The sequence below is a fragment of the Phodopus roborovskii genome, unplaced genomic scaffold (genome assembly GCF_943737965.1).
Source record: "Phodopus roborovskii unplaced genomic scaffold, PHOROB, whole genome shotgun sequence".
Taxonomy (NCBI): Eukaryota; Metazoa; Chordata; class Mammalia; order Rodentia; family Cricetidae; genus Phodopus; species Phodopus roborovskii.
The window spans coordinates 45,826,394-45,884,071 of NW_026126407.1; the positions used below are offsets into that span (position 1 = coordinate 45,826,394).

At 40.2% G+C, this 57,678-nt stretch overlaps 1 protein-coding gene and 1 non-coding gene across 4 annotated transcripts; both read right to left on the reverse strand.

Annotated features, from left to right (window-relative positions):
* Positions 1-3,313: 3,313 nt before the first annotated feature.
* Positions 3,314-53,182, reverse strand: Ubtd2 (ubiquitin domain containing 2). 3 transcript variants are annotated; one of them, XM_051180989.1, is made up of 3 exons: positions 52,721-53,182; positions 14,632-14,868; positions 3,314-3,893 (listed from the first exon to the last, which is right to left on the reverse strand). In XM_051180989.1, the coding sequence occupies exons 1-3, from the start codon at positions 52,788-52,790 to the stop codon at positions 3,496-3,498; spliced, it is 705 nt and encodes a 234-aa protein (XP_051036946.1). In that variant the 5' UTR covers positions 52,791-53,182; the 3' UTR covers positions 3,314-3,495. The 3 variants fall into 3 exon arrangements, with proteins under 3 accessions (XP_051036946.1, XP_051036947.1, XP_051036948.1); XM_051180990.1 differs by lacking the exon at positions 52,721-53,182 and adding an exon at positions 52,402-52,425; XM_051180991.1 differs by lacking the exon at positions 52,721-53,182 and adding an exon at positions 31,543-31,574.
* Trnak-cuu (transfer RNA lysine (anticodon CUU)) lies at positions 35,755-35,827 on the reverse strand. Its single transcript has one exon. It is a non-coding gene; the product is annotated as a tRNA-Lys (tRNA).
* Positions 53,183-57,678: the final 4,496 nt, after the last annotated feature.

Genomic DNA, 57,678 nt, shown 5'->3' on the forward strand with positions numbered 1-57,678 from the left:
CTCCCCCAGTGACAGTTTTAAAAATGACTACATAGAGTCCTGGTATTCGATTCAGCAATAAGAGTGTGACGACATATGTGAGGTCCTGGGTTCCATTCTGTGTGTGTCAACACTTTCCAGTCTGCAGTTTTGTTCATACTGCATTGCATGTTCCTGGTTATACACGTGTTCTAGTGCACAGGTAATGGGGAGAGACACTGGCCTAGGGAAGGTTCCAGACCAGGCCACAGGCAGATTCTTCCACACCACTGTCAGCAGGAAGGAACTTGAGAGGGCAATAAGTAAGCAAAGTGGTCATCTCTTCCCACAGTGCTTGGATCATACATCTCCTAGGCCTCAAGCCTCAGACTAGGCAAGGCCAAGTCAACTGTCCAACCTCTGATAAAGTCACCCAGGCTCTTGCCACAGAACTAGAGATGACAGGCAATCAGGCCACATCACAAGAGACCCCAAGAACAGTCACAGGACAAGAGCTGTCTGGGAAGATACTATCAGCTGAATTCCTTTTCTATGTAAAATGCATCACAGGATTCAACCAGCTGAGTGATGCCCATTTGCTGGGAGGTCTACCTTCCCCCACCACAGAGAAAGACAGACAAAAATTACCAAGTATCTTCAGGAAAAGGGGTCACTGTTTTGTTCTGTTATTTTCACTCCAGATAATAAAGTTGTGAGAAAAAACCTAAACAAAAGGCGGTATCCTGCCAAATGAAAAGGCCCTTCAAAGGAACCCAGAGATCATAAAAGCTCAACAGATTTTGTTGTGAAAGACAGGAACTCAAGTAGACCTGGCAGGCTGGGAACACTCTAGGCAGACCAAGCTGCACTCCAACTGAGTTTCTCTCTACCCAGTGCTGGGATTAGAGGTGTGTGCAAGCACACCTGGTGAGACTCAGATTGTATTGCCTCAGCAGCATGTAAGCAACACTGGCTGAGTCACCTTTCTGGTCCTGGTCAACCTATTCTAGACCAACACTGCAATGCTGATGAGGCACAGCTCTAAGTGACCTGCAATATGCGCTGTAGCAGAGCTTAAGTTTGGTGGTCATGATTTCACTACTGGCTTTAGAGGTTTCTTCCTAGAAACCTCTTCCCCATAGTATGCGAGAGTCTGCCATTGTACGGAGGAATAGTTAGAAGCCCAGAATAGCTGGGCAGTGGTGGGCATGCCTTAATCCCAGCCCTCAGGAGGCAGAGGCAAGTAGATCTCTGTTGAGTTCAAGGTCAGCCTGGTCTACAGTTAGTTCCAGGACAGCAACAGTTACACAGAAAAATATTGTCCCCAAAACCACCCCCCCCAAACAAACTCAGAATAAAGGCAAAGACAAACAGAAAAGTTGAATATTTTTTTTTAAAAAAAGCACAAAACTCCTACATACTAAAATTATACACATCAAGTATTGATCCAATCTTACATCAGTCTATTGACAATTACCAGCACCATTTTTTTTTCTCACCTAGGTTAAACAGTCCTGGAGGATCGTTATTCAAAGTATATGTTCCTTTAAAATAAAAAACTCTTAAGAGAGGTCAACCCTCAAGAAACAAACAATACCTTTTACCAAACAGGCTATTGGTGACAGCATCAAATTTCCTTTAGAAAAATAATTGGTTTAAACATTCTACTCCAGTTGATGGACTTTGAGATATTGTTTCTCAGCATTAACAAGTGAATCAACCCTCTTGGTGGTAGGCCAAAACACTGAGCTGCCCTGGAGCCTCCACACAGGAGTGTGAGCACCTTCATTGTTGTTAAAGCTGTGTGCTTCTCCTGAATTTAGACTCAATCACCATCAAGTCTAAATTAGCAGTCACAAGCTTTAAAATGAACAGAATTAGGGAAGTGGTTAAAAGTTTTCAGAAACATAAGTTACAATTATAGATATATTTAAACAGGCTATAGGAAGTTTAACACCACTTTAAACATTACATTTTAAACTACTTAGTTTCATCTTGCCACTAAATTATGGTGTTTTACCATCCAAATAGGTGTTGAAGGTTTGGTGTTTCCTTATTTAGAACACAGAGGCCTCTTTCATCTACTGTTCACAGCTCACAGATTTTCAAAGATATAGTGTGGTCACATTAGTCCCCTTCTCATGGAATCAACTTTTTTTTTTTTTTTTGAGACAGGGTCTCACTATGCAGCTCCAAGTGGCCTAAAACTACCTTTGTATTCCAAACTGGTCTCAAATTCTGAGATCTGCCTACTTCTTTCTGTTCCCAAGGCCTGGGATTAAATGCATGCACCACCATGCCTGGCGGAATCGGCTTTTAAGAGGCTCCAGATTAAATACAACCCTTGGCAGCTTTCTCTAGCCTTCTCCAGAGGAGGTAAGGCTGGCTCACTGTGTTCCAGTCCCTCAGCCTCATGTACAGATGGTAGTTGATTCACCTCTTTGTGGGAAATGTACAGGAGGAACACTGCCATCCACAATGACTACAGTCAGAGTGGAGTGAAGAGCACTCAGGTCTAGGGCCTGATGCCACCATTAGTTCTCACCAGTATTGTTTAAGAGACACTGCAAACCTTCACACTTGAAAATTTCCAGTTGGGAGTTTTCTCCAGGGCTGAGAATAGGCAGTTTTCCCAGGAACAGGCAGAGAGGTTTAACTTACATTTCCTGCAAGGTGGGGAAGACAGGGTTGCTTTTTATTCTGGAGTGTGAGCAGCTGTACTCCATTCCCATGGTGCCTGGTCTGGGTATCACAGTCATTTTAGAACTACTATGCAGCATGACAAGCTCTCAATGGAGAATGAGAACTCTGACTACTTACTAAATTATTGTCTAGTGTTCCAGAAGGTGCCTGCTGTCCGTGTTGGACAGCAGCAGAACTGAGTGAATGTGAATGAGGAGCATGACTTAGGGGAGGGGAGGCAACACTGGCAACTCCCAGTCTCCACTGCTTTCTGGTGAAATATGAATAAACCCAGAAGAGAAACAAAAAAGAAAAAAAAAGTTTTGTAACTGTTATTATTATTATTTTGGTTTTTTGAAGACAGGGTTTTCTCTGTGTAGCTTTGTAGACCAGGCTGACCTCAAATTCACAGAGATCGGCCTACCTCTGCACCACCACCACCACCTGACCTATAACTATTATTGATGGTTATGGAAATATAACTTGACAAATGTTTTATAAAATTCTCTATCCAAAAGGTGCTTGGTGCTGTTCTTGATGGGTCTGGTGTCTGTTTACACTCCAAATCATTTAAATACAGCCATTACATAGTTGATAAATGTTTTAAAATAAATGGTTATCTATTTCTTAACTGCCTCTCAAATTAGAAATTGTAATTACAGGAGTTCCAGAGTCTGGCTCTGTGTGTTTTATTATTTTTGTTGGTCTCCATCACAGATGGAATTTTTCACTGGTAATTCCTCAGAACTAAATCCATTCATAGGGAATTCAGAGCAGTGAAAATAAATTTCACGCCATAGAGTAGGAAATGATAATAAAAAGGAGCTGAGGATCTGGGAAGCAGGCAAGCCCAGCTCAGTTCTCCACGGGGGTTGGGTTTTGCACAGGCTGGCTCACGATAACCTGCACCACATAGTCCCTTGGGATCTTCAGCTCCTCCAGCTTCATTTTATCAGTGAGAGGCCTGCCAGAGAAGAACCAGCGCTGGCTGCTCGGCTCTACCCCCTCGGTGGCGTGTAAGCGCCTCTTCATGTGGAACACCGTATCTGTACTGCGCACCACAAGCTTGAGGTCTTTGCCTGTGGAGAGGCGCAGACGGAGCTGAGATTCGTGTCCAGAATTGGGAGGTGGCTCAGGGATATCCAGAGTTTCAATGTCACTCTTTTCCTCTATCATGTTGATTGGTGGTGCCAAGCAATAGACTGGCAGCTGGTACCGGTTCCCCAGCTCATCATAGCACTCTGTCAGTGCACCTGCAGAGAAGGGGTGATAGGAACAGTGTCAACCAGTAAGCTCTTATTCACAGTGCATCAACAGCCTCACATCCAAGATAGCTCTCATATCTCAAATTGTATACGAGAGATTCGGAGTAGGTTAAGTGGAAAGGAAACTCTAAGAGGACCCAGTCAGAGGTGGGGTTTATCATTTCGGATTTCCACTTCCTCAGGGCAAACATTAGAGGAAAACTCCCTGTGCTTCTAGCAGTGGGAGCAAAAGAAACCATATCTGAGGGACTGCATCACTGGTAGCTGCACTTGTATTGACATTAAAACATAATAAGAGTACTATGCCTATAATTTCATCCACTAGATGAAACACACCAATTGTCTGAAACACTATGTACAGAAGCTTAAGAACAGAGAAAATTCTAATAGGCCTTATCTGTAAAAACTGAATCAATAACTAATAACCCTTTAGAACAGAAAGCACCAACTTCAGATGGATTCAATGGCAAATTCTGCTGAACATTTAAGAAATAACAACCTTCTATTTTTACAAAACTAATGCATTCTATAAAGCAAACATCTTAATGCTGAAGAAAATAATTAGGTAGGTAATCAAATATAACACTTTAGAAAAAAGAATTATATACCACAATTATATATCACTCCAAGGCAGAATTTATTCTAGGAATCCAAAACTGGTTCAATTTTCAGATATTAACTAATTTATACCATTAGGATAGGCAAAATATCATATAATCATATCAGATGAGGAAAAACCATTTGGCAAAGCCTAGTACTTCTTCCTGATAAAAACTCTCATTAATACTAGTAGGGGGATGATTCCTTAGCTTCATAAAGAATAGTAAAAAATAAAATTAAAAAAAAAAAGAGCCCTAAAACACTAAATTTAAAGGTAACAAATTTGGAGTTTCCCATTAAGATTAGGAAACAGGCAGGAGGGCACCTCTTACTATTGCCAGTGCACGGAGTAAATATCTACAGATTGGGAATGAAAGAATGGAAGTGTTTTGTCTTGTAACTAATACAACTATCTATGCAGTAAAGCTGAAGAATAAAGAAAATGATCCAATGAGCATTCACATTAAGGTTAACACATAAAAACCAACTATTCCATATGTGGCAGCCAACACGTGATATCTGAAATTAAAAAACCACATATATTAGCACACCCAGGGCAGGGCATGTAGATCTAAACTTAACCAATGTGGAAGGCCTACAAGAAACTGACAAAATGTTAAACCAAAGAAGAACTAAACTGGGACAGTCTAGGCATTGAGAAGATATTGTTGGAATGTCAGTTAGTTCCTCCTTAATCTACAATTTTAATTCAACTCCAATCAAAATCCCAGTGATTTTTTTTTTTTTTTTTTTTTTTTTTTTTGTAGATAATAGACAATTGTGCATGAGGTAAAGGAAGGACTGGTTTATGGCAATCTCCTCTCTCCCCTCCCCTCCCCCATCCCCTCCCCCTCTCTCTCTGACAGGGTTTCTCTGTAGCTTTGGAGCCTGTCCTGGAACTTGCTCAGCTCAGTAGACCAAGCTGGCCCCGAACTCACAGAGATCTGCCTTCCAAGTACTGGGATTAGGCATGTGCCACCACTACCCAGACAGGTTATGGTAACCTTATAGTAATGAAGATGGTTACTGTAAGAGTTGGGCAGGGTAGCTTGTACTGTAATCCCAGCATTTGGAAGGGTAAAACAAGAAGACTGTCATAATTTAAGGCTAGCCTATATGTTTACAGTCCAGGCTATCTCAAAAACCTAAAAAACAAATGCTGAAACATAAACATGATGAATGAAACAGCTGAAAGTCCAGAAATAAGGCTCACATAAACACCACTGTGTTTGGTGTAAAAGAAACAAAATGAACAGAGAACAGAAAAGATAGGCTTTTCAACAAAGGGTGCTGGGTTAATGAGCCATCAGAAAATTAATCTCAACACAGAACTTACCCTTGTCACAAAAATTAACTCAAAATATACCACAGATGGACAAGATGACTCAGGCTTGCCACCAAGCCTGATAGCCTGAGTTCAATCCCTGGTGGAAAGAGAAAAATAACCCTGCAAGTTGTCCTGTAATCCCTTATGCATGCCATGGCACACATGTGTTCACTCTATCACCACCAGAAAAAGTGTACACAGACTTAAATATAAAACACAAAGAAAATCTAAACACTGTTGCCTTGGCAATGACCTGTGAGTTATGTCACCAAATGTACAATCATCAGAATTTAAAAATTTAAGCTTGGCTAAGACAGTATCAAGAGAATAAAGATACAAATTCTAAGAAAAATTTCAAGATATCTGACCCTAGCTCTCATTTTCTCTTTCCCACTCCTTCCACACACCCCTCAAATTATTCCCCCTTTTTTTTAAATTACTGTTATATATACACATGTAAATGCAAAAACATAAAAATTCAACCTACTGAGTCCCTTTACTGTTTTATGTATGGATTTCAGGGCTAATCACATTCTATTAGATAACCAATTGAGGGAACCTCCCTAGGGGAAGTTCTAATTCCCCTAATTCTTCTCTCAGCAATTAGCAGATGCCTGAATGGCACCCTGAATTGCCCCCTTTCACATAAACATGTTCAATCATACTGTCATTTGCTCAGGGCTTAGATTGGCAGACAAATTCAATCTATACACTAAACACAAAAGCAAACACTTCAAAATGTGTACCAGTCCTAGTCCTAAGTACATTATATATGTAACCCCCCCACACAAGACACACACACACACGAACACACTTAATCTTCACAACTATAGCAGAAAGTAAGTCTACTGTACATATTTTAGAGATGGGAAAATTGATAATGAATACTTTTTTGCTTATGGTTACAGCTAATAAATAACAATGACATAATTAGTAATAAGATTCCTAAAGAAATAAACTTGTAACATAAAGAACACACAACTTACAATTATATTAATGAGATGGTTAAATGGAAGAAATAACTAAATAATGAACTGAGAGGAAAATGAAAGGCATAACAAATAAGAAACACAGCCTAATAACATGACTATTTACCAGCGAGTCAACGGCATCCCAAAGCAGTGATAGCTGCAGCCCCACAACTCTCCAAAGGAAGTGTGTTCACTCAGAGAAGCTTAAGTGCTTTAAGGCTGCAAACACACTGACAAAACAGACTCAGTACTCTCACTGTCTGTCCTACAAAAACTAGAAGGCAAGTATGAAAAATGGAGCGATGGAAGATAGAAAAGTTTAGTTAAAAAAAAAAAAAAAACCCAGTGTGGGTCTGGGGAGATGGCTCAGTTGGTGAAGTACCTGCTTCCCAAGCACAAGCACCTGAGTTTTGATCCTCAGAACCATGTAAAATGCTGGGTTGACTATGTAAATCAGTTTAGTTCCTCTGAAAACTAGAAACAGACCCAGCTAGACAGACCATTGCCTATTCAGAGATATACATGCCCATCCATTTTCATCATTGCTCTATTTCCAAGAGCTGGGACACGGAATCAGCCTAGATGTTCAACAGTTGATAAATGAATAACAAAAATGTGGTACCTATAAAGCTTCAAAGATAAAATCATGAAATGTGTAAGTAAATTTATGTAACTGAAAAACATTAGGCCCACACTCAGAAAGATAAATGTTACATGTTCTCCCTCCTGTGTGGACCCTACTGTCAACCTTAGCTGTGTGTTTGACTTGGAGCACTTGTAGAATCCAGGAAACTAGAAGAGACCACTGGTAGGCATTTAACATAGACATACCTTGAATCTCCACCTATATACATGCTTAGGTGTGCATGCACACACACACACACACACACACACACACACACACACACACACACACACACGTACATTCTCTCTCTCTCTTACACAGACACATACACACGTACATTCTCTCTCTCTCTCTCTCTTACACAGACACATACACCACACACACGTTCTCACAGAAGGCAGTGTGTTTTATGCACAAGAGGATGGCACTTTTCCAAAAGCTGACAGTTGTGGAGATTTAACGCCTTGGAAAAAAAAAATCACACTTAGCCTGGCTACATTAGAAACTTACAGAAGGTTTTAATCACTACCCTCTGGCATTGAAGCTCAGCTCACTTAGCAATTACTTACTATTTCCAAAGTTCTAGTCAGTTTCACTTGAATTACTATCTAATAACTGTTGCAGACTTTTCTTTTCCCTCTTACAAACCCACTGTAGGACCTGACAGATACAAATACCATCAGGATAAATACCTGCTAGGGCAGGCATCATCTCACCAAGCCAGGAAGCCCTGATGGCTCTCCCTAGTAGGCAGAGAGCTGCCAAGTAATCACTTTTGTTGTGATCTCTTACACAATTTTCTGAGAATGTTTTTATTTATATTTTATCTAGATTAGTTCGGGTGTTCTATTTTCCTTTGTCAACTGTTTTCTCTGGCTGCTTTCAATTAGGCTTCAACGTATTTCATTCCAGCTAGGTGTGGTGGTTTACCCCTGTAATCCTAGCCCTTGAGAAGTGGAGTCAGGAATGGAAGCTGGCCAGCCCTTTACAAATTCAAGGCCTGCCTGGATTACATGAGACTGTCTCAAAAAGACCAAAACAAAGAAACAAACAAACAGCCTTCCAGAAATTTGTAAAGATGAACTGACCTGGTTGCCAAATAATAAAAGCAGCTTTATTACAAGTCATTAAGTCTTAACACATTACTGTTTTAAGCAGTTCTTGAGGCTGATAAACAACCTTGTAAAGGCCTGGATGGGTGCCTTTATGCTTTCACTTCTGTTAAGAGTGCAGCTCAATGTTAAGACTTTCATTACCTGAGACTTGCATAGCTACACTCAAAAGTTAAAAACCGGTGTCTGTGAGTGAGCAAGATAGCTCTAGGCACATAGAGCACATGCTAGCCTGGTAACTGGGTCCCAAAGCTGAAGGAAATAAGTAACTCCTCAAAGTCCTTTGACTTCCACATGCATGGTGACACCCTTTCGCATACCCATACATAATCCCCTGCCCACACAATCCCCCAGATAATAAAGTATCTTGATCATGGTGATGGTTTCGTAGTATTTACATGACAGTGAATCAAAGTGTACACTTTATATTCCCGTTTAAGTTCTTGGTATTTGAAAATGTAAATATTTAGATCACACCCATAACATAACATGAAACACTATTCTACCCTAAAGAAACAAGAGGGAGACATTTTAGAACTCCAACAGCTTTTTTTTTTTTTTTTGTGTCACCAAGGGTTTTATCCATATTCTCACTATTAATTTCTCTGTTCTAATGGGCTCAGGAGACTGGATTCTACTTTTCAACAACCATGACTTCCTATGTCAAAGAAAGCTTTTGGAAAAGGCATCAACAATGACATGAAATGGATATAGCTAAAAAAGATGAGAACACCAGAAATCAGACAATTCATGTAAAGAAAAGAAGCAGAGAGGCTCAGATATCACACACAGCAGCCTGAGGGGTACAAAGGACTGAAAAAGTAGCGAAATCTGATGAGGGACAGGGTCTTTGCTCACCCCCAAGTCTGGATGCACAGCCTAATTTGAGACATGCCAATTATCTCCACAAAGATTATAATATCTACTTTTATAAGGTTTCTGTAGGGATTAAATAACAAACATATGTGAAATTGCCTAATACACATTAAAAGTCCATGGAAAATGCTGGTAATGCTCAATAATGTTGGTTCTCTTCCACAGGTTTTTAAAGTTCAAAATTATACACCAAGAGAGTATTTCACAAACAACAGTGTAATAAATGGATCAGTTTTATAAAGTTTCAGCCTCCTGCCTCATACTCCACAGGCTGGTCTACAAACCTGAATCACAAACTACAGGTTTTCTTTCCGGAAACACACTGCTGGGAATCCGGGGAGTCTGGGTGTAGAAGGTATCACCCACTGACTCAGCCAGCAGGACTGTGGCAACTAGAGGAACCAGGCTTAGCATCTTTCCTAGCCAACAGAGGTAAAAGTGGTTTTTAGCTAAACACCTACTGGTGGAGTTGGAGTCATGTGATTGTTTACATTGTTAAACACTAACACAGCTGAGTTGCTGCAGAGGACACTCTTTAGCCCAGGGTTTCACTTCCTTAACGGGGCAGAGGAGCAGGATAAAGCACTTGTGTCTAGTGTCCACCTTCAGCCCAGCAGGCCTTAGAGAAGTGGTAGTTGAGCTGCGCCTTGGGATGTGAGAAACCCTGCTTCCCCCACCCCCACCCCCCCAGAGCAACATGGGAGGGAGGTTTTCTTCAGAGACAAGCCTCCTGGCTCAGGAACAACCTCCCACACAGCTATTTTCACACTTTATCACTCTAACTCAGGGAAAAGGATGACAGCAGCAGAGGAGCATGAGCAGACACATTCACATTTTGTAACTATAAACCATCTTTGTCTCCTTGAGGACAGAAAGAAGAGTGATTAACATTTGTGATTAATCACGCACCAGGCTCCTAATTAAGGTCCTGTTTCATTTCTAAACACTACAACAGCCAAGCAAAAATCACCTGTGAAAAAAATAACTATATCATAATTATGCATCCATTCTTTAGAACCTTTAAAGCAACCAAATTTCCTGGATTTTTTTTTTCTAGGTAGGTTCAAATCCTCTTGCTTCATCCTCCCAAGTGCCAGGAGTACAGACATGTATCATGTCTATTCTTCAAGTTTTTTTTTTTTTTGTCCTATTTTTAATTAAAACAAAACAAAACAAAACAAAACAAACCAACAAAACATTGTGTGTCTGGGCCAGTGGACAACTTTCATAAGTCAGTTCCTGCCTTCTACCTAGTTTGAAGGCAGGTTCTCTTGTTCCTGCTGTTCCAAAGTATACTCCAGGCTAAATGTGTGCCACTATATCTGGCTTTTACATGGGTTCCAGGGATCACACTCAGGCCATAAGGCTTGCCTCACTGAGACATCTCCTTGGTCCCTCTGGATTGGCTTAAAAATTATTCATTTTTATTTTATGTGTATTGGTGTTTTGTCTACACATATACTGGTGTATTATTTGTGTACAGTCTCCACAGAGGTCAAAAGAGGGTGGGATCCACCAATCTGAAATTACAAACATTATGAGACACCATGTAGGTACTTAGAAATTGAACCAGAGTCCTCTGGAAGAACACTCAGTGCTGTTAACCACTGAACCCCATGGCCTGCCTTTCTTTATGAGACAGGGTCTCTCTATGCAGCATTGGCTGGTCTGGATCTCATTATGTAGACCAGGCTGAACTTGCACAGAGATTCACCTGCTTATGCCTCCTGAGTGCTGGGATTAAAAATGTGTGCCACTATGGTTAGCATCCTGGCCTGTTTTTAATGGCCTTCAGAGATACCTAAGAGAAACAGAAAGGCCTATACATATGATTCCCTGTCCATTTGTGTGTTAAGAAAATGTACTGTTTCTCTTTAGCATAAATAAAAGTCTATTGTTTTAAAGCATTTTAGGTGACAGGCAAAGTACCAAAACTATCAACTTGTGTAATATTGTAAAAATATCCATGAAAAGGACTTGTGTAAGGGCTTTAACAAATTTACAGATCTGAAACTTTGTACTAAGTATGAATCAAAGATGCTTTTGTTACTCTTAGTTCAAATCTCAGTTCCATGATTTATACATGTAAAGATATAAACTCTCCTTGTTTCAATTTTCCCATGGGGACTGCTACTGATTTTTGTTCCAAGTTCACACACCCACCCATCCACCTGTCTTACAACTATCTTTTCTTAAACCCCCCCCCAAAAAAAACAAAACAAAAACCACATTTTTTTTTAATAGAACTTTTATATAATGGCAGAATAGCAAACCATGAGAAAAAGAATTTAAGGAAATTGACTTTTTTAAATGCTATAAAAACTATAAAGAAAAGGTTCTTATAAGACTAGGAGATTATAAGAAGAAGTGTGGCCAAAAGCAAGAGTCCTCTAAAGCAAACAGGCCTCAGTAGATATGCTAAGTCAGAATCTGTGAGTCAAGGCTGGTGCAGGGAATTTACCTGTCAGTGCCAGAGTCCAGTGTGAAAAAATTAAACTTACCAGCCTCAATGTTTATTAAGTGCCTTTGGAAGACCAGGCATTATGGTAAATGACTCAAGTATCATACTGAATCAATGCGACAACCAACCAGACAGATGGTTACCACAGTTCACCACATATGACAAAGAGAACTAAAGGTCTCAGAAGTGATTTGTTTAAAGTCACACAGCTTTAATTACTAAAGAAGAAGCACAGTCAAAACCTACCACTGAGCAGATCTAAAAACATCCAATTAAGTAGCTGAATTATAACTGATGGCAAATTAGGATTATATGACAGCATAATTGATAGGCTCACCAAGAAATACCACTGATAAGCTTCAGAGAAAAACAAGTTAACACTCAGATGCCAATGACAAAACATTATTACCTACAAGAAGTTACAATTCATTAGAGAGAAGAATGCTCAGACATCAGTGTGGTTCTTCCATGCTTATGCGGAATGTATCTTTCTTTCCTTTGGTTTTTCGAGTCAGGGTTTCTCTATGAAGCCCTGACTGTCCTGGAACTCACTCTGTAGACCAGGCTGGCCTCAAACTCAGAGATCTACCTGCCTCTGCCTCCTGAATGCTGGGATTAAAGGTGTGCACCACCACACCTAGCATTGCAACATTGTTTTTCTTGACAGTTCAGGTAGATAAGCAGAAATGAGATTTAAATCTTTAGAGATTGGAATCTATACTCAATAGGATATGCACAGACCATGTCTGTATAGGACACAGATACATTGCGTTTATGACATTTATTGTGTGTGTGCATGTCACAACACACATATGGATGTCAGAAGACAACCTGGGAGTTGGTTCTCTTTCCTCCCACTGTGTTGAACTCACATGTCATCAGGCTTGATGGTAAACACCTTCACCTGCTAAGACATCTCATTGATCCCTGCCTCCATGAGCTTTTAAATGAAGCCAAAATTTGGAGAACATAATTCACTATAGGTAACTATGTTAAATATAAAATGAGGAAGTCAAAGTTCTGGGAGTTCTAGATATAAACATGACCCTCCTTACAGACACTTGCAGGCCTACATAACAGATTCTGCTTGGGAAATGAGGGATGTGAGCATTAGAAATAGGTAACACAAGTATGTGAAAGCAGAATGAACCTTTATTCTTTGTCACAATTATGGGGTAGCTGAAGGAACAGATGGAAGACTACACCACCACCTCCTAATCTACAACCATAAGGAAGAAGTAAAGAATTTAAGCACTAGCCATGAAAACTGGCACTAAGTAGGCATGTTGAAATAGCACTCTATTCAGATACTTCAAATATACTTCCCACAATTTTACATGTGTGGGAAAAGTGGATGTTCAATAAATGTTAGTGATAAAAGCTCATGCTAATAAGTGCTCATAATAAATAACAGATAGTCATAAAACAAGAATGATTCTTAGAAGCACAGCTAATTAGAGTATAATAGGGCCTGGAAAGTTGGCAAGGTCCATAAGTAAAACATTCTGCATTAGACAAGAAGTCAAAGGATACTCTGCAGATGATTAAATTACTAAAGCATTGCTCCTTTACAAATGGACACAAGTAAAAAAGGCATCAGGGAAGAGAACAGTGGCATAATAATGAACAGAGAACAGCAAATGTAGGTGGTTATCCCTTACATAGGTCAGAGGACACAACCTAGAAAGATACTAAGTTAGTAAAGCTAAAGAGAAAAACAACAATACATAAAGCAAAAGAACAAAGAGTACAGATATGAAACTAATACCTAAACCTCAGCACCATACAAGGGTATGTGCACAAGTCTAGTATCCCTAAATACATATACACTAAAGCAAGAAAGACCCATTTCTAAAGCATGGGTCTTATAAGACCCATGGCTACCATCATGGAAAACTACCCTTAAAAATTTTGAAGTTGGGGCAGAAAAGGTGGCTTAGTAGTTAAGAGCTGTTGCTGGTCTTCCAGAGGACATGGGCTTGGTTTCCCAGCACCCATGTGACAAAAATACCCATACACAGAAAATAAAAATACATGTTTTAAAAGAGATTTTTATTTTATTTTTATATGTACCAGCATTTGCCTAAACATATGTAATCATGTATGAATGTATGCATATGCACAACATACATGCAGTGCCTGCAGAAGCCAGAAGGCATCAGATTTCCCTGGAGCTAGAGTTACAGACACTTGTGAGCCACCAAATGGTTGGGGACAGAACACAGTTCCTCTGCAAGAACAGCAACCACTGAGATATCTGTCCTGTGGTCTCCCCTCCCACCTAAATAATAACTTAAAAAAATGAACTTCAAAGTTTAGGTCTGCTCACAGTAAATGATGTGGAAGCATGATGACAAAGGAACATCCATGAAGCCTCTGCACTTTATAAAATCTAAATTGAGACTCCCCAGTTCTGGCAGGAAAGTAAAGGAAACAGCAACAACTACTGCTGGGCAGGGATGCGCACGGTACAGACAAGAGGACTTATTTCTACAGAAAACTAAGTCACACAGAAACTAAAAAATAGTTGTCAAATATTCTCTTTTCTGAGATTAAGAAACATAAAAATGAATGAAGACACAAACTACCACCAGCTGAAAGATATAATAGGAAGAAGAAAAAGAGCTATTTTTTACTATAATAAAAAGAATTAGAATACTGTGTAGAAGAAAACAGAAGCTTCCCCTTAGGTGGTTCCCATACTGAAGACAAAGTGACTGTGCTTCTTCTTTGTCATCAGGATGCCAAACCTACCGTGTGGTAGTGTTATGTTTGCACCGTCAATGATTGCCTGTGCCAGTTCATGATCATTGCTTTCAAAGGCATGGGCAGCAGCCTTCAAGGCATCCCAGATCTCTTTCCGGCCTTCAAAAGCTGGTGCAGTGTCCCAAAATTCATCCCTCTTGCTGCGCAGTTGTCCATCTGTCATGGGATAATCACTTTTCCATTTTGGTTTCTCCTTTTTCAAAGGCTGGTTACGACCTAGAGCAACTATAAAGAGAAAAGGCTGATATCAATATTCATAAAAAAAAAATAGTGGCTATATTCCCGTTTTGGATTCTTTCACAACAATTACAGCTAGATGTCTGCCTATCTGCCGATTTCTGGTTGAAATTCTATTAACCAATCAAAAAATCTAGAGCAAATGAAGGTAGCTAGATGCAAATTTTTCCTGCCTTTTTTTTTTTTTTTTTTAAAATTTCTGGAGACAGGTTGTACACTATAACCCTGGATAACTTCCAACTCATAGCAATCTTCCTGCTTCAATCTCCCAAGTGCTAGGGTTACAGGCATGAGCCACCGTCCCATACTGCATAATTTTCATTAAGTCAATAGCTCTTTTCCATTCAGTATATTTCCAAAGGATGATTAAAATAATTACAGGGAGCTAAGGAGGTGGGTTTAGTCAGTAAACAACCTGTGGTTCAAGAAGACAGAGACAGGCAGATTCCTGGAGCTCACTTGGCCAGCCATTCTAGACAAAGCAGTTCACTCCATATGAGATCCCTTATCAAAAATATCAAGTGAAGATTAACTAAGTAAGGCACTGACAGTGACCTCTGCCTTCACATGCACACATACAGACATACAAACAGTTAAACTGTAGGTTGGGGACATAGCTCAGTTGATGTAGGTACATGTTTGTAATCCCAGATCTGGGAAGAGACAAGTAAATCCTTGGGGTTTACTGGCTAGCCTACTTGGTGATCAGATAGATACTTAGCCCAGAAAAACAAGATGGATGGCTCCAGAGGCTGACCTTTGGCTTCCACAAGCACACATGTGCACTACCACCCCATAAACATGCATATCCACAAGCATATTGACATACACCTATCCACACCTATAAGCAGGATTATAACTGCAAACTTGAGAGAGTGGTGGTACATGCCTTTAATCTCAGCACTTGGGAGGCAGACACATGTAAATCTCTGTTTAAGGCCAGCCTGGGAGTTTCAGGATAGTCAGGACTACAAAGAGAGATCTCAGTCTCAAAAAAAAAAAAAAAAAAAAAAAAAAAAAAAAAAAACTTAAACAACAACAAAATGTAACTGTAACAAATGTACCATTCTGGTTAAGAGGTGTTTACAATAGGTCTATGAACAACTCCAGAAAAATATGGGAATTTTCTGAGTAAAAGTCCACTTTGTTCATTAAAATATGCGCATACACGTACCAGAAGCCAAGAAGCAGCAGAGTATGAGTGGCAGATGCTGCAGCAGAGGCACAAGGGAAAGTAAATAGTGTGAAGTAGCTTGAATCTCAGGATCTTTGGACATATGAAGCCAGGAAGTTAGAACTGAGCAAATCCAAAAAGGCAAAAAGCGATTTTTCAGTGTCCAAGGAAGGCACATCTGACCACCCAACCCAGAAAGACTGACGGCTCCCTTCAGGGTGCCTTTCTCTGAAACTCAAGCACAAGCAAGAGCTAGTTTTGGAAAGAAATGGTGCAAAGAGATGAAATCTTTTAACAGGCTATACTGGGTCAATGGATAAGCTCTCAAGCACAAAGAAAAAAAAAAAGAGCAGCAATGCCATATTCTAGGCCAACCCTGAAAGAGGAAAAGGGCAAGCAAGAGTCCACACCCTTTGGCATACATTTCCTTAGAGAATGTTTCACAAGTCTCAGGCACCTCTGTATCCAGACACTTTCACAGCCTACAAGATCACTGATTATTTTCTATGGGTCATACTGACCTATACTGCCCTCTCACCTATGGGTCTGTCTGTAGGTTACATAGTGCCAGGCAGAAGAAAGCTTAATAGACAGAAATAAAAAGGAAATTAAACTATGATGAAAAGATAAAGAATGTTAGGAAAGAGTAGATGGGTAATAAATGACAGTGCAGGTGGGAAGCAGAGAAGGCATGAATCAAAATTCACTGTTCCATACAACTTCAATTTAAAAGAATCTAAAATGGTTCTAGAGAATGCATGATGTTAATGGTCCCCTTACTGGCCTGGGCTATGCATAATACAAAATAAAATGACTCTTAACCCCTGGGAAATCTCTCCCTTTCCTAGGCTACATTCCTGCATGATAGAGCTAATTAGTATGGTAAAGTACACTTGGTTTGACATCTGAATTAAAATAAATTCTTTTTTACTAGGTCTGACCATTGATCTCAAGGCCAAACATCTTAGGTCTCTTTAGTCTTTCACATAAAACCTTCAGTACTGACATTTGATGATGTTTTGGCTCTCTATATTGTCCAAGTGAAATGTAAAGCAGACAAGTTCTAAAAGAATGGGTATAACAGAGCAGAGAACACACCCATTTAGTAGCATAGCTGGAAACAGAAGCCTCTTTAGGTAATCAACAGCTAGGTACTGCCAACTGAGAGTAACACTATACCTGTGTCTATGAGGTTTGATTCAAATGTGAACAATTCAATTTGTAGTAATGGCTTTCCATTACATATTCCAAATAATGCTGACAAGTAAAGCTAAACCAATAAGGTTTTACCAAGGGGAAATGCAAAGGTAGATTTCATTTTCAGCTACGTTATCTTCTAGACGAGCAGGAAATTTATGCTCAAAACTCAGTCATTGAGCAGGAAGTGAAAAGCAGGGCATAGTAACAAGGAAGCAGATTCTGTGCCATCTACTTGAATAATGCATCAGGTTGACCCGAGCAGTTCTAGACTCCGTATATTTTAAATATTCTAAACATGTAACTTGGTTGAGTTTCTTGTCATTGTGAGTTAATCAACAAAACCTCTACAATCTCACTATCTAATATGAACAACTCAAAAAAGGATCTCCAACTGGGTATTGTGGCACCCACATACAATTCCAGTTACCCAGGAGGATGAGGTAGGAGGATGGCAAATCTGAGTTTAGCCTAAGCAAGACCCCATTCCAAAAAGGAAGCTCTATCCAGGCATGGGATGTGGTTGTCCACACCTTTAATCCCAGCACTTGGGAAGAAGAGGCAGATGTGGCCACTCTAGTCTATGGAGCAAGTTCCAGGACAGCCAGGATGACATTGAGAAACCCTGTCTCAAAAAAATCAAAATAAAACAAAACAAAAGGCTCTCAAACTCGGAAAGCCAATAGAAAAATAAAAACAGCCTTTACATATATTACTTTTCTTACCTATGTGAGGTAGCTTTATTTTTGCTGCTCATATTTGTACGAAGCGCAAAAACAGTCACTACATTGACAAAAGCAACAAAACACACACACACAAACATACACACGGCACATCTGTTAAGGTAACTATTAGTCTGAATGTGTTTTAAACTATACCCTGTCAAAAGTTCCATGATAATTCCTCTGAAGTAAACAAAACAAAAATAAGTATTCACCCTGAACACATGAAATAGGCTCATCTTACTTCTGTCTAGGTCTCTGATCCTTAAACATACATAGTATGTATCATCTGAGTATACAACATCTACTATTAAAATGACCAAATCTCTGTGGCTAACATTACTACTTGGAAAGTCGTAGTTTTTTTTTTTTTTTTTTTTTTTTTTTGGAGGGGGGGGTTAGAGACAGAGTTTCTCTGTGTAACAGTCCTGGCTGTCCTGGAACCTGCTCTGTAGATCAGGCTGGCCTTGAATGGACAAAGATCCCCTTGCCTCTGTCTCCTCAGCGCTGGGATTAAAGGCATGCACCACCACCACTGAGCAGAAAGTCATAGATTTAAAATTTATTTTTACATGTGCGAGTGTTTTGTGTGCATGTATGCACATCACATAGTGTCTACGGAGACTAGAAGAGAGGATTGGAGCCCCTAAAACTGAAGATATAGGCAACTGTGAGCTTCCATGTAGGTGCTGGGAATTAAATTCAGGTCCTCTGGCTGAAGAGCCAGTGCCCTTAGCCACACAGCCATATCTCCACCCTTAGTATAGAATTTCCACTGCACTATCTAACCTTAAAAATCTCATGCTAGGATCAAGAATACCAAAACAAGTTAAAAAAAAAAAAAAAAAAAAAGCTTCATGATAACCTAAATCAGAGATACTGTTCAATATATCTTTAGTTAAATAAACTGGAGAAAAATAAGCTATTTTAGCAAATTAATTCAAGCCATCATCTCATTAAAACATGAAAACGGCTTAGACAGATAGGGACAGAACCTGGGTCCTCTCCAAGAGCATCAAGTGTTCTTAACTGCTGCACTAGTTCTCCAGCCCTATTCCTTGTAAATGTTAAACACTGTTTTCTCAATCTGTAACAGATTTAATACTAAAAAGTTAAAGGCTTCCTTTTCAGATGGAACTAAGCAGCACAGGACTTTAAATACATTTACTATACAATGAAACACATTTTACCACAAATTCATTTAGACATTCTGTTTATAAGAAACAATGATCTTTGGGAAGACAGCTCAGTTGGTAAAGTCCTTGCTATGCAAACATGAGGACCTGAGTTCAATGGAGAAGCCACATAAAAAGCTGTGAGTGACATAATATGCTTGTAATTCTAGTGCTGGAGAGGTAGAGACAGACAAGGGCTTACCAGCCAGTCAAGCTGCCCTAATTGGCAAGCCCAGGCATGAGGAATGACATCTGAGGGTGGCCTCCATGTAAACATACTTACCTACCTATACCCACTAGAGAGGAGAGACAGAGACAGAGACTAGAGGACACAGATCTTCAGATGTGACTTATGATTGTAATTCTTTTTCTTCCGTTTGGTCCTTCTTTCAAAATCCCTGACTTAATATTTGGGACTCATCAAATAAGGAAAGGAAAGGTCACAATACAAAGGCAAGATATAAATATCAAGATACAGGCTGAGTAGTGGTGGCGCACTCCTTTAATTCTAGCAAACAGGTGGCAGAGGTAGGTGTATATCTTTGAGTTTGAGGCCAGCCTGACCTACAAATAGAGTTCCAGGATAGGTAGGGCTGTTACACAAAGAAACCAACCCTGTCCCCAAAACACCAAAAAAAAAAAAAAAAAAAAAGAAAAGAAAAGAAAAGAAAAAGAAAGAAGAAGAAGAAGAAGAAGAAGAAGAAGAAGAAGAAGAAGAAAAAGATAATATCAGCTGTAACAGACACAAGAAATCTAGAAAGCATCAGCTTCCCCAATACAGCACCTGGGGGTGGGGACGACTAAAGAGATCACCATCAAAAGACAAATTACTGTCTCAAAGCAATTTTCAAGTATTTAAAGCAGTGAGAACCAGGCCAGAAAATTGCTCCTAACTGCTACTGACTAGAGCACCAAAAGCATAAAAACAGAAGGAAAAACTTCTTGTCGATTCAGAGCTAAGGACAGGGCAGAACTCTTGACAGCAGATTTTTACAACCTTTCTGGAGCTAGCAGGAAAGAACCTACAAGACCATAGGTCTCTAAGAGGGGAGGGACCTTGACAGCATGTAACAACATTTCTTATTCAGTCCTACTATAGCCCAGCAAAGCCAGTTTCAGAAGCTTTTCAGGTTAAAAAAAAAAAAGATTAAAAAAAAAAAAAAAAAGCCATAAAAATAGACAACCTTATTAACTCTGAACTGGAAATGTCAATATAAGCTTATGACCTAAAGATGCTCAAAAATACTTTATATCTCTTTGAATGTCTGAAGTGACAAACCCCAACTTAAAGGAGACACAGCTTCTTAGAGCAGTGGTTCTCAACCTTTGGGCCATGACCTCCACAGTGGTCCTCACATCAGGTAGTTTGCATATCAGATATTCATACTACAAGTCATAACTAGCAAAACTACAGTCATGAAGTAGCAATCAAATAGTTTTATGGCTGGGGGGGTCACCCCAACATGAGGAACTGTATTATAAAAGAGTAGCAGCCTTATGGAAGTACCTACTTTGAGATACAGATCACAGAAAGCTAAATCAGGCTGTTGCATCTCAGTGACACTGATATTTCACACACAAACACAAAACTGTGGAAACAAAAAACCTGTAGAGAGTAAGACATGAATGTAATGTGTGCGGCACTTAGCTCTGATCCTGTTATGTTTATATGATCAGGTTAGGGTTTCATTGTTGCTTGTATACCTAAATTCCTATGTCAAGCCACAATACCAAAGCATAGTATCTGGAGGAAGAGCTTTTGGAAGGTAATGAGTTCATGAGGGAAGGACCCTCCCAGAAGGGATTAGGAGAAATAGATAACATTACCATGAGAGGACAGATAGAAGGCAGTTATATGGGCACCAAGAGGAACCTTACTAACCATCAAGTCAGTCACCACTTCAATATTAGAGATTCCAACTTTCAGAATTGTGAGAAATAAATTTTGGAAGTCACCTAGCTTACAGTATTGTGTTATAGTGACCTGACCTGACTAAAAGATACTGCCACCAAGAAGCAGGGCATTGTAATGAATACCTAAAAATGTAGAAGTAGCTGCTTAAGCAGAAGAAACTGGAGATGGTGAGCCAGCATTGCTACTGTAACAAAATGCCTAAGAAAGTCAACATATAATGAGGAAGTGTGTATTTGAGCTCATAGCTTTGAAGGTTTCAGCCCAGAATTTTTGTGCCTGTGATCAGACCCACACTGGTGGAAACACAAGGCTGATACTAACTCTAACTGATCCTCACATCCTGAGCAAAGAGGCAAGGAGAATAAGGAGACTGCCAGAGTCTCACTGTTGCCTTCAAAGTCCTGAAAGACCTAAAGCCTGACACCAGGTCCTAGAACCTCCTCAAACATCATCCTGGAGTTTAAGCCTTTAAGAGGACATTCAAGTTCTAAACTATAACAAAGATTTTTCAGATATGTGCACGCTAGAAAAAAGCAGTGTTCCTGAGAGGAGACTGCTAAAGGCAATTCTGCGGAGTATTCTAAAGAAGAGGGGCTAATGAGATGGCTCAGCAGGAAAAGGCAATTTATCCTAAACCTGATAATTTGAGCTCGAGAACCTGAGACCCATATATAGTAGAATGACAGGACTGACTTCTGGAACTTGTCATCTGATCTCCATGTATGAACTGTGTAAAGTGTACACATGTGATACATGTGATAAAAATGTAAAAGAAAGGAAAATTTGAAATTCTCTATGTTCTAGAGGACACATGACTAGTCATAAAAGGATGGTGTCAGAAACATGGAAAGTAAAGCCATTGTAGTGACAGCTCACATAAAAACAAAGACTCTGTTACTAGACTGGAACAAAGGTGATCCTCGTTATAAAGTGGCAAACACCAGAGCTGAACTGTGTTCCCACTTCAGTGATCTGTGGGAGTAGTGAACTGGTTCTTTAGCTGAGGTGACTTGACATATCTGTGAGCTAAAGCAGCTTCTAAGCCCAGTGCTGAAGGAGCAGCTTGGTCTCCTCTGACTGCAAGCAATAATACGTAGGGAGAGAGAATGAAGACACAACTGTTTGGCAAAAAGGGATCAGAACTCAGAGGATTTACAAAAGTCACTGCACTTAGCATTCATACTAAAAAGTCAAACGGGGGGGGGGGGCACGACACGACATGGATACAACAGCTCAACTTTCAATGGGCCAGGCAGCTTAGCCTCTATGAAGTTTCAAATTTCTATTTATGGTTTTTAGGTCCATGTATTATCTTCTACATATTCTCTTGTTCAACGAGCAATAAAACTAATAGGCCCAACAGTAAGAGACCAGCAACAGAAGGGGACTGTTGGAAACACTCTCTATGCGATGGAGCTATTTAGAACAAAGACTAAATAACTCAGTAACAATACTTCAAAGGGTGTTTAATTTCACTTAGTAAACTGCAAAATTACTTTTTCTTCCTCCCAGTTCTTAGGTTAAAATATCCTTGGACATCTGGTATAAGCCAAAATGTAAGAGCACTGATGTCCATCATTCTCACTGACTGTAACAGAAATATGGGACAAAATACAAAACACAATTAACTGAGGGTTTTGAAAAGTTGATGATAGTGGCAGACAGGAGCCAAACCTAAAGATGCACCCTACTGAACTAGTTATTATTCCACTTTGTAAGCATTTTTTTCTCTTAGAAAAAAACCTATGGCAGCTTTAGTATGGAAATGCAGTGATATGTACTAAACTATGAAGGAATTTGGCTTCTGATATGATAGTTGGAAAAGGAATCCTCAGAAACAGAAAGGAGGGGCTGACAAGATGGCTTATAGCAAGAGTGAGACCTAAATTTGGATCCCTAGCACCCACGCTAAGAGTCTGGGGCATGCCTCTGTAAATCCTAATTTTTGGAGGGCTAAGACAGGCAGAATCCAGGGGCTCACTGGAAGCCAGCTTGGCAGTAACAGAAAACCCCAGATTCAGTGAGAGAGTCCATCTTTTCTATTTTCAAGTCAGGGTCTCATGTAGCCCAGGCTAGCCTCTAACTTGATATGTAGTCAGACATCTTTAAACTTCTGATTTTTCCCTCTGTATCTCCCAAATGCTGGAATTACAAGTGTTCATCACTATGCCTGGTTTAGGTAGTTCTGGTAATTAAACCCAGGGCTTTGTGAATGCTTGAAACGTGTTCTTCCAAATGAACCACATTCCCAACCAGAGACCTTATCTTAAAATAAGATGAAGTGCCTAAGGAAAACATTCTGAAGTCAACCTCTGGCCTCATACAGACTGCACCCTGGCTCAGGCAAGTACACATACAACACCCACAGGGGAGAGTGGAGGGATGGTTACCAAAATCTTAAGTGAGAAAACCTGGTTTTGAAACAAAGCAACCAGGGAGAAAAAGTAATAAAACATGAAGAAAGTAAGGTTATTTCTTCTCTATCCTTTTTGTACCTTCTTTTGTCATGTTATCTTAAAAGGCAACATGGAAGTATGGGGTAATGCTGGAAAACAGCTGAGAGGAATCTCTTTCCAGTTAAAAGGTAGAGAACAATGGCCTTTGGGAAAGGGGAAATGAATGGATGGCCAGATAGACAACAGTACTCCACAGTACAAACAGCTGGAGAATAACTTAAAATTCTGTGTGTGAGCTAAGACAAATCTCATGACTCACCTATGACCTGCTTGTGCACTGGCCATAAAGCAGCACAGCAATGGCTCTGTTTAAACAAACTAGCAGTCACCAGGATGTATCATCATTAAGCCTAACAAAGGCTTTGAAAAGCAAATCAACATCAGCACCACTAAAAGAAAGAACCCAGTCTGAAAGAAACCAGGCTGAGAGATAAAACTATGAAACGAATCAGGGCAAAATAATATTCTTCAGGAAATTTAATAAAGACCTAGATTCTCAAATGTTCAAGATGTCCAGGAAACAATCCAGTATTACTCAATACAAAAGAAATATGTGACCAATTTTCAAGAGAAAAGATGATAAACAAATGGAAAGTTCTGAGATGATCCAGATGTTGAAATGGTCAAAGACTCAAAAAGTTACAATCATGTTTCATGAGATTAAAGACAAGCTGAAATAAAAAGCCCACCCTTTTTCCTTTTTTTTTTTTTTTTTTTTTTTTGGTTTTTGAGACAGGTCTCACTACATAGGTAAGACTATCTTGAACTCACCATCCTCCTGCATCAACCTCATAAATACTAGGAATACAGGCACATGCCTAGCACAAAACAAGTTCTTAGAAGAGAAACAACCGATCAATAAACAAATGTAAGTCCTAGAAATGAAGCCAGATGTGGTGGTGCATGCCTTAAATCTTATCATTCTGGAGGCAGAAGAAGGCAAATCTCCAAGTTTGGGGCCAGCCAGGGTTACATAGTGAGACCCCGTTTTAATAAACAAACAATCTGGACATGAAAAACATAGTACCTAAGACTGAAGATCACCCCTAGAAAGCAGAGGAGGACTTAATTGAATGAAGAAGTGCAGTTGAAAGAACCCTTAGAGGACAATTATGCAGGGCTACAATGCCCCATCCCATTCCTTCTTGACCAGTTAATGCCAGGGTGAAAACTGCAGGCTGAAATCACAGCTCCATGATTGCTACAACTTCAAATATTTGCTATGAGACCAGTTGGTGCAGCGCCAGCTATGTGTTGACCTGTTAAGCATAGAGATCAGTGTTTGAATATCTACATGGTCAGCTAGATTACTTAATTTTGTATTCTGTAAGAATGGTCTCCAGTTGTCAGAGCAGTCATATGTATTCAACAGTGACTTCACAGTTCAAAGCAATGCTTAGACAGAAATCTTGGGAGGTTCATCTTTGAGTTTGAGGTTAGCCTGGTCTACTGACCAAATTCCAGGACAGCCAGAGCTACTCAGAGAAACAGTCTTGGAAAAACCAAAAAATACAAAACCAACAAGCAAACAAACAAACAAACAAACAAAAGAAGTCTTGGGGGTTCTTTTTTTGAGTTCCATCTTAATGACACTATGATGGCCTACGGGGAGAGATGCATAAATATCAGACGAGTATAAAGAAAACGAAAGAACTCTTCAAGATGGCCTTTGTTGGTTTCCTCTGGCTAGTAAGAAAGTCCTGTTTCCTGAAGGGGTATCTGCTAGGACTGACCTGATGCTTTTGGTAAACTAGACCAGCATAACACTGTCTGTACTAGGAGGCGTAAAATGAGATGGAAAAACAGGTGAGGAGATGTGTCCACCTGACAACCTATGTGGATACTCTCCTGGTTCTCTTCCCCACCACTCTGTTCCTTTTGCCTTTTCATCTGACTCATGACAAGTCCAGAAAGCTAGCAGCCTTCAGTATCCCCTACAGTACTCCTTTGACGAAAGGTGCTGTCCTGGCAGATGTGACTTTCCAGTGCACTGTCAACAGTAAGCCAGTTTCTTAGTGACAGGAAGCCTTTGCCCTGGCCTCAAAAACAGACACTGATGGCAGAGAGCTACTGGAACACTCCTACCTGAGGGGTGCAGGCAGGTGTAGACAACCTGTGGAGTGAACTTGTGGCTATAGAAATCATCCAGGTCAACACTATTGGAGAAGGTTGTTGCTTTAGGCCTGAGGTGATAGAAGAGTTGCTAGTCAATACAAGTTGCGAACCCAGAACCAATCTATGCATTCTGCCACAACCACAAGGTATTAGCCATCTTGTCTGCCTCGGGTTACTGTTGTCAGTAATAGAAGAGCCTACACCAAACTGGGGTCATCACAAATCATGAACTATCATCAAACCAGCAAGGCAATCTCCACACTTTAGCAAAGGATTAGCTAGGAGGAGTAATTAGCTGAGAGCTCCAAGGGAAGTTATCTGTTCATTCCTCAGACCTCTTTGGTATTTAAGAGGAGAAAACTAATTTGATCATACCATGTTTGAGCAGGCAGCCACTGTGGAGTCTACTGCCCCTGAAACGGCCACAGTGGATGTTAAAGTCACAGCTAGTGAACAGCTCAGCAAACACACAACAACACAGTCCTGGCTGGAGGACTCAGCTACAGAACCACTGATTCAGGAGAATATACAATCAAGCTGGGGGATGATATACTATAAGAACCAATTAATCTGAATTATTTTTTTTAATTAAAGACAGCAATCATCCAGGATGACGATTCATTGGATTCATTGGATGAATTTTGGGAGTATTGGGAGACACTCAGCTCTCATGTGAATACTGGCATTACTTATCACTGCATCTGTGACCTTGTCTAAAACATCAATTCCAACAAGGATGGCCACACTGACATCAATAAATTCCTCAAGACACTGTCTGGAGCAGACCTGTTCAGAGGGAAATGCCTCAGTTTATCCACGATTTACAGAAGGCCACAGGTGCAGCATCTAGGCCCACTATAAGAGAATTTGGTACTGTGCAGACAAGGTAAGCTTACTGCTCCTAAGACTTGTAGAATTTTATGCTCAGACCTTGCCTATCAACACGCAAGAAGTCCTTTGACCTCCACAAGTGCACCATGGTGGCACACACATACAATAAATAATAATTAACTGTAGATTTCTTTTTTAAAAATGGGGAGGAGAGAAGAATCAATGAAAGACATGTTTATAGCTTAAAGAAACCAGTAAGAATGAAATAAATTGTGATATTGCACAATGTCTATAAGAATCTTCTGTAAATATACTGACACAAAGGCTAAAGGTAAAAGGACAGAATGCGAGCACTAGAGAAAAAAGAGTGTAAGTGACTATATTAATACCTGAAGTACATGCTAAGCAAGATAAATGTTGAGTCTATTCATCAAGAACACAAGCAGTCATAAATACACCAGCTCGCATGGAAAAGCCAGCAGACCTTAAGCAGAAGTAGATCATTCCACAGTAACACTTAAAGACCTTACCATTTTCAACCAGTAAAGTAACATAGGGACATTAGCAACCAACATGATGGAGTAGTCCACACAACTACAAAACAAGAGTTCTTTTTGGTCATGGGTCTTGGGAGTTTTGTTTGTTGAGACAGGCAGGGTCTCATGCAACCCATGCTGGCTTCAAATTCACTGTGCAGAAGAGGATACCCTTGAATTCCAGATCCTTCTATTATCTCTACTTCCCAAGTGCTGCGATTATGTGTACCACCATGCCCCACAGAACCTAAGTTCTTATCACATGGGTACAGACTCACCAACACAGATCCCTCTCTGAGTCAGAAACTAACATATATGTTCTACAGCCAAAACAGAATTGTTAGACATTGGTAACAATGGGCTGGAGAGATGGCTCAGTGATTAAGAGCACTGGCTGCTCTTCCAGAAAACCTTAGTTCAATTCCCAGCAACCACATGGTGGCTCATAATCATCTATAGTGGGATCGGAAGCTGTCTCTGGCATGCATGCAGACAGAGCACTCGTACACTTAAAATAAAATAAACAAATAAATAAATATTTATAGGCATACAGATATACAATTATACCTGATTCTATGTAGACTTTATCTCTTTGTAAGAAAAAAATTATGCCAAGCCCTCACAGTTGCTTTCAGAAAACAAGCAAGAAACCTTCCCAATTCAATTTCCAAGGCTAGCATTATAGCAACAACACAAAGCAAATGTTTTAACTATAGATAATACCTCCCAAACACTGATTCAAAGAGAAAATAAAAACCTTGCCAGACATACAGAAGCTGAGAGGACGTACTACCATAAATCTACACCACTACAAACACTAAACTGAAGGAAAATAACAAATGTACGACTCCACAAATGAGTGCAAAGCATAGTAAGTAGTTAACGATGTAAGCACATATACAAGGTGTTTTGAAGCATCATCATTCAAGGTGTTTTAAATCATCACCTAGAGACTACAGGGGTAGTTAGGCAGTCAAGAGCACTGACTGGTCTTGAGAAGGACTCCAGTTTGGCCATTACTTCGGCAGCTTACAACTGCTGAGTTGCCTGTAACTCCAGTTCCAGAGGATCTGACACCCTCTTCTGTTCTCCATGGGCACTGGATCACATACATGTATGGATAACATACATGCAGACAAACACTAGTTACCATAAAACAAAAATAAATCAGTATCTAATCTCCTTAGAGAGCATAATTACATGGTATCAGGAAAAAAATAAAAAGCCTTCCAGAAATCCCCTGCCTCATAAATGCAATGACGACACTGGCAAGACTCTCAAAATAAACTTCAGTACTAGCAGATCAGCCAGAGGCTTGCATCACTACATTACTTCTTTCTTATCAGAACAGCTGGGCCAATGGGCGTAGTGGCACTTGTCTCATGCCCTTATCTGCCTCTTCTCACTCATTGCCGTCAAGGCTGTGGTAACAGGTGTGAACCACAAGACATGACTCCTCTCTAGGCCCTACTTGCAGAATTGGCATTATTTAACCTATCTGGAAGTTCTTTGGAAAATGCCATCCATGAAGCTTCTTCCATGTCTTTCCTGAGATCTCTCCTATGTGAGCAGCTTTTTTTCTCGAGACATTTGTCAAAAATAAGCAGAAGCTAAAAGTACAACTCAGTGACAGAACATTTGCCTCACACGTGTGAAGTCTTAGGTTCGGAAATAAAAATGTAAGTTGTTTAACACTGCACCTGCTGAAGACAGTGAACCATTTAGGTCAAATAAGAAGCCCGTTCCTTGGCATGGTATGGTGGTGCACATCTGTAATCCCTGCATTCAACTATGTGAGGCAGGATGGCATTGAGTTTGAGGCTTGCTTGGACTTGCACAACCAGACTGTCTTCAAACAATAAAAACAAAACATAACCACAACAAAAGCAAATTAACTATCCAGTAAACCTAACTCTGTGTGGGATTCTAAAATGCCAAACACAGTGCACACCCAGGACTGTGCAGACACTCAGCAAAAGTCAAAGTTGTAAGCTCCTATATCTGACTGGTATTAAGGCTCAAAGAAAGTATAAGGTTGTAGCACAATAGTAACCCAGAGCCTTTCATTAAATGAGAGGAAAAGAAAGGAAGGCTTACTGATTTCTGGTGTCCCAGAACCACCCAATTAGCAGATGTGAACTGGCCTGATCTTTAACTGTGTGGAGACAGATGCCAACAGATATCCGTAACAAGATGAACATGTCCAGCCCAGAAGGTACCACTGGTGTATCTGCATCAGCACCTTAAGACTTAGATCCTAGGCAAGAGAAGTGTGACTATCTAGCACATATTGAATAATGAGAGGGTGGGAAATTACCCTGCCCCCCTTAAAAAAAAAAAAAAAAAAAAAAAAAAAAAAAGGCCATGTTGAGGGCTGGGGAAACCGCAAGGAAGGGCTGACACCTACTGGTGACCCCGCAAACTCAACCCAGAAGGTACTTGAACTCCACTGGGACACTGGAAATCCACAAAAAGAGTTTGAGCATGAACTGGGACTGCAAATTGTACTTCCTCTATCAGCAGTTCCCTGCATGGAGCATAACAGGGAGGGAGAAGAAAGATTAAAGATCCATCCCACAGTGGCCAATGCTTTGATACGCTTTTACCTACTACTATTTCACCTCCTGAAATGTTTAAAACCTGCAACCCTGCATAAATGTCTCTAGGTGGTTTTGGCTCATTTTAAATTTTATAAGTATTTTATGAGTATTTTGTTTCTGTGCCCATGCTAATGTGTATTCTATTATTCTTGCTCTCCACAACCTGTCCTTTCCCTTTCATTTCTACTTCATTTTCTCTCTACCCGACCCTGCCCAATTCCCTCCACTTTGAGCTTTTAATTATAACACTCCATAGTTTTATCTTTAAGATCTGTAAATTCTAACAATACCACTATTTCCCCTCCATCTACCCTCCCTCTGTGATGTTTTCTGCTTGGATGATATAGTACTACCTATCCTCATTTAGACTCAGTCCCTTCTAACCCTGACCTTAGTAGGATCAAGATCTAATACACAGGTTTTTATACTTCATCAGTTACTGCAGGTAAGATAACTTTTTAAATGTCACAATATTTCCTCAGTAGACCCAAAACCACTCTCAGAAAGGTGGTGGAGGTATGTCCTGTCCTGCTCCCTGATCATATAAACTGAGGATTTATCTATTGACTACATGTCCAGCTCACTGGGCCTCAAGGTCAGAGAACTGCAAAAGCTTCAGTTCAAAAAAAAAAAAAACCCTGCTTAAAAACAAAGTAAAACGTAAAAAAGAAAATCCCATTAACAAATCTGAAACATTACAATGCTTCACCAACAAAATAGATGAAAGAAAAGACAAAATATAAGGGGCTGGAAGACAAGCAAGATCTGTGGTTCTCAACCTGTGTCTTGACCCTTTGTGGGGGTAAATTTCATATTATCCTGTATACTGGATAATTATACTGCTACTTATAACAGTAGCAAAATTAGTTATGAAGTAGCAATAAAATAATTTTATGGTTGGGCATTACCACAACATAAAGAATTTTAATTACAAGAAATATATATGTTAAAATGTCCAAAGTATACCACCAGGTGGTCGTGGTGAATACCTCTAATCCCAGCGCTCAGGGGGCAGAGGCAGGCAGATCTCTGAATTCTAAGCCAGCCGGGGCTACAGAGCAAGTTCCAAGACAGCCAGGGCTACATAGAGAAACTCTGTTTCAAAAAAAAAAAAAAAAAAAAAAAAAAAAAAATTCAAATTACACATACAAGATAGCCATAATATTCCTATATACTGCGAACAAAAGAGACACACTTTATATATGAAAACAGAACATGGAAACGATATAAAACATGAAGTAGTCAAATGAAAGATACAACACCTACATTTATAGCAGATAAAAAAGACTGTAAGACAAAATTTTACTAAAGATAAGTAAAAAATATTGATATATCTGATGGGAAAAGTAGTTTCGTGTTGTTTTCCTTTGCTTTTTGAGACATGGTTTCCCTAGGCAGCTCTGGCTGGCCTAACCTAACTAGGTAGCTCAGGATGGCTTCAAACTTGTGATGATCCTCCTGCTCTGCCTCTAGTCCTTAGGATTACAGATATGAGTCAGTGCTTGCTGGAGAAATAGTTTTACAACAGGCTTCAATACTCAATTCTTTGCGGGGTGGGGGTAATGGGGGAAGGGTCTATTATATAACTCTGACTGTCCTGGAACTCACTCTGTAGGCCAGGCTGGCCTCCAAATCACAGAGATCTTCCTGTCTCTGTCTACCAAGTGCTGGGATTAAAGGTGTGGATCACCAAGCCTGGCAGTTCCTCTATTCTTAATATTTTAATAAAATATCAAAACAGTATTTACCAGTATTTAAGAAAACAGAATCTAAATACTATAAACTGAAAAGACCTAAAAGACATATAGCAAAGTAGGTGTTTTTACTCTATCTACATTTACAGAATAAGAATCAACAACAGAAAGAAAACCGGAGAACTTGTAATCACAAAAATTAAACATACAAAGGTTAGAGCTAGGCTCAGCAGTTAGGAGTACTTGCAGTTCTTGCAAGAGGACCTAGGTTCAGCTCCCAGCACTTAGGTTCAGCTCCCAGCACTCACGTGGCAACCTACAATCATGTGCAACTCTAGTTCCAGGGAATCCAGGCCCTCTACTGGCCTCTGAGGGCACTGCACACATGTGGTACTTAATATTCATGTGGAAAAACACCTATACACATAAAAATAAATAGAATCTTTTTTTAAAAATTAAATAACCACATGGATCCATTGTCACCATAATAAAACACCTGGGGCAAATGAACTTTATAAAGAAATTTATTTACCAGGGAATGGTAATTCATGCCTGTAAATTAAGGAGGCAGAAGTAAGAGGATCACCACAAGTTCAAGGCTAGTCTAGTTTACATAGTGAGTTTCAGGCTAGCCTGGGCTATATAATTACACCCTGCCTCAAGAGAAAAAAAAAGTTTATTTAGCTCAATTTGGGAGATTCAAAAGCATAGCATTGGTGTTACAGTTTAAGTTTCAAAAGCAGGAGCACGTAAAAGAGATCACACTGGAAACAAGCCCAAGAACAAGTCAGGGCCAGCAACCTTAACAATTCACTTAGATTTGTTTGGGAAACTACATTCTCTTTCTAGGACAGAGCCTCCACAATGACCCCCTAGTACACCCTACCTTTTAAAAGTCCCACCAAACTTGGGACCAAACTCCTAACACAGGAGCCCTTGTGGGCTAACACTGAAACAGTACCCTAAACTACAGCAACAACAATAGATAAAATAAGCCATGAGGAAAATGAGAAAATACAAGATGAGTGGACATTAAAACAGTTTTGAGGAGCTCTAAGATTGTTCAGCAGGTGAAATAACTTGCTGCCAAGACTGATAATCTAACTCTGACTCCCAATAGCCCATAGTAGAAAGTGAAAAGCAAAACCCCTTTCTGGCCTCTATAGACTCCTGCACATATCCACTGCACATAAACTCATACAGGCTCATACATACACACATAAATAGGTAAATCTTTTGTAAAAGATGACCAATGACCTTTCAATAATCCCTTAACTGTAGACTGAAATACAGAGAGTGATATGAGAACTCGTCTTACTCTGAAAAGTGCTGAGCCTGCTTTCTCTGATCTACCCTAAGCTCTTTAGGAATAAAGCTGGATGCTCCCAAGGGAACATCCCTTAATGTTCTAGCTGTTACATCATAGGTAAGTAAGTAGTTGCTTGGCATAAATTTTTGGTTTTCTCGAGAAAGTAATAGCCAACAGAAAATACCAAGCAGAATGTTATTACCATCTCACTAATCTCATGATTACTGTAACTTTCATTTAAAAATGAATGAACATCTACACAGAGAAACCATGTCTCAAAACAAAACCAAACACAAAGAGTGAGCATGCCAGGTGGTGGTGCATGCCTTTAAATCCCAGCACTTGGGAAGCAGAGGCAGACAGATCTCTGTGAGTTCAAGGCCAGCCTGGTCTACACAGAAAAACACTGTCTTGAAAATAAAAACAAAACAAAACAACACCAAAAAGAACTTTAAAAAAAAAAAGAAAAGAAGACTTACTGAGGGATGACTAACTTTGGGAACAATTTTAAAGATATAAAGTACTTGGGCAGGGGTGAGAAGAGCAAAAACATATTTCACAGGATTGTTACAAGTATTTAATAAAATTGTTACTTTTCTTGTGACTATGACAAAATATCTGATAGAGCATCTTAAGAGAGGTTTGTTTTGTTCAGTTTCTGTGTCTATCATGAGAAAGAATACATGACTGTTGGGGAGGCTGGAGCTTCCAGAGTGCTTATAATGTCATAGAAAAGTAAGGTGCAGAGACCAGTCTGGGTTTGGTGGCTCATGCCTGTAATCCCAACACTTGGGAGACTGAGGCAGGAGGACTGCCATGAATCAGATCTAGTCTGGGCTACACAGAGTTCCAGGTCACCCTGAGAAACAGTGTGGAAACCCTGTCTCAGAAAAGAAAAATGTGGAGGAAGCGTAAGAGTAGCAGCAGATACAAGAAATGAAGCCCATTTAAAGGTCCTGCCCTGGGACCCACTCCTTGCAGGTCAGGCTTCACAGACCCTCACCACATAGGCAATAGGTAATCAAATACCTGAACCTCTAGGGATATTACAGCTTCAATCATAATACTATCTTTGTTGGTTTCAAACTGGCAATCCTCCTGTCTCAGTCTCTTGAGTACCAGATTACAGATGTGCATGAAGTAGTGTTTTCAAACTATTAGAATAGTGTCCAACACAAATGCCCATCAAACTTTTTAGACTATGCATGTGCACATGTGTGAACATGCTGAAGTCAACCTTAGTTCTCTTCCTCAGGAACATGTTCCTCTCCTCTGAGAAAATCTTTTATTCTAGAGCTGACCAACTAGGCTAGACTGGGTAGCACATCAAGCCCCAGGGGTCCTCATAGCTCCATCTCTCCAGCTGGTATTATAAGAAAGCACCACATGGACAGCATTTTAATATGCTTTGAAACTGAATCTAGAGCCTCATGCTTGCAAGAGAAACACTTTACTGACTGAGCCATACTTCCAACAGCCCCATTAAATTTTAAGAATTTTTTAAAACAGACTTATTTATTTTATGTATATGAGTGCTCTATCTGCATGCACAACTTCATGTGAGCCATCATGTGGTTATTGGGAATTGAACTCAGGACCTCTGGAAGAGCAGCCAGTGCTTTTAGCCACTGAGCCACCTCTCCACCCTAAATTTGAAGAATTTTCAAACTATACAGCTAAATGAGACTGACTCAATCCAACTGAGTTCCAAAGTTCTAGTTTGTTATATTTTGTTTCATAGTTACAATTATTACAAGAATGAATGTTCCACAGACTTAACTTCTATTCACCCTCCTCAAGTAAACCTGCATTCATCTGCAAGTCTCAGAGATCTATCAAGTTTTAAAGGTAGCAATTGATGCTACGGATGGCATAGGAAACCAGAAATGACATAACCACAAACTGCTGCCTAAACAGCTCATGCCATTTACCAAGAGTATGTTAGTGGCTTGTACTGAGCCCACCAAAGAAGAAAATTCTAATTGTTTCCTAAGATAAACATTCCAAGTTTACAAAGATCTTGAATCTGAAATTTTTGATGTTTGATGTTCTTTAGAGTTCTAACAAAAACACAGGTAAATACATTTACTTGATGTTGTATTCACTTGTCAGTTCTTCTGAAATGGGTTTCTAAGTGCAATAGTAGAATGCTTGCTTAGCAAATAGAAGGCCTTATGTCAGATTCCCCCACACTGTAAATAAATCCCTACGATAACAATAAAGCATTAGCCTTAAGTTCTTACATAAAGCAGGCAAAGAGATTACAGGTAATTTATCTATATAATATATATATTACATGCATTCTATATATGTATATAAACAGCATGTTATATTTATATATATAAAATGTGCGCGTGCACGCACGCACGCACACACACACGCACACAAAGTTTCAATTGTTCTTATCTAAAAGGAAAAATGACCTTACAAGTGGTTCAGTGTGAATATCTTACCAAGTATTGATTTAATTTAGCAACATTACAATAAGCTTTTAGGCTGTAACAAGAGTAAATGCAAAGATACCATTAATCAATATTTTCCTATTAAAAATTTATAACATTCAGGCTGGCAAGATGGCTCAGTTAGTAAAGTGCTTGCCATGCAAGCCTGATAACCTAAATTCAATCTGTAGAACCCACATAAAGGTGGAAAGAGAACTGACTCCATGAAGTTGTTCTCTGACCTCCACATGAGCACTGTAGCACATACATGCCCATACACAAAGGAAAAAAATAGAAATTTTGTAATATATAGCATTCTGAAATTTCCTACAAATAACCTACCAAATACTTCATTGATGGGAGATGCCATTATGTATATATGTTTCTCATACTGGTTAATAATAAAGCACTGTTGGCCAATAGGAAAGGAAGATAGGAGGGACTAGGAGACAAGGAGGAAATAGGAAGTAGTAAGGAGGAGTCAAGATGGAGAGTCTGAAGAAAGCAGTATGCTGCCGGCTCCCCGGTAAGAGAAATACATAGATCAGCACAAATGGGTTAATACTTAAGGCAGAGCTAGCTGATAAGAAAGTAGTAACTGGCCAACAGTATAATATCAAATACAGAGTCTCAGTGTATTATTTGGGGCTGGCGCAGCAGTAGGACTAGACCAGGCGGCAGGCGGAAAAACCGTACCCCTTACAGATGGCGCCCAACGTGGGGCACGAACCCACAACCCTGAGATTAAGAGTCTCATGCTCTACCGACTGAGCTAGCCGGGTACAGATATGAATACTTTGTTTTGGAATGGATTTTCATTTATTGATACAATTTAAGGTCAATGTTGTGATATGTATATTTCTCTTCTTGTTTATGTATTGTGTTTATAATAGCTCATTTAGAAATGTAATGTATAATTTAGTACAGATTTTAGATAGTTACCTATAATAGTCAAAACTTATAGTTAGGTGAGTTAGGTTTTCTAGATATGCAGAGATGTATTTGAGATAGATAAGCATTCTTCAAACCTTTCAAAGACCTACAGAATATGGCATTTAAAATGGTTTAGGGTTTTTCTCGACAATGAGACATAAATGCTCCTGGCAACACCACCTGAGTCAGAAAGGAAGATGAAGATGAACATTGAAAAAACTCGCTATGGAGTTTACTTCCAATATGGCAAGACTAGCCATTTGGACAAGATACTGCTCTTGTCTGGACTGTTTGACTTTATGCTGTATAAACTGGACATGCAGGACCCACAGAAAAGTGACTGGTGATTCAAGATGAACATTGCTACAGAGATCCTGCTTCATGGAAGAGTCTGCGAGACAGTATGCAGGACACAGAGAAAAGTGACTGACGAACTGCCAATACAAGAAGACAGTTTAAAGTTTCCTGCTTTGCTAAAGAGTCTGCCAGACACACTATGGCCTATGGGCTGAAGATGGAAGATTACAAAATAACTTCGGGTGACCAGACAATGAGATGTCTCTGTCATATCTAGAGTTTATATACTATCCTTCTGTGGTCTTTGAAGGAGTTGAAGACAGATAGTTATGGTTGTAGTTTTCCTTAGTCAGGATTAAAGATAAGTTACATATAGGACTTTAGACACACAAAGATAAAATAAATAATGGAATAGTTTCTTAAATCTTGATAAATGTTAATGGACTAAATAATGTTAACTGTGATTCTTATTTGATAACTGTTATGTGATATATTTTGCTATGTTAAGGTTAAAACCCTTCTTTTTATTTAAACAGAAAAGAGGAGATGATGGGAGATGCCATTATGTATTTATGTTTCTCATACTGGTTAATAATAAAGCACTGTTGGCCAATAGGAAAGGAAGATAGGAGGGACTAGGAGACAAGGAGGAAATAGGAAGTAGTAAGGAGGAGTCAAGATGGAGAGTCTGAAGAAAGCAGTATGCCGCCAGCTCCCCTGTAAGAGAAATACATAGATCAGCACAAATGGGTTAATACTTAAGGCAGAGCTAGCTGATAAGAAAGTAGTAACTGGCCAACAGTATAATATCAAATACAGAGTCTCAGTGTATTATTTGGGGCTGGCGCAGCAGCAGGACTAGACCAGGCAGCAGGCGGAAAAACCGTACCCCTTACAACTTCATATTTCCTACTTATTACTAAATCAGAACTCTGTTGAAACTGGATTTTGTTCTTCATCTTAATTTTCTCTCCTAAATATTTTATCTGAAAATTTATCTTCCCCCATATGCTGACAAATGGTGAAATGTCCTACATCTAACACTTCTAATATTCATTTTTTAAAAGATTTATTTATTATGTAGTGTGTTCTGCCTGCAGGGACACATACAGGCCAGAAGGGGGTGCCACATCTCATTACAGATGATTGTGAGCCACCATGTGGTTGCTGAGAATTGAACTCAGGTCCTCTGGAAGAGCAGCCAGTGCTCTTAACCTCTGAGCCATCTCTCCAGCCCCTAGTATTTATACTTGTCTCAAGTTTTAAAGTCTACCTTCACCATCAAAGTACAAATTCTATCACTATCATTTCTTTCTTGGAATGATGGGTCATCTACTATAAGAAACAGGAAAAGCTTGCTCTCTGTCAGCTGTGACATCAGAAGGCAGTTCCTAACGTCCACATGCTCAAAAGATGGTGCAGGGACTTCCAGCACATCCCTTCAACTTCTTCCTTAAGATCTCACTTAAAGAGACTTTAAGACAGACTTGAAGACTTTCTTCAGATTAAACAAAGCCTTAAAGATCTCAACAGTGCACAACAAACTTGAACCAACTGAGTTTTAAGTTGGAAACATTCCATGTGTGACAGTTAAGAGGCAGACATGGTAAGAAAAATACTTGAGTAAAGCAGATGAAAATTAGAGCTGCTTTCCATATGATCCAGTTATATACTTAGGATCTCAGTTCAAAATTAATCTTTTTTTATTGGGGTCTCATATAGCTCAGGTTAGCTTCCAACTACGTACACAAAGCTGGCCTCAAACTCATTTTTCTGCTCCTGTCTCATCATTTCACTTGGTCAGTTCAAATTTTATTTTGAAAACTGTATTAATACTTAATTTTTAAAAGGGAGAGGCATTCCACAATTTGTATGTGAAGCTCATGGGACAACTTAAGGGAGTCAGTCCTCTCCTTCAACCATGTGAGTCTTAGGGATTGAACATAGGTTATAAAGCTTGGCAGCAAGTGTCTTTACCTGCTGAGCCATCCCGCCAGCCCCAGTTCAAAGTTTCTACCTTATGAAGAAATAGTTTAAGATTAAAGACAATTGCCCATTACTGAGAGTAAGCAGAGGAGTTATTAAAATCTGTATTATATTAACTTCAACTCAACTCTAAAATGTGATAAAGGAAAAGGCTCACATACTTCTGCTATAAGGAACAAAGACAGCTCCCAGTCCCCACTATCTATGGGGAGAACACTGACTTAAGACAAGTAAAAGCAGAACTTATATCTGGGCTAATGGGGCTCCAGAGGAGGGATCAGGCAGCTCATAGTACTTTTATATGACAATTTGGTCTATTCTTGTTTTTATTTCTTGTCTAAATCCAAACTTCTCTGTACCTCAGTTTCCTCCCCTACAAGATGGCAATCAATGATGAAATCAATCTTTCAGCTGGGCAGTGTTGGCTCACACCTTTAATCCCAGCACTCAGGAAGCAGAGGCAGATAGATCTCTGTGACTTCAAGCCCAGCCTTGACTACAGAGAGAGTTCCATGACTGGCTTCATAGCTATTGAGAAACCCTTGAACCACCCCCCATCCCCACCAAAAAAATATATCAATCTTTATTAGCAGAGGGTCTTTGTAAAAAAAAAAAAAAAAATCAAGAGGATGCATGTGAAAAAATCAAAATATACATTATATTAGGAAATATTAAAAAGGCATTGTTTTAATAACTTTTAATAACTTCAGTAAGATCCACTCATTTAGCAAATATCAGATACCTACTACTCATAAATCATCAAGTGTGTTATACACTTTAATGTGTATCTGCTGGGCAAATCACAGGCAAGGCAGATTTTATTAAGTAAGAACAATATAGAAGTCGTGACATATATTAATAAATACCTTACACACCGTGTTACAATTAGAGTATTATGAATCCTAAACTATATTATATAGTTTTATTTGTATACATTTCCCCTTACAATAATTCTCTATTTACGTGAAAGAATGTGGATTAAAATGAAAATGGCCAGCCAAGCCTGACATTACATGCTGTGATCCTAACACTGAGGGGTTAGATCCTGACTTTAAGGCAATCCTGAACTACAAACAAGATTCTAACCTCAAAAAAAACCCTAAACAAATAAATAAGTGGATTCCCAGCACTGCACCAATAAATTAAGTAATAAAAAAGTAAAAGACCAGTTCTGTTCCCTAATTTAAATGACTTTTTAGTAAAGAATGTCAAAAGACCATTCCCCAAAGAGAACTTACCCTGATTTTTGCCCATCTCAGCATCCATAAAGTGTCTGTGAATATGCAATATATGGAAGAAAATATAAAATTTCAGAGAACTATTTTTAAAGATGGAGTCTCATGTCTCTTGGGCTGGCCTCCAACTCCTGATATAACTGAGGATGACTTTGAACTTCTGGGCCTCCTGCCTATCTCTTCAGTGCTTGGATTATCAGTGTGTGCCACCTCACCCAATTACGCAGTGCTTGGGTTCTGGGGATCAAATCCAGAGCTTGTGCAAGGTAACTGAGCACTTTACCACCTAAGGTATATCCCCAGCCTCAGAACTACTGAACAGTGCTTTCATACTGTTATTTACCCAATACTCAGCACAGGGTACATATGAAGCCTGGATTTCTACTCCATTTAACTAATAAGCACAGTTTGCTAAAAGGCAACTAAGAAGAGTCCACTTCTCCACTGAACTACATGGGCTACAAAGTACAATTAACTTTCTGTTCATAGCTAAAGCAAGTCAAGTCTTCACTAGGTTTGCTAAAGATGACAGAATATAAAACAGAATATAAAATAAGCAGGGAGACCTTAACAAGCAAATTAGATCACTGCTTCCTTCCTCAAATGGGCAAACTTATCCCAGACTTAATTACTGTGAGGAGAGTATCTAAGTAACTAAGGAACCAATTAGGAAAATGATTTCAAAACCCAAATGAAATAAAGCCAAGAAGAAAGCTTTTCATTTTCCAAATAATAATTAAGTTACAACAGCCCACCTGCTACATTACCTATATATTCAGTAGAGCTATACTGGAACCTACACAAACTTGAGGGAAACAATAAGCAGAGCAAAGTGCTACCTTATAGAAACTCTAGGATTCTTGGGGAAAATATTTTTTTTTTTTTTTTTTTGAGTCTGTCTCATGTAGTTCAGGATGATTGTGAGTATTGGGATTACAGGCAGTACCACTAAACCCAGGTTTGTGCATTGCTAAGGGTCAACACCAGTTCTCTGTGCATGTTAGGTAAGCACTCTATTAACTGAACTATATCCCTGAAATAAGTACTTTTAAAATAAACTGAAATATATTAGAAGAGGACAGCAAGATGGTATAGTGGGTAAAGAAGCTTGTTGCCAAGCCCGATGACCTGAGTTCAATGCCCAGGACTCACATGGTGGAGGGAGAGAACCGATTCTATCAAGCTGTTCTCATTCTCTGACATCCACACATATACGGTGTATATGCAAACACACACCCCAACACAACACACACACCAAAAAAAAAATGTAATTTAAAATTAAAAAAATATATCACAGACATGCTTTTTGTTGTTTTGGAGCAATTGTCCTATATTGGCATAACTGATCTAAACTTAACTACATAAACCAGGTTAGCCTTTAATTTTTAATCTTTCTGCCTCTGCCTTGTGAATGCTACTATTATACCTGACTAGTGTATTACAATGGGCTGGGTATGGTTGGTAACATAGGCAGGCAGATCTCTGAGTTCCAGGCCAGGTTAAGGCTATATAGTAAGTCCCTGTCTCAACCCTCCTCCAAAACAAACAAAAACAGAGGACCAAAAAAGATGTGGTGGTATGCATCCCTTTAAGTCCCAGTACTGTTGAGGTAGAGGCAGGTGGATCTCTATGAATTCCGGGCCAGTCTGGTTTTTAGTAAGACCCTGTTTCAAAAAATCAAAAACAAATAAAACAAACAAAAAAACCTAAAGTAAATAAATAAATGGGGGGGGGGCACCACATCCAAGTAAAACTACAACTGTCTTGAGAGGACAAGGCCATTCCTTACTCACTGGAAGGTAGAAATCTCACTGACACACCTCTAACATCCATCCCTGCGTTTCACTGACTTCTTATCCACTCTTCAGAAGTCATGGTTGGGCTTTTAACAAACATGGCACACATAAAACCTGTGGAATCTCATCTGATTCTGTCCTCTGTTAGGAAATGAACCCAGGGTCTTGAGCATACTAAGTAAGCACTTTACCTCTGAGCTACATTTCTAGCTCTGGTTCCTCCTCTCTATGCTACAGACAAATCTGTCATAGGCCTCTAATCAATCAGGGACTTTCCATGAAGTACAAGTTGTCTGAATTTCCTGAGGGTAAACATTAACACAAGCTTTCCTCAATTAGAGGTAAAGAATTAAAGTAGTTTTCTAGAAGACTGAAGCCAGGGAAGAGGAAGAGAGAGTAAGCCTCCCAGTGTCAAGTTGCATTCTAGTTCACACCCTAAATAATGAAGCAACTGCACTTTATGAAATACATTATGAAGCCAAAGTTGATCTGGAAGAGAAAGACTATCTGAAGGCTTGTTCCTTATTTGCTGACAAAAGTCCTGGGGAAAGTAAACTGAGGGTAGGGGTGGAAAGGAGTAAAGAAGCTTCCAGAATCTGTAAGATGACTGTGTTTAATGGTACAGCCACTCATGGCTAGTAATGCATTAATCTTTCCTTTGCATACTCAACATCAGTCTTCTTAGAATTCAAATAAATCTGGTAGCAAGTTTAAGTTGAGTAAACCTATTAAATGACCCACTATATTCAGTAATTTAAAATAACCAGCATATTATACCAACCTCATAGTAAAGAAAAACTGAAATTACGTGAAAATTTTTCCTAAGATCTTAATTTTTAAAACTGGCTCCAAAAAACTCAAGGGAACAAGAGCAAAAGCCTCCCCAGAGCCTCCTCCACATGGCCTGAAAGACTTTCTATTGCTACTTTTCCCACCCCTACCCCCACCTTTTTGGGACAGGATCCTTCTATGTAGACCTGGCTGTCCTGGAACTCAGAGATCTGCCTGCCTTGTCTCTCCAGTGCTGCAGTACAAAGTGCCACAAAGTCAAATTTCAAACATAAAGCTATCATGAGATGGGGTAGCTTCTGCTACAGACTCACACTGTGCAGATGCTATCATGAAGCTTCTCTTGCCTCTATGCACATGTGAAAGGGAATTCTGCAAACATGCTACTGATTGTGGTGCCTTTTGATAATGAGGTGCACAGTTACCCACACATGTAAGGCTGTACAAGTGAGCACATTAACACAGCACTTAGCATGTAGGTTCCACCAAATGCTACCAAAGGCTCAGATGCATTTGCTCAGTATATGCTTAGGACTAAATAATTTCATTTTACCTTTTTGTGAATGAAGATTTTACTGACTGTAAAACCATAATAAAAAGATATTAAATGCTGGAGCCTGGCATGAAAGTTACCACTAATATGTTAAATGTGACATATACCTAAAAAGAAAATTACATTGGCAATTGTTTTAATTTATCCAACATGAGGAAAAAAAAAAAAAAAAAAAAAAAAAAAGGAGCTGGGAAGTCAAGTGATTCACCTAAGGTAATAATAAGAGGAAGGGGTAAGTGGATTTGCTCTCAAGGGTCTTCACTACACTATATGGTCTTTTTAAACAAAGCTCTTGTTCTAGAATCAAGTACAGTCTTTAATTAAGGAACTTTTCTTTCAAACACCACTGTTAAGAAATAAAAGATGTGTGCTACACAATATACACACATAAGAATACAGAACTAAATTCTCTGTCAAGTGCAGCATATATTCTAAGAAAAGTGATATTCAAAAATAACTATACTATTTTTTTTTTAAACAGGAGGAATAAGGACACCATTGTAAGTAGTGAATGGAAGTTGTGAAGATGACATGAGCTAAGGGCTTAGAGTTGGTCAATAATGCAAACTATTCTAATGTTGAAGACAACAGAGAAAATGGGCAGAATGTAAATCCACTGTAACCTAGGTACATTATAATCGTCTTTTGTTAAAATTAGATCTAGCTAATATCCAGTTTTTATTCATCATTAATAATATTAATGAGTAGTAATTCTCTATTAAAATCAGATCTACCTAATTTCTAGCTTAAGGAAAATTACAGAAAATTTGCACAAGAAAATGAAAAACCAGGGATCACAAACTATTCCAGACTGTGGCCCATCTGTAAGACTCTAAAAAAAAAATTCTGCCAGATACGGTGTCACACATCTTTAATCCCAGTACTCGGGAGGCAGAGACAGGCAGATCTCTGTGAGTTTGAGGCCAGCCTGTCTACAAAGTGAGTTCCACGACAGCCAGGGATGTTACACAGAAAAACCCTGTCTCGAAGCCAAAGGTTAGGAAAAATGTAAAAGAAAAAAAAAAAAAAAAAGGCCAGTGCCCAAGGGGATGCTTCTAGATGTAAAAAAAACTGAAGAAAAAAACATATGCAATGCCTAAATACCAATAGGATCCAAGTTTGAAAAACAAAAGTTATATAAAAGTATTTGGAGAGAAATTGGAGAATCTAATTATGAACTAGAACTTGGAAAACACAAAGAAAAAATTGTTCCAAGTTTTAGGTGTAATCATAGTACCATGGCATGAACTTTATTTTTTAGAGGTGCATGTTGGGAGTTCCAAAATGCCTTGCTTACTGTCATACTGTTAAATCAAAGGAGGGGAAAAAAAAAAAAAAAAAAAAAAAGGCATGTTATATAACGGAAATACAGAAATGAGGATGTAGCTCAGTTGGTAGAGTACTTGCCTAGCATGCTCACAGTCCTGGGTTTGATCCCTAGTACTGTAAGAAACTGAATGTGGGGTACACTAACAGTCAGGAAATAAGAGACAGGAGGATTAGGAGTTCAAGATTATCCTCAATGCTACACCAAATCACAACCAGGCTGGGCAACAAGACTGCCATACCCCCCTCCAAAAGAAATACAATTCATATTTGTTTAATCTAGGTTGCAGACAGCAGATATTTGTTGAACTAGATACAGTCTTTTATAAAAATCTAACTGAAGACATGTCTCACTGGGTAAACACCTGATGTTCAAGCATAAGGTCCTGTGTTAGACTAGAAAAAGGTAGATAAGGAAACCAAAGGCAGCAGCACCTTCTATAATCCCAGCTTTGGGCAGATGGAGACAGGGGATCCCTCAGGCTTGCTGGCCAGCTAGTCTAGTCAAATTAGCTAGCCCCAAATTCAGCAGCAGACCCTGTTTCAAAAAAATAAGAACTCTATTTTTCCTCTCCCCTCACAAGCTTTGAATTCTCTTAAAATTCCTTATTCTTTCCTTAGATCAGTCTCCTCTGATAACATTCTGCCATTTCTTCATGGAAGCCCCATTAAAAACCAACTTTCTTTTTCTTTCTCCTCCCCCACCCCTTTTTAAGACAGCCCTGGTTAGCCTCAAATTCTCAGAGATCCACTAGTTTCTGCCTCTTGAATGCTAGGATCAAAGATATGTGCTACCACGCCTGACATTAAAAAACAACCTCTTATACCACCTCTGATTTGAAGCCTTCTGAGCCTGTTCCCTAGTATTCTTTGAACTTTCCTAACACTTTTTTCATTGCTGTGGAGACTTTAAAACTCTAATTATTTAAATGTATGCTTCTCCTGTAACCATAAACTACTTGATAATCACAGAGATGGTTACACACATAGCTTCATGTACACAGAGTCAGAATAAAATGGAGGCTTGCTATTTTAGTTAAAACTTTCTGGAAAAGCCAGGAATGGTGGCACATTCCTGTAGAGTTAGATACCAGCCTGGGCAGTGTACAATGACCCTTTCTAAAATAAGGAGATTCTGAAAGAAGCTTCATAACTCTCCTAGGAAATAAATTATCTATCCCAAGTGAAGGATATACTCACAACTAAATAAACTAGACATATCCCATAAGCATGAATGGTATGTGAGCCAACCAGAGCAGCTTGCCCAGGTAGATTGCAAGTCCAGTTTACAATACAACACGGTCATTTAACCATTTTCCTGCAATGGTAAGCCCTCAATCAGAATAGCTCCAAATCATTCCATCATAGGTTAGAGCTATACTTCAGCTGGAAAATGCTTACTTCATATGCATAAGACCATACCATGAATCTCCAGCATCACAAAACAAAAATATCCCAGAGCCAAGTCTTGAGGAAGTGTCATCAATAAGATTTCACATTCATGTCAAGCTCATAAAGTTCTTACATGTCTACAGAAATTCCATTTCTCAAAGCAGCTGTTATAACTTGAATATGAAATGCCCCCTATAGGCTAATGGTAAATGCTTGGTCCCAGCTGGTGGTGCTATTTTGGGAGGTGGTGGAACTTCAGGAGATGGGGCTAAGAGGGAGGAGGTAACAGGTTACCCCTACCCCTCCCCTTTCGACTTCCTGTCTGTCATGAGGCAAACAGCTTCCTTTACACCATCTCATTAGTGAAGATGTTCACTCTCACCTCAGGCCCAAAGTAACGGAGCAGATAGCCATCTAAATGAATCAATCCTCCCTCAAGTTATGTCACAGCAATGCAAAAGTAACTGATATGGGAGCTGTGGTATGAATTTTTTAAAAAAGTTTTGTTGTACACATGCAAAAATATGTTATTTTTATTACAACATCCAATGTATATTCAGCAATATTTAACCTCTCTCTGCTCAATGTCAATATATTAAAAAAAACAAAAAACAAAAAACAAAACCTTGGGGCTAGGAAGATTAGCTCAGTGGGAAGGGTTGTTTAATATCTGACCACGCAAGTCTAAGACCTCAGTTCATTTCACAGAATCCACACAAAGACAGGAGAAAGCTAACTCTACAAAGTTGTCCTCTGACCTCCACACACATCAACCTCCATAGTAATAAATAAATGAATGAATGAATAACATTAATTCTTGTCAAGTAGCCAATGCAAGGAGAACAAATGTTGACTGCTCCTTGCCAACACACATGCATCTTTAAATACAACTGCATTAGAAATTCTCAATCTATGGTCCTTGAACTACCAGTCAACCAACCATAAGGACTTGCTGGTAGCCTAGTACTGCCCAATAAGCAGAAATATGGCAGGAAGATCAGGTGTAGTGCCCACTAGATGAAGATCCACCAGATGGTCTGTGGTAAGAAAAAAGAATCACTAAACTGATCACGTCTAACTAATTTGACTGTATTCCTTAACCTTCATCAATCCAACTCTTTCTTCAGCAAGAATTCATTTGCCTAAAGCCAAAAGAGATAGCTAATTCATTAATGCAAAACTGTATTACTAGTGATTAGTATTTAATAATCACTCTCATTAAATACTGCATGAGTAAAGTGCTTCCAGAACAAGCTATAAAAGCTTTGTACTTACAAGAGAAAAACCAAGATACAACTAAAAGTCCCTCCATAAATATCAGTCCAAAAGAAAAAAGAAAGCATAGACGCAGGTAATCCAAGTGAGAAACACACACACCTATTGCTGCTAGTGGTTCAGAACTTTTCTTTCTTTCTTTTTTTCTTTTTTCGAGACAGGGTTTCTCTATGGTTTTGGAGGCTGTCCTGGAACTAGCTCTTGTAGATCAGGCTGGTCTTGGAACTCACAGAGATCCGCCTGCCTCTGCCTCCCAAGTGCTGGGATTAAAGTAGTGTGTCACCACTGCCCGGCCAGAACTTTTCATAAGAGGTTCCTAAATTTAAAACTAGATGTGAAAACCAGCTGGGCTGGGGTGGCTTAGTGGTAGGACACTTGCTAGACCTTCCATGTAATCCCTTTCATGGTTAAAAAATTAAAATTAAATCAAAAAACAAAAAGTAAAGTCCTGAACCTGACTTTAGGTAGAATTTTGCTAAATTGTTCAAGCTGGCCTCAAACTTGCAACCTTACCTCAGCCTCTTGAGTAACCTGGAATGTGAGCATGCACCACTATATGTCTAACATGTTCCCAGATAATGCTAATGCTGTAGGTCCAGAGACGAAACTTTTTGAGCAATAAAGTATTAGAACATAAATTCTTCCCTGAACAGACTTCCCTGATGTGATCTCAGTAAGTAGTTCAGTTAATACTTAATGGTAACTACACAGCAGTAGGATGACAGTGAGCCCTTCCCAGGAGTCTAGGGTAGCATCCTACATGCAAACCAGTCAGTCTCACCATCATTTCCTGTCCACTTCCCCAAGTGCTGGAATTACAGGTGTGTGCTACCACACCCAGCTTATGACCACTTAAACAGCTTCTCTTCCCAGCCCCATGTTGCTGAGATCACTTTGTTTTCCTACTATTCCCTCAGCTCTTGTGGTTACAGTTATATTATCTATCTACACTGTATTGTAATTGTTTCATGTGTGTATATTACACTTTCCTAAAAAGGGCTTTTGCAATATTCAAGAAAAAGATCATGAATTCTTTTTGGATCAATGCTTTTGTTGACCCCAGAAAACATAACCATCATCTCATCTCTTGATCAAGAAACTCAAGTAGAACTGGATAGATGGCTCAGTACTTAAGCTACATGGTGGCTTATATCTGCCTGTTAACTCCATTCCAGGGATTTAGCCACTTTATGGCCTTTGCTAGAACCAGGTATACACATAATGCGCACGCGCGCGCGCGCGCGCGCGCACACACACACACACACACACACACACACACACACAGTATTTTTTAAAGAAGCTGAAGTGGAGACAGGAGAGTGTGGCATACTCCTCTCATCTATACATTCAGGTTATTGTAGGATGCTCTTCAATTCAAGGTTAACCTGGGCTACATAAAAAGATATTGACTCAGACAGTGCTGGAGATGTAGCTCAGTGACAGAGCTTACTTAGCATGTGCAAGGCTCCAGTGCACTGAGAGAAAAAAGCTGAAATTGAGTTACAGAAAGGACTGCACTGCTAATGGTCTTTCCCAGATCAAGGGGAGTAAGCCTGAGTATTTTATACTCCTGAGAAGATAAACGTTCCTTGATAGACTAATGAATGACTGTTGACAGATCTATGTATTTATTTATAATCATGGGACAGATACGTAAATATATTTAAAATTCAAAGTAGAAGCATCAGCAATGAAAGAAAATAAATCAGACTTTGTTAAAATTACAGACATTTGCACAAAAAGAACATTATTCAGAAAATGAAAAAATTCATCCACAGAATGGGAAAAATATTTGCAGAGATGCATCTGACATAAAGAGCCCAGCATCACAGAGGCAAAGGACTTAGACATTTTGTCCAAAAGTATATAAATGGCTATCAAATATATAAAAAGATACTAAATAACAGAACTCATCAGGGAATACAAACCAAACTTCAAGGACATAGCACTTCACAAACTTGATACTTGTGATATTTTTTTAAAAATGGAAAATAACAAGTACCGGTGAAAAGGGAGAGAAATTACAAAAAGATTTTAGGTAGGAATGAAAAACAGTATGGCCTCCATGAAGTTTGGCAGGTCCTCAAAAAGATAAATAGAATTGTCATAATCCACCAACAGTTCTACTTCTAGGTATCTTTAAAAAGGAAATGAAAATAGGTATCTATGCAACTGAGGTTCACAAATGCATTTGCAGCAAAAATGTAGAAACAACTCAAATACAAACCAACAAATGGCTAGTAAATAAAATGTGTATATACATACAACAGAATATTATTCAATCATAAAGAAATTATATACTGGCATCTGCCATAAGTTGAGCCTGGGAAATATTATGCTAAGTGAAATAAACCACAAAGGAAAGACTATTATGAGATTCCATTTATATGAAACATCCTAAACAGGTAAATCCATAAAGATAATGTACATTGATTACAATATTAATGGTTATCAGAGATTGAAAAGATACTACCAGAAAAAAAAATTTTAGATCTGGATTGTGATGACGTTTATATAATACTGCAAACTGAACTCAAAATGGTTAGCCAGATGTGGTGGTTCATGCCTTTAGTCCCAGTGATCAGAAGGCAGAGGCAGAAGGTCCTCTGTGAGTTCAAAGCCAGCCTGGTCTATAGAGTGAGTTCTCGGCAGCCATGGTTACACACAGACCTTGTTTTGAAAAGCCAAAATAAACAAATAAGTTAATAACACCTCTTAGGTAGTACATTATATGAAAGTTTCTTAAATAAAAAAAAAAAAAACAAAGGAGAAAGGAAGGGTCTTTAATTTTAGCCATGGATAAAATGTTCTCACTGTCATTATAAGCTATATGGTGTCAAGGGCATTTGTTTCGTTAGGCTTTAATCTTCACCTACAATATAGAGATGACTGACATACAACTCAAAGAACTGTGGACTCAATGCATCTCCCTTAGCACAGCACTTGTTACATAATAAATATCAGATAAACGGTAGATTTTATTATTCTAAAGTCTTTGTTACTCACTGAGTAGGTGTCTGTAAGGCTGCTATAAATGGGTATCTGAAAGAATTCCATGATGCTGCTGAAACATTCTGAAGTAATGATTAAAGCAACACATGTCCAGTATTTGGCTGGCTTCTTATGAACCTAGGAACCTGCAGACACCAGGACCAGTTCTCTTGGGTGTCACTAAAGAAAGGAACTAAGAAAATAGCACACTTGCTGTCTTCTTAACTGTATTGATGTCCACCATGTATGTGTGCAACACACACACACACACACACACACACACACACACACACACACCCCTTTGTCTATGGTTCCTAAATATCAAATCCAGCTTCACAATGTCATCATAAAAAAAAAAACTGAGAACCACAGAGAATACGCTATTAAAAAAAAGCTATAACAGCTGACTCAAGGAGAATGAAAAGAGAGAATACTATTGGATAATCTTGAATCTATAATAGAACTGTCTTGTTTAAAATAAAGCATTAAAAAAGGTCTAACTAGCTTAAAACTCAACCAGAGAAAGAACTATAAATATCAATACTCAAACAATAATAAAATCTTAGCATGAGAATTAAGCCATCTTAATTTTATAATTTTTATAAGAATTCTCCAAATTCCTTCACAGAAATAATCTACCTAATAAGGTTGTTTTTTTTTTTTAATATTTATATACTCATAGTAAAAACATTTGGATTAAGTTGGCGGTGATGGCACACACCTTTAATCCCAGCACTTGGGAGGCAGAGGCAGGCAGATTTCTGAGTTCAAGATCAGCCTGGTCTACAGAGAGAGTTCCAGGACAGTCAGAGCTACACAGAGAAACCCTGTCTCGAAAAGCCAAAAAAATAAATTAATATTAAAAACTGGATCCACAGACTGGAGAGATGGTTCAGCATTTAAGAGCATTGGCTGTTCTTCCAGAAGACCCAAGTTCAATTCCCAGCACCCACATGGCAGCTCACAAACTGTAACTCCAGTTCCAGGGGATCTGGTACCTTTACACCAACACATAAAATAAAGTATAAAAATAAAAATAAAAAAGAAAACTGGATTCATAATGAAATGAAAAGTACAATATCCAAGCATTCTAAATCATATTTATTATGAACCAGCTGACTTTTGGAAAGCCTGGAGTCATTCTACAATGGTAATGCTCACATAGCAGTGTGAATACAAACTGTCATGAAACAAATCTGAAGGCTGTATTAACTTCAGGTTGATGAAAATGTTAAAACTCAGTATAACCAGATTAAAACTACTAATGTTTGAAAAGCTAAGGATCTTTGACAACACCCTTAGGAAAGTCATTCCCTTTCAAACAAACAACAAAAAAGAACTGTTAACATGTAAACCTGAAACACATACCACAATAACTTTTTGTTGTTTTTGGAGACAAGGTTTTGCTCTGTAGCCCAAACTGGCCAGGAACTTAAGAGCCTCCAGCTCCAGCCTCCCAAGCTGCTGGCTCCACAATGAGCTCTCACCTCTCAAGACAGTAATGAAGAATAAAGGCTTCCAAAATTAAATTCCAGAAGAATTCTTTCGTCCCCCACAGACTCTTTCTTCTTCCAGCTACATCAGAGCTATCCTATGCCCTCTCCCCTGAAGAAAAAAGGAGGTACTCCCCTTTTTAAAGACTCTTCTGTACAAAAACATAACAGTTTATGGTTCAGAAAACTTAAGTCCTGAAAGTAACTGATACTGTAGCTATCTAATTGGATGCCACTGGTAGTAATTATCTAAAGCTAGGATTTCAGGCTTCTAAAAGCCCAAGCCAGTAATGTGAGTGGATCCTAAATTGCACTGCCAAATGGGTTAAACTGGTTCAATCTGAGTACGGAAAAGAGGAATGTTTATTATAATTTTAACATGTGAAAGTTAAACTGAATGCTAGTAAGTACTAGCATACTTAACTTGTACCATCTGACCACCAATCTGCCCTTAACCTTAAGGGAGTTTTTAATCACTCCCTTTCTATACTTTGGCTCTGTCACCAAGGATTTCACCAAGTAAATAGGCTGTGACATGAAATGCACTACAATGGAGCATTTCCATGGACTTCTTTTTCAAGATCACTTCCACTGAATTCTCAATCATTTGTCCAACATTTAGTGACAGGTAATACCGATAGATTTTAGTGAAGCAGCATACTATGCATCACGTAAACCGGGAAATCTCCAGTACAAAGATGGGTGCACAGAATCAAGGGCAGAGTTTAAGCACAGGGCAAGCAAGGTGCGAAAAGTGTGACCCCCGCCTATTCTATTCCCAAGAAACTCCACAACTTAAAAATATGCGCCCGATTTGAAGGCACCCAATATCAGGTCTGTATCAAATCAAGTTTTCGTTGCCATTCCCTGGTGGCTCTTCAACGTTCGAACTTCTACACATTCTATATAATGAAAGGGCTCGGCACTTTGAACGTCACTTAAAAGTGGAATCAATCTTACTCTTACTCTTCTTCCCTTCTACAACTAAGAATGGAATCAAGAGACCTCTCATCATGGTTACTATAACCTAACCGAGAAGTGCGATCCGCGTTGGAAAACTTTTAGTCAAAGCACTAATCTTATACTGGGTACTTTTATCCTGCACGTTTTCCTTTTACGTAAGACAGATCGGAATTTGACTAGTGCGCCCCGACGGCACACTGGGCTAACGCCCCTGGCAGCCGCAACAAGCCACGTTTTCCTCGGGCCGATCGTCTCCCCCCTCTCCTTAAAACACTGCCCATGGCCACTTGAGACTTCCCCAGCCCAGCTCCAGAAACTGTAACCAACCGGGGCAGCTGTCATCCGAAACCCGGGAAAGCTGAGCCCGGCCAACTCAGCCGACGCGGGAAGGGCCGGGGGTGCGGCGGGGCCCGTCGGGGGCACTCGGGGCGGCCGCCCCTCCCCGGCCCCGAGAGCCGCCATCCTGCCGCCGACTATTTTTCCGGACCGGACTCCCTTTAGCCAGGCCTAGGCCCGCGGCCCCGCGTGGGGCCCGGAGCGTGGCGGGGCCGACGCGGAGCACGAACGACAAAGGGGCGCGGGGTCGGGACAGGTGGCCGCCGCCGCGAACAATGGGGGGCCGCGGCCGCCCCCTGGCGCCACCTACCTCCAGTGCCGTCCGAGTTCTCGTTGAGGCTGCCCGAGGAGTCGTGCTGGGCGCCCACGCACCCGCCCATGGGGCCGCGGCCGCCACCTCAGGGCGCTCGTCCCGGCCGCCGCCTCAGCCTGCTCCGGCGCCGCCGCCTCGGGCCAGGCGCCGCTTTCTCGCCGCCCAGCCTCCGCCCCCTCGCCGCTCCTCCCACCGCCTCGCCCGGCCCCTTCCTCCGCGCCCACCTCTACCTCAGCCCCCGGGCCGCCCGGCCCGCAGGCCCGGCCCGCGTGCCGCCTTCGGCTCCCGCTCGGCCCCGCCAGGCCGGGCTTGGCCCATCCCGGGTGGGCCGCAGCACCCACTCGCTTCTCGCCTCCCCGCGCCCTCGCGTCTAGGCGAGCCCCGCCACCGCTGCCACCGCCGCCCGGCAGCCAGGCCCCATCGCCCCCGCCCGCGGCGCCGCCCTCAGCCCGGTTCGGCCTGTGCTCGGCCGGCCCGCCTAGAACGGCTGCGAGGGGCGGGGCTGGGCGCTGATTGGCTGCAGGCGCCGCGGGGGCGGGGAGTTCCGAGCAGAGCCGAGTGTAGCCGAGTGCCCGAGGCCCGGAGGGTAGGGGGCGCTCGGAGGAGGGCCGGAAAGAAGGGGAGGAACCCAAGTGAGGACAAAGTGGCCCACGCGGAGGTGGGGCTCCTTCTGGCGCGGCGGGTGGGAGGGGGTACCAAGGAAGAGTCGTGTGGCTCTTGGGTTGTGTACCGGCGGGGGCGTGATTAGAGGGGTCGGCCTGACCGCAAGTCCCTGCACCCCTTGAATTTGTGGAGGCAGCTGGCTGGCCGCCGAGTGTGGGCTTTCCTTGCCTCCGCGTCCGCAGCCTCTGCCATCACTGTGCCCAATTGATAAAGGTGTTCTCAGATTTGTGCAGGCCTGCTGTCCCATGCCCGGAGCGAAGGGGCACGGGTGTGTGTCGTTTCCACAAGCTTCATTTTACAGACAATACAGTTTCTCTAGCTCCTGGCGTAAGACTTTCTTAAGTCGTCTTTAGAACAAAGTGAAGTATTAATATTTTGCCTTTTATAAACTAGAATTTGGTACATTGGCCACGCCCAAGATTCTTGGCGGTTACCATCCCAACCTAAGCCAAACTGTTAATGGCCCCTTTGCAGTTATGTTTCTTTCTATGGCGCCTTGACATTTTTATCGGCCTGCTTGGGTCTTTGAAAGCTTTTTTTTTCCTAAGCTGTTTTAACTATGTTCCACTTTTATGCCAGACTTTCCTTTTATAAAACCCTGGGTCAGCTTTTGCTTAGCATTAAAAAAATTTTTTTTAAAGTGAAATACCTAAGAAAGAGACACTCTGCTTCTTAGGATTTGCATTTAAATATATTCTCGTTCACTGCTGGTGGGAGTGTAAATTGGTTCAATCTTTTTTGCAAAGGTTTGGCAATGCCAATCAACGGCTTTAAAAATGTTCGTACCATTTGATTGGGGGTTTTTCCACATCTGGGAATCTAGCTCTCAGAAACAGTCCAAAATAAGAAGATTTGGGGCCTGGTATTCATTTGATAGGCAGGCAAAAATTAAGGTTAAAAAAACAAAACTCTGAATTTATATGAAAGCACAGAAATGTCTCAGACTTTCGGACTTAACACTGAAGATTAGCTTCACCCTCATTGTAGTCCTGAGCGCACAGGCACACACACACACACACACACACAGAGAGAGAGAGAGAGAGAGAGAGAGAGAGAGAGAGAGAGAGAGAGAGAGAGAGAGAGAGAGGGAGAGAGGGAGAGAGGGAGGAGAGAGTTAAATGTTGCTATGAATTTTCAAAGGTTTCTTTTCCATCAGGGCCTGTGTCACAAAGCCATCTATCTGATCATTCCCTGCTGAATGTTCGAATTGTCAGACACTTGTCACTTTATCTCTTCCCTGAAGGAGAGAGGCTGCCTCAGTATTTGCAAAGAGATTGCTTTGTCCTGAATTTCACTCCAGAAATTACAGCAACCAAGTCGTCTATGATGTCTATTAAACAGATGGTAGGCACCCAAATGCTAAGAGCTTTCTGCTGAGTTGTACACTGGCACCAGCAAGAGAGAGCAATCTTGTGGAAAGAGACTTACCAATACTTGCTTGCCATCCTGCCTGCATCTTAGAACAGAGACACATGTTCCCAGGAGTGGAGTCGTGTTGCCCAGCTCTGCTATTAACTTCCTAGGTTGGAATCTGGCTTCCATCTTGTACTCCCTGTATGCCTTTAACTTTCTGTAGAGCCCAGATTTTTTTGTCTATAAAACTGGGCCAATAATAATGCTCCAGGCTCTGGAGGGGCACTTTATTAACTCTTCCATTTACTTTGTATCTAACAACACCCATCTGAATTCATTGCCTGGCCCAATCCATCTAACACGTAAGAAACATGTATATACATTTATATCTCTGTGGGTACATGATTCTCTGTACATAAATAACTGTCATATATACTCTTTTTTGTTTTTGAGACAGGTCTCCCTGTGTAGCCTTGGCTGACCTCACACAGAGATGTGCCTACCTCTGTCTCTTGAGTGCTGGGATTAATGGCATGGACAATCATGCCCAACTGTATGTGTATGTGCACATATGTATAAGTGAATGCCTGTGGAGACTAGAAAACAACTGTGGCAGTCATTCCTTAAGGATTGTCCACCTTGGGTTTTGTTTGTATGAGTGCCTATAAAGGCCAGAGGCTGATAGTGTGCCTCCCTCAATCTCTCCCCCTTGAGGCCCAGTCTCAAAAAACAAAAACAAAAAACAAAGATAAAGAGCAATGGAGGGAAGATGCCCAATGTTAGCCTCTGTCCTTCTCATGCACACACAAACAATGCACAAAGACATACATCCACATGAATAACTACATATACAACATATACTCCCCCTACAATTTTTAAAGTAATAAAATGTTAAAAAATTAAGTCCATGGCCATATGTGTTAAAAGTTTATTTCTGAATTCTGTATTGTTGCTGCTTTGAGATACCGTCTTACCAAGTAGTCCATAACCAGCCCTGAACTCTCAGTTTGAAGTCATTGATCTTTATGCCACAATTATTCAAGCACAATGAACTTGACTACTATATCGTTACAGTAAGTTTTGACTTTGTTCCTTTTCATTTTTTTTTCCTTTTCTTTGTTTTTTGTGGATAGGGGTCTCTCAGTCTCATTATGTTTCTCAGGCTAACCTCAAATTCCCAGGCTCAAATCATTTCCCCGCCCCAGCCTCCAGAGGAGCTGGAACTACTTATTTTTGCCACTGCACATGCCTTGTTCTTTTCCGAGATTGTTTTGTTTCTTCTAGATGCCTTGGATTTCTGTATGAATTAGGATCCACTTGCCCATTTTGGGAAAAACAGCAGCTGGGATTTTGATGAGAAGTGTGTCGAATCTGTAGATGGCATGTGTCCGAGTACTGCCATTTTGACGGAGTTAAGCCTTCAATTTGGAATGTGGATATTTTCCCACTTCCTTGTGTCTTAAATTCTTTTCCATAGCTGTAGTTTTCAGTCTTGATTTTTGTTAAATTTCCTTTGCCATGCTGCTGTAAATGGATCTGTCATCTTCTTGTACAGATTGTTCATGGCAAATGTACAGAAATACAATTGAGTTTGTATTTTGGTCATGGATACTGCAATGTGGCAGAACTCAAGATTATTCTAATCGTCTTTGCTTCATGTATTTCGGGCATCTGTGTTGTGATACATTTAAGATTGCCATGTCCCCATTGCCATCTTTACTCAGCCATTTCCAGGGAGAATCAGCAAGGGGGTGTGGGAAGGAAGAAGGGGAGAGATGATGAGGTGCCATAGTGGCAGGCCTTGGAATGGAGTCAGTTTCGTAGACAGCTTGGGACAGTCCTTTTTCCCAGAGGTTCTGATTCAGTTGGTCTGGAGTAGATTCCAGGAACCACCTTTTTAACTCACACAGAAGGCGTCTCTTATTGAAGTTTGGTCCACAGATGGACTTCTTGTCCAGAACAAGGACTTGCTTTCCATGCCATGCTGTGTTTTGCTGGAGACATTTTTCTCTTAGCCATTCATTCATTTCCATAAGCCCTAAATCTACAAGTTGCAGGTCCTTTCCCACACACGTTCAAGCCACGGTCAAGCCCCTTCTATTCATAGAACTCTCGCTGAATCTCCCCTTGTTCTAGCTAGCTCCTGCCCGCTCTCCTGCCTCTTCCTCAATGGTTTGACTTTATGGAAGACAAAAGGAACCTCCAAGTAACAGGAATGGCACAGAATAAGCAGTCACTCTGTAGGTCTAAGCCAGCATGACAAGGAGGCCCCTATAAGGAGAGCCAGACCTTAGAGAATACATGGCTTGTGAGTAGCAGAGAAGTTCCTGCTGTATTACATTAGTGGAAATTGCTGGAAATCCATCCCTTGGGATTGGCTGGAGATCTACCTTGTAAATATGGAGCAGTTGTTGGTAGGCTAGGCCTCACTGGAACAAATCTTTGGGTTATAAGATGACCCCAAGCATCTGGCTGTTCCATGGTGTTGCTTCTGAGCACCGAGGAGCCAGGACTGGAGAAGCCACATTGACTGCTTACTGAAGAAGCTCTCACCACCATGAGGTGGGCTCTGGAGAGGAATCTGGAGAGGAAACTACCCATGCTTCTAAAGCCAGGGCGCTAGAAAGTGAGCAAAGGGGACAGCCTCTTGCAGTGTCTCTTTAGTGCCCTCTACTGTCAAAGCTAAACACGTCCCTTTCCACAGAGCAAACAAGCATGAATTCAGATCTGAGATGCAATAATTTGATAGCTGGTATATTTTTCAACCAGAAAAAAAAAAATTAAAACAGCACCTCCCAATCCCTGTGTATTGGAAATTTCAGAAACCACAGGGTTGCTGCATGTTGGAATCCATGAGCTAGCTCAAGAACATCTGCATGCCCAAGGAAAAGTTATGGCCCCCCAAAACATCCAGAAATCTAAAATGAATTGAATTTTAA

Coding starts and splice junctions, on each gene's coding strand:
- Ubtd2 (XM_051180989.1), bottom strand. CDS start 52,790: ATGGGCGGGTGCGTGGGCGCCCAGCACGACTCCTCGGGCAGCCTCAAC. Junction 14,869..52,720: donor GAACTCGGACGGCACTGGAG/GTAGGTGGCGCC, acceptor TTCTCTTTATAG/TTGCTCTAGGTCGTAACCAG. Junction 3,894..14,631: donor AAACATAACACTACCACACG/GTAGGTTTGGCA, acceptor CCTTCTCTGCAG/GTGCACTGACAGAGTGCTAT.